Source organism: Martes martes (assembly GCF_963455335.1).
Source record: "Martes martes genome assembly, chromosome: 2".
NCBI classification, from domain to species: Eukaryota; Metazoa; Chordata; class Mammalia; order Carnivora; family Mustelidae; genus Martes; species Martes martes.
The window spans coordinates 33,378,503-33,450,591 of NC_137889.1; positions in this window are offsets into that span (position 1 = coordinate 33,378,503).

The following is a 72,089-nucleotide window of genomic DNA, read 5'->3' on the forward strand; positions in this document are numbered from 1 at the left end:
TTTGTAAGATAACTTACCAAATTCATCTCCGTCGTAGCAGAAATGGAATCTGAGAGGTTGTGGCGTGAAAGACCTCTCTTGACTTACACCCTACCCCCAACACCCAGCACACGCGTGCGCGCACACACAGAGACACACACACACACTCCTTTTATTAAGTGGATTTGGAAGGAGTCCTATCCTCTTAACTCGTGTTTAAAAAAATAAAAAAATAACTATTTGGTGATAATATTGTCTAATAACGAAAACCTCTTCCTGTTCCCAGCCGAAGAAGACAGATTTTTGAGCGTGACTGAGACAGGCATATTGGCAAAAACATGAACACAACGCACACGCATACAAACACAGACCTCAACACTCCCACTCGCCGCCCACCCACCCTCACGTGTCCCATGTGCCCAAACAGAAACAAAAAGAGACAAACATTCTGACATCACTGAGAAGCCGAGGATGTGTTTCCTACAGAGTTTACTGCTGTGTTCTGCATGTTTCCCACCTAGGAATTTTCTAGCCACCTCAAATAATGGAACGTTTCCTGGGGCAGATGAAGAATTTCTGTAGCTGCCTCCCAACATAGGCAAAAGAAGGGCAGGTAGGGATGAAGGGCTGGGTGACACCAGCTCACCCCAATTGTTGTGGTCCACCTTCCACTGCAAGATGCCTGGGTCCTGGGCCCCATCCTCTAGAAACCCCTTTCGTCTGCGAACCGCCAATGCTGCTGGAGGGTTAAGGAGCTGGGCGTAATGTCCTCCCCTTCACAAGGACTTTATGCAGACACTATCTGAATGCAAAGACGTAATCTTAAGAGCAGGATTGTGAGCCATGTCAAAGGTCTGTGGGGGGAGATTTGGGAAAGGGAGAGAATATGGTAGATTGTGTTTTTGGCCCTGATTCTGCATCCTTTTACTGTCTCAGCAGTCTTTGCCCAGTGACTTTGCAGGTCCTTTTTCCCAGCCTCTTGCCTTCGGGTTTGGCCATGTAATTCGCTTGTCCCATTAAACCTCCAGGATTTCCACTTGTGCTCTCATTGCCATGAGAGGAGCATGTCCCAGCTAGTCTTTGGGTCCTGTGAAGAAGAGTAGAGACACGTGGAGCAGAGCCAAGCAGGTCCACCAAAGCCCAACTCAGATCCACCCAGCCCCAGTAAACTCCAGCTGACCTGCAGAGTCTTGAGAATAAATGATTGTTACTTTGAGCCCCTGACGTTTGGGTAGGTGTTACACAACGTTTTTGTGTCACTGACTAACTGATACAAGAGATTTCTGGTATCTCTCAAAACATACCCCAAAAGTGGAGTTCCCTTTCTTACAAATGGGATCAGCCTGGAAGAGCCTACCTCCTGGAAGGAGTCCTGCAGTGGTGAGAGACAGAGGCAGCATCAAGACAAAGGGGGATCTGGGGCAGGGAGGAGGGAACAAAAGGCTATCTTTCCTTCCTTATTTTCGGCTGCAACCATCTGCCCCCTGACCTACATGTAGCCAGGATCTGGGGCCTTCATATATTCTCACCCCCGTCGACGTGCATGGCTCCTGAATACAGTGCAAGACCAGGGGGAGGTGATGAAATGGGAGGCCATCTTTCCCACACCATGTCAGCTGCACCTTTGAGTTTATACCAAGAGCCTGAATCTTTCATCACTGGTCCTGTGGCACCAGACCTCCCCTCCCTGTCCCCCAGCACTGTCCAATTCGGGGCAAAGACAGCAGTGTGGCCCAGAAGAAAGAGACTCTCCAGTTACAAAATCAAATTCTGACCAGGGGTAAATCCCCCAGCCAATGCTCCCTTGGTTGGTGGGGCAGTGGGGGTCACAGAAGGAAATTCAAACTCCCATCCTTATGAAAGGCATAGATTGGGTGTCCTACAGAGGTAACAGAATGCCCAGGAGAGCAGGCCCCTGGGGAACCACTTCCACCTGTGGCCAGTGAGTTACAGGTCTTCCCTTTGGGGACCAGTCATGCAGGTAAGTTTCCCAGGCTGATTGCCCAGCAGCAAAGCGCGGCTCTCCATGTCCCAGTAAACCAGCCCCATCCTCCAGGAGCAGGACTTAGAGGGGTGCATCTGGGCTCCAAGGCTCTTCCCTTAATACTTTGGGCCCAGGGCACGCATACCAGCAGGACAGGAACAAGTCTTTACCAGGAGCACGACCAAGGAGGCTCAACTTCTCTGCTCTTTAAATTTAATAAGGAAAAAGCAGCAAAGAGGGATGAGAGGGGTTGGCGGTTTGGGGGTCAATGCTGAACCAGCAAACCCACCGCTATGGAAACCAGACTCCAGTTCACACTGAACTCTAGAGCACAAGCCAACCATCAGGCCAAGCCAGAGAACAGAAGAAGAAAGTGACACTGGAAGAGCATTTCAGAGGGACTTTTGTCCCACACGCACACCCAAATTCCAAATTTTGCTTTTTCTTTGAGCCATGTCGAGATCTGGATCCTTTGCTATTGGGGCTCCTTGTTTGATGGGGCCCAAGGAGCCTCTGCTTCTCCCCGAGAGCTACTTAATGACTTTCAGAAATGACATCTTTCCAGTCTTGATGCAGAAAGGTAGAAGAAAAACCTTGAAAATGAGAATGAGGTCCCTAATGAGAGGACAAAGTGATACAAAGGCAGCTATTGTAAGTCAATCTAAAGATTGTCCAAATAACACTTTATCTAGAGTCATGAACATGCCAGACAGAATGTGTCCATAGAACAAGCACTTGTAGCATTCTCAATCATTGAAAATCAATCTTCGAAACTAATATTACGCTATATTTTCACGAACTAGAATTTAAATAAAAGCTTGAAACATTAAAAAAAGAAAAAAGAAAATGTGTCTTCAATCTGTCTTCGTGGAAAGGGTCAAGTCATCTTCAACAGAGTATGACTTTTGTCTTTCTGTGTGCTCCAGGTTGCAAGTGTTTTCAGAGCTCAACTGAATAAAGCATTATTAAAAAAAGAATAGATGAGTATTTAAATGGTTAATAAGAGATATATTTTGTGTTTGGATTTACACACTAGATTTCCTAACAAGTACATAATAAAATTTTATAAAGCAAACTATGACCCACAGGTCAACCCAGCCCAATGTGAGTTGTGCAACCTATGAACTAAAAATAGTTTTTACATTTTTTATGGTCGGAAAAGTCAAAAGAAAAATATTTTGTGACATGAGAAAATGATGTGAAATTCACATCCCAGCATCGTCAATTAAGGGTTTATTGGAACACAGCCATGCTGATTCATTTAGATACTGTCTGTGGCTGCTTTTGCATTCATACAAAACCGAATACAAAACTTGTGACAGAGACTGTATGTCCTGCAAAGCCCAAAATACTTGCCACCTGACCATTTACAGAAAATGTTTGCTGACCCTTCCTCTAAACGTACTACCGGAGTTGCCTACTTCCTTCTCTAAGGTGAACAAGGCTACTTCACTTTAGCTCTTGAATTCTTTTAAAACAAGGGACCCTTGGATACAGTCCTACTTCATTTATTGTGCTTTGTTTTATTGTTCTTTACAGATATCAAATATTTCACAATGGGAGATTTGTGGCAGCTCTTCTACAAGCAAGTCTATGGGCACCATTTTTCTAACAGCATTTGCTCACTCTGCATCTTTGGTAATTCTCACAACATTGCGAACTTTTTCATTATTACTATATTTGTTATGGTGATTTGGGATCGGTGATTATGACTCGCTAAAAGTTCAGATGATGGCTAGTATTTTTGAGCAATTTTTTTAAATTAAGGTACGTACATTGTTTGTTTAGACAATGTACTGAGACATAACAACTTTGCTTATACATAATGTTATTGCTACTATATTGTAGTGTGACCATAACTTTTATATACAGCAGGAAACCAAAAAATTCTTCTGACTTGCTTTATTGTGATATTTGCTGTATTGCAGTGGTCTGGAACCAAACACACAGCCCCTCTAAAGCATGCCTATGTATGACTCACTTCCCATCCACAGTAACTGCATGGAGTTTGCCTTCACTCTGTTGGGAAAGAAGCTAGAGAGGGAAGGGGGTCTAGGATATAATATCTTAGCAGTAATGATCTGCCTTGCATGCCAAGACCAGAGTGGAGAGGGGCTTCTTGGGGGTTCCCAAGGGAACCAGTTGTTCAGTGAAATGCACTGCCAGTGCTCACCTCCTTGAGTGGCAGGAAAAGGAACAGTATCTGCTGACTTTCTTTCTTGGGAATTCAGCATAGTAGAGTGAAAAGGACATCAGCTTTGAGGCCAGGAACTTTCCGTTTAAATGCCAACCTTCATCAGTTATTAGCTGTTGGACAATAAGTTGATTAATTTTTCTGAGCCTCAGTTTCTCCATCTGTAACATGAAAATCATACCTGTCTCATAGAGTTGTCATTGCCGATGATATCACAAGATGATGTACAGGAACGAAGCACCCAGCTACGGAAATGTGTCCTGGAGGTCTCACGCTCTTGGGTGGATATAGGAAGTTGGTTAAGAAGACAAAGATGTTCAGCGGCTTTTTAGTTGTGTGACCTTGGGCAAATCACCCCTCCTATCTGTGCCACAGACTTCTCCCTGGCAAAATAATAAAATGATAACAGACCCACTCTCTGGGTTTGTTGTGAGGATACAGTAAAGCACTTAGAATACTGTTGGGCTCAGGTAGAGTGTTCAATAAATGTCAGTTGTAATTGTGACCTTTCCCTGGGGTACCTAGAGGATGTTTCCACAAAGTGATTTGCTCTGCTTTGTAGGAACGCACTGGCCATGAATGGGGACTTTCAGCCCCTCCCCACGTACATCAAAACAGACTCTTCCTTGTCCAAAGGCACACTGCCAAGCTTGGCCACCAACCCTCAGAGTCTCCTTCAGGAGGTCAGATGACATTCACAAGACCTAAAGTTAGTGCTTGTGCCGATAGGCAGGACCTAACCGAACTTTCCATTCCCTCTGCACGTTGGACCCTGGGATTTGAAGAACAAAATCTAGACAACAGGGCCGCGAGAGATTTACTGGCTCTTCCACTCACGTCCTGCCTACCTGTGACCTTATCTATCAGCAAATCCCAGACTGCTATCATGGCCACTAGGCGACCAAGGGCAGTTAGACTTTCCCATACACTAGTCACTCTCCTGAAATTTGCTTGTGCTGTGCCCTCCACCAGAAACATCATTCTTCCCACGTCTACACCTGAGACAAATACTACTCGTCATTCTATCCCCAGCTCAATAACACCCTCGGGAATCTTCCCCCTTCCCTCTCTCTGGGGTCTCCCAGTCTTGGGAAGAACTGTGGCTCAGACTTTGATGATGTAGTGATTTTCATACGACATTATAGTCACGGGAGTTTGTGTCTGCCTCCTCCCCTCTGTTCAAAGTATCTTGAGGGAGGATCAATCTGTTCCTTCTAATCATCCTCAGCACCTGCCATAATGCTCGGCATACAATGATGATGTAGCCCATGTTTGATGCCTAAGTGAATAAACGAAGGAACAAAACATACATTAGCAAGCAACTGGGAAGAAGAGGGAGATAATTCTTTAAAATTCAGTGTGGCTCAGCATCTCCTGGGTGCCGCAACAGGGACCGGTGTGGTTGTAAGATGTTTCCGTGAAACCTCACTCCTTCCAAATGGGGGTGTCAGCTGTTTGGGCTTCTCCTCAGGTCCTTGCCCTTGGCGACCCAAGTCACCGGGTGCTAATGCACTTCCAGCTTAGACCTGGAGCATTCCCGCATAATCTGTTAATGTAAATGATCTGTCATCTTGACCAGCAAGGTTAAAGCAAGGTACCTCTTAAAAGAAGAATATGAAGAGCCCCGGAGCGCCATGGAGAGTTCAAGTACAACTGTTTTATAGGAAAGGTCAAGTTCACCTTGTGTGGGGCACTTGGGCTAACAGTTACCGATTAAAGGAGACAATACCATAAATTTTGCAGGCTTCTTAACTCCTGGCTTACTCCCCCTCTCTCCAACCCACTTGATTGGAAAGACTCTTTCCTAGGCTTCTGAGAACGGACTCCCTTGCAATGTTTTCTTTCGCCACAGAGCCCACACGGAGCTCAGTGGGTTTTTTTGTTTTTGTCCACTGCTTTCTTAGTAAGGTTTGCTTCCAGAAAACAGCCTGGGTCCAATTTTATTTATATATATAAACATAAACATATATATATATTTCAAAGGTAACTTTAAAAAAAAAAAAAGTGATAGGGCTGCAGTCTGCAGCTGGACCAGAAGGGGGAGGCTGAAGGAAGTAGATTCCTGCAAGTCTGGGGGAAAAAAGTACTTCATGAGGTGGTGGGGGAAGGGGGTGGGAAGGAGGGTGGTTAGAAATGTGAAGAGGAAGAGAAGGAGGGGTAGCAAAATCAAAATGATAATAATAAAATAATAATTGCGGCCATCATTTTAGTGTGCTCGATGCATTACATATGTGGGCGCGTTTAATCCTCCCGACAACCCCAGGAGGTAGGTATTAATATCCCCATTTTTCAGATGAGGAAATCAAAATGCCAAAAAAGAAACCCTTCAAAGTTTCAATTTGTACACTAATTTTAAGGCAGCTGGATTGCCGGGCTATAACCAAGTCATTTCGTAAGTAAATACTGGCGGCTTGATTTTCTTTTTTTTTTAATTTTTAATGTTCACTCTTCCAGGCCCCAGGTCAGTAACTGAATATGTGGGAAGTCTTTTAAAATACCAATGAGAGCGTTTGAAATAGCACAGCTGAAAACCACTACTTTTCACACTGGGCTTCATTCAGAGTTCAAGGTTGTACATTTTTCTCCCACACAAATTCAACAGAACAAGAAACCACAAGAATTGAGCGTTTTCCAAGTCTAAATAGGGGAATGCGAATGTCAGGAAAAAGCACGAGGGGAAATTTATTTGAAAGCACTTCTCTAAAAAACTTTGCCCCTCGGTTTCCTGGCTTCAAGGCCCTGACTCCATCTAGATAGTTAACAGATACCAAATCACCAGTAGCATTCAATAAATACTCAATAGTACGAATATTGTGGTCAGTTTCCTGATGGGCCTAATACTTGTTAGGGTTCTCCAGATGAATCACTTCTGTTTTACCCAGAGTCCCTACCATGACCAGCGCCATACCTGCCCTCTGCGTGAACTCCACCGAGATTGCCCATCAGGTTAAATTTTCTCAAAATGTACTAAACTGCAGTCATTTTTCTGCCCAGTGCGTCTCTGCGACCAGACCGCGTATGCCCAAAAGTGTGTCCTACAGAGATTTCCACAGAGTAAGAATTTAGTGAGTGTTGCTGAAGGAATAAATAAATGAACTTCAGCAGACCGTATATCTGTACATTGAGGTTTTCTTTTAGCGTGAGGGCTTGGGGTTTGGGAACCAGAAAAGGGGTGGACAGAGGGAATAGGGTTTGGTTTTGTTTGTGTTTTTTTTAATCTTCTTATCCCCCGTTATATTTCAATTGAATTTGTCAAGAGGCTTGGGGTTTTATTTTCCCAACATGAATCACTGATGATCTAACAAATTAATTACCCATCCATCCTGCCCTACTGAGTGAGGTCATGGGAGAATGGATGGGTTCAGCCGACCTCTTCTGGACAGTAGTGTCACAGGCCCCATTTAAGAACTTGAGTTCAATGCCAAAATTGCCAGTTTAGGTTAGAATCAGACTTAAATGTATCTTATTATACACAGAGGCACACAAATGCAATATGTCATCTTTAATGGTTCAGAACAAAGCCTAAAAAAATAGTGTCCTAGCACAGATGAATTTTATAACCTTTGATATATGGCTTTCATTATTAACAATAATTTCTGTAACTGCATCCAAATTCCGGAAGACACCCAATGAATATTAATTTTATTTTTGATTTATTTTCTGCGCCCGGTGGCTCCCTCTAGGGCAGACCTGCATTCCCAGCGTCCTTTTTGCCCTGAGATCCTCTCCATCCTCCAGAGTGAGATTCTCAGGGTCCTGGGAACAGCCTGGTTCCAGGAATACTACGAGTTTTGCTTTGCTGCTGGAAACTGAGGGGGTTTTTTTCCCCCTCACCGCATTTTCTTACCTCTTTCTATTTTACAAAGATTTCCCCCTCATCCACCCTTTGTCATTATATTAAAGTCTAATTGCAAGACAACTCTCCTCACCTAAGTCATCAACAAAGCCCAATTATTTCTAATGCATGCAGAAGGGGGAAAAAGTGCCAAACAATAAAAAGGCATGCAGTAACCTAAGCCTTTTTCACAGTCAGGCTTCAAGTTCACATGTGAATTTATGCCAGTTTTGACATTAGCCGAAAAAATTAACAGTTCTCAAAAATGAAACTCTCACAAAAGGGGTTTTGTGTTTCAAGCAGAATAAATTATAGTGTGATGTTATTAAAACACTTAGTTGTTAAGTTGCCAAGAAAATCCAGTATATTCACACAGACTCGAGGACCTGTCTCCATGCAAAGTAATTAAATTAGATTTATGGGCTGCATTACATCAGTGTTTGATAGTTCATTTTTCCTTTCTTCATATTTTGCCCTGCTTTATTAGAGCATGTGACAGATGGTAAAAATAGTGTGAAGTTTCTTGGCCCTGTGCTAAATCCCCTTTCGGTAGTATATCTCTCTTCTGTCAGTTCTCCCCAGCGATGATAAATTAACCTCTCTCTTTGTATCCCAAGTGTGGCAGTAAAGCTCTCTTTGACACAGCACTATCACTTTATCTTAATCTGTGCTGTTTCGAGGAGAGAGGGAGATGATGCAATCGCCACCACGAGTTTAAAGAGAAGATTTATTGTGTCAGAAAAAGGGAGGATGATTAATATAATATGCATCATTATATTTTTCATTTTGTCTCATTTGTCGCCTTCTCCTCAGCCAAGGCAAGGAGTTCGCCAGGGTGGGCCGTGCTCTGGACACCCTTTCCCCTCAGGCTGGTCTGTTGGGCCGCGCCTGGGGACTGGCAGGTGGAGGGGGGCTGGTCCTCCTCCTGGCTACCCAGCCTCCACTGGGCCTCCGTGAAAGGAACGAGGTTTTTCTCTCTGGGACCTTAGCCAGTTTCCTGCCTCTCTCCGACGGAAGGGAATAGAACGCGAAGGTCATGGGGCATTATTTGAGGCGGGTCAAATCATCAGAGTGTGTCCTGAGACTAAACAGGAGGGACGGGGAGGTGGGGGGGGGGGTTGTCACCCAGCCCCTAGAAGACATTGCTGGCGGGACGAGAAGAAGCAGAGCCATATGGAATGTTTCTGTAGGAAGGGACACAATGTTATTTTCCCTTACTAACACCAAAGCTATAGTTTCCCTAAGCTACTCCTTGGCTACGAATTGCTTTTATCTGGAAATGGGCTTTGTGCATTCAGTTCCATAAGCATTTATCGGCAAGGTTACATGACAGGCACAGTGTCAGACTCCGGATGCACGCAGAGGTGAACTGAGAGCCTCTCCTGCCCTCAGGAAGCTCACATTCTAGCCAATGGGCAGCCGGCAACCAGAAGCAGGGAGACTCACCCTGTCCCAGGTCCTCCCCACACGGGAGGGTGCAGGTCAGAGACCCTGGATCCCACCGAGGGAAGGTCCCAGAATCAAGGGAAGCAGATTCACTGCAGAGAAGACGAGCATAATTCTAGTATAATACGAAAGTATCATCTGGAGCTGAAAGGAATCCCTGTACCTCTCCCCAGAAGTGAATAATCCTTTTTATGAAGTGAGCGATCACAACTCCATTTCTCTGCTTTAAAAAAAATCTGGATTTTTCAATATTTGCTGGAAGCAAGGTAACCCCCAAGAATCCCAGCCAACTGAAATATTTTCACCTGGTTTTCCTCAAAGACTCTAAAAGAACCACATGGCTGGAGGCCTGTCTTTGCTAATCTTACCCATCGAATCGGTACTTTTCCACCGCTAGGACTGCTCTCCCCGCCTCTCACCCCCAGAGGGGCAGTGTTTTCACTGCACTAGGTGACTCGCCCCACCCCCCAGCATAACTGATTGGACCAGGCCCAGACCAGTTGGGTTCTCTCTCTTCCAGGGGTCTGGAATTGGGGCAGAATAACAGCCAGAGGGCTGAAAGGGGAAGGAGAGTCACCTTGACGGAGGCAGCTATCATCTGCCCTAAGAACCCAAAACCCAGATGCCAGAGCAGATACATTTGCAGACATTTGCAGACTCAGGAAGAGCCTCCGAGATCCTGATATGATTTTCCATGCACCCCTTGGGTCCTTGAGGCCCAGGAGACTCCCTTGTATCCTTAAAATAAATACTCCTTTTCTTTTCTTTTCTTTTCTTCTTTTTTTTTTCTTTATTTACAAGGTGGTAGAGCACCATGTGGGGAGTTTGAACAAAGGAACGACAGACTCAAAGTTCTCTGTTGAACTGAGTGTAAACAAGTGGGGACTCGTGCAATTAAATCATTATAGTTTCAGAATGAACTCCCCAACAACTTAACAATGAAATGGGATGCTTTACAAAGCCATGAGCTCTCTGTTATTCAAACAAAAGCTCAATTTCAATTTCATGAAAAGGAAGACTTGCCTTCACTAAAGGATAAGACACTGGGACCATTTTTCTAATATATTAAAAGAGGAAAAGTATCAAAGTTAGTCAACAGAAGGACAAAGAAAATACAAAAAAAAAAAAAAAGAAACGTGTTATCCAAATGAGCCTCTTTCTTTTTCTTTAACACGTATTTAAATATTTTGTTTTCTCTTAGAACACATGAATGGTCATTAATTCACCACTCAATTAGTATGGGACGGAATACTTTTAAAAGTAAGGCTCCACTGACTAAAGCTCAGCATGGACCTCTTTCCTAAGGAGAAAAAAATGTAAGCAGACACATGGAAAAGTAAGCTGGGAATTGGGAGGAGAAGTCTGCAAGAGTAAAAAGTCATAAGATATTTTAATATTTCCAAGTTCCAACTGTGGTAAGCTGGACTCTATCTCATGTCCCATGAGACTCCCTTGTATCCTTTAAAAATAATAATAATAATAAATTATTTTTTTTCTTAAATTAGACCAGATTGTTTTCTATTCCTTGTACCTGAGGGTCCTGACACACCTATATTTCCCACAAGTCCCTCCCTTGGTGCTTCTGGTCCAGTCAGGCTGTCTTTTGCATTCTCCAACAGGGTCAGATTGATTCTTTGACCAGAAACACCCTCCCTTGTCCCCTGACCTAGCCTACTCGTGACTCGGACATGTCCTCCATCATAAAAATGACTCCAACCTCAACAATGATCTGTGCCTTGAGTTTCTCCTTAGAGTCTATGCCACAAAATTTTAGCAATTAATTTGATTGTGTAATGTGTGCTATGCTGCTGTGTGGATTTTGTCTCCCCCCAAGAGACTGTGAGCTCCTTGAAGGCAGCAACACGTCTTTCAGAGTCTTAATGGTATCTCTTGCGATGCCCGCGCTGGTTCCCCAGCCCGACTCATGACTTCTGGCCAGTCTCTCTCTCTCTCTCTCTCTCTCTCTCTCTCTCTCTCTCTCTCACTCTCCAGGGAAGAGGGGACCAGAGAATGGGATGGCCTTGGTTCAGAAGAACCTGCAGTGTCTCCTCTCTTGTCCTCCTCCCCAGCTCCAAGGAGTCCCTTCTCCACCATCTTGAACCGGGCTTGCCCCCTCAGGTTCAGCAGCGTCGGAGAGTAAAAAACATTGCTGTGGGATATGGAAAAGGTGATGCCATTTATAGGAGAACCAACATCGCTGCCAGAAAATGTAGGGTCAGCTAGCAGAGATACGGGGTGATGTGCATAAACCCAAACTTCAGATGAACTAAGCATCATTTCAACTTAATTTTGGAAATCTAAATATATGGAATGCATTAGCTGATTTTATTTTTGGCAGCAGACTTAACCATTCTAATCATGTTTTGCTCCAGCGAATTTTAAAATTAGTTTGCATTTCCTAAGCACACATCAGCTGGGTGAGGGCTGAGGGAGAGGGGAGGAGGGAGAGGGAAGAGGGGAATGCTAGGAGAAAGCCAGGCTGGGATTAAAACTTTCCTGGCAGATGCTTCATTAAGTGGATAATCCACATGCAGATACACGAAGCTGACTAGATTCTCGTCCTTGGTCAAGGAGGATCTGGTTACTGCCGTGCGAATAGGCACCTGCCCACCTGCCCAAGATCATTAAAAACAACCTGCCAAGGGACGGAAGGAAGGGGGGTAGGGGTGACTTACTGCCCGCATACCTTCTGGGAAAAGGGGAAATTTGCAAAAACAAAATTTCTTTTAAGATTTTATTTATTTGAGAGAAAGAGAGAGAGAGAGGGAAAGGCATGGCAGGGGAGGGAGGGCAGAGGGAGAGGGAGAAGCAGACTCCCTGCTGAGCAGAGAACCCTATCTACCAATGGAGGGACTTGATCCCAGTTCCCCGGGGATCATGACCTGAGCCAAAGACAAAGGCTTAACTGACTGAGCCACCGGGGCACCCCTAAAAACAAAATTTCTGGGTGATGATTAATTTTCTCTACTTATTTGTAGGGATGAGTAATCCATTATTGTCTGCTAACATGGTAGTGATTTTAAATGACAGAAAAATCCATGTTTCTTTTGAAGGTTCACTGGCCTTACAAGCATGGTTTCTTTAGTTTCAGTTAGATCTGGGAGGTGGGGGAGGACCCAGATCCCTATTTCTGAGGTGGCTGACATGTGTCAAAAGTCTTTTCCAAAGTCTGCCCTCACCCTTCAGCTTATTATGACAACAGCCACTGCCACATGTGGGACCACTGCAGTGTGCTAGGAAATGTACATATTATATTTGATATCTTCACCACGGTCCCACAGCTTTGATTGAACAGCCATTTACAGATGAGGAAACTGAATCATGGAGGGGTTATGTCAACTTGGATATAGTCACACAGCCAGAAAGTAGTTGAGCTGTCCCCTACAAACAGCTCAAGAAATACAGACCATGCTTGGGGCTGGAGAACTGAACAGAGGTCATTCTCCAGTCCCCTTGTAGACAGAATAGAGATCGAGGAACTCCAAAGGCAGCATGTTAACCAGTGCTCCTGGGACTTCTGTGCTCCCTGTCACCTAAGAGGCTGTCCTTGATGGCCAACTGTCCCTTGATGAGCTGCTCTGGCCTTGGGACTGAGACGCCCTGGCATTGCTCAGTAGCTAGTTTAGAGGAGAAAAAGAAAACGTGCAAGCTAATACCTCTGGCCTTCATCTTCATTAGATTGTGCCTCTACAGACCAGCCGTGGCCTGTGGTCCCCATTGGCTAACTGTAGGAAGACATTGTCGGAGGGTTGAGAAAAGGTCGTCGAAGAGGAGTCTGGTTACAGTTAAGGACAGAAAACACTAATGATTAAATTTATATGATCAAACCAATATTAACCTAAGGACTGTTTGAAATTGGAAAGTTTAGTAGTGTATCAGTCAGAGTTCTCCAGAGAAATAGAGCCAACAGGAGATATGTGTGTGTGTGTGTGTGTGTGTGTATACTTATAAACAAATACTTATATGAAACAAAGAGGTATATTTGGAGGAATTGGCTCACATAATCATGGAGACTGGGAAGTCTGAAATCTGCAAGGCAGGCCAGAAGACTTGAAACTCAGGCATGAGTTAACTGCTGTCTTGAGGCAGAAGTTCTCAGGGAATGCTCAGCTTTTGATCTTAAAGCCTTCAACTGATTGGACGTGGCCCACCCACCTTATCAAGTGTGTGTCCCTTAATAAAAAGTCAACTCTAGAAGTGAACCACACCTTTAAAATACCTCCAAAGCAACGCCTAGAACAGTGCTGGACTAAATTACTGGGTACTCTAGTCAAGGGAACACAGACAATTAACCCTCACAGTAGGATTACTCTAACACAACTCTTCTCAATTTTGTGTCTTTTCCCAATAACTGTATTTATTTTTTACACAGTTGTAAAAAACTATATTATAAGAATGTACTACTTTTATTACACATATAAGACATGTTCATTATAGAAAATTTGTATACATAAAAATTTGCCATTCTAATTTCTTATGTAATTTGTAAACTCTTTTTCATATTCATAAGGTTGTCTCCTCCATGGGATTATGGATGCCATAAGAACAGGGGACTACGTCCTATTGTCTTTTTATGCCTATCATTAATTACGGGGCCTGGCACATACTAAGTGTTCCATATATATTGGTTAGAAGAATGGACTTCATTGCATAAAGCCCATACTTAATATTTGTAATAGCTACATAATAATCAAAATAACATACTAAAATTCTCTTAACTCATCACCTGTTCTTAAACATTTAGATCGCGAGTGTTTCTCTTTTCCTATGATGTTTTCCTGCTAAGAACTTCTTTGTACACATACTTTTTCTTTCATTTGAATAATCCAAGAAAGCGTGTTTATACATGTTCCTCTTTAGAGCACTGTGGCAGTAAACAATCACGCTGATTAGTCAAACTACTGATAATTTAGAGGAAAGTATGGGTCAAAGTGATTATTTGCAAGATTCATTGAGACTAGAACGATAACCACATAATAGAAACTAGTAATTGTGAAGCTCACTACAAAACTGCCCCAGACAACGTCTAGCTCTGTTAAGTGTGGCAGGTTTTTGCCTGTTATCTGTCCCACGACTGTCCTCTGCGACGATGGGGCTGGAAGTCTGCAAACTACTTCTCCCACCTTCCTCTGGCAGCTGGCTTCCTGTTAGGTTTTGTCAAACTGGCAGGAAAATCAAGAGCTGAGAAGAGGTGAAACCTCTTTGTTCCTCTGTCTCTTTCTCTCTCTGTCGCTCTCTTTCCCCCTCTCCCTCTGTCTCAATCTCTCCACTCACTCCCTGCCATCCTCTGATAGTGTTTCTTGCATTATTCCAGCTTCTGAGGCTGAGATCCGCCCAATGACCCACCTTAGGGTCTGGAAACCCCATCATCACCCTGTTGTCTTTCAGTCTTAGACGATTTCTGAATTACTTTAATCTTTCTCTTTTACTCTGTGACTTTCCAAGACCTTTGGCTTCTGTTTTCCTCAGTAGACTCTGATTAATACAACAAAGACAATTCTTTATGAGGAACTACTGGTTTTACCCGCTTTGGTCTCCAAAATCTTGACTTTAGGAGTCAATCAGGTACATGCTTCCAATATGTCTTTATGTAACTATATTAATCATGTTTTTCATTGCCTGTATTTTATGATATTTTCTTTTTTTAAAAGTTTTACTTATTTATTTTTGTGAGAAAGAGAGAGGGTGCACAGCCGTACATGGGAAGAGGGGAGTAGGAGGCAGAGAGAGAGGGACAAGCAGACTTCACCCTGAGCTCAGGGCTCAGTCCCAGGACCCTGAGATCACGACCTGAGCTGAAATCAAGGGTCAGATGCTTAACCAACTGAGCCACCTAGGCGCCCCTGTTTTATGATGTTTTCTTGTCTTAAAAAGCTTGCTGGCCAGAGAGAGCCTGCCCCCTCCCCCAGGACTAGCCCTTAGAGCTGGCAAAGGGCTCACCCGGACCACATCTGTCACAACAAACCAGCCACCCCTTCTCTAAGTCCCTCACACAAGCCAATCGTCCTCTGGTCTAACGCACCCCAGTGCCAGGTACCAGGCAACTAGACACCACCCCTGGCCGAAGCCCACCAGGGATTCAGGCCAGCCCAGCCAGCACTGTATGCTCTGCCCTGCCTTGTTTTTCCTACAGAAACCCCACCCAGTACAGGCTCTGGTTCAGGCTTCCCTTCTGCCTCGGGCTTCCACCTCTGCTTCTCCCTCTCCTTCTGCCCCTCCCCCCACTCATGCGCACCCACTCTCTCTCTCCCTCAAATAAATAAAATCTTAAAAAAAAAGTTTTCAGAATCAAATCAATTTGGGGAATGGTGAGTTCAGTACATTTCAATAAACCTCTTTATTGTATATTTTACGTACTGGTGTGCCTTTTGAATCTCTATGAGTGTTTCCTAATTTTTTTTAACTGAGCAGTCTTTATTCACACATTGTCTAGTTGTACGTGTATATAATATACCTTAAAACAGCCCAAGTTATGTACGTACGTCTACAGTGTCATAAATACACAGATACATCCATCTGACACTTCTCCGCGTGCATACATAGACTTAGAAAGCTTGCTGGCTGGGGGGAAACAGTCCCTCCCAGAGCTAGCCTTTTCTTAGAAATAGCACTGGACTCACCCAGAGCACATCTCCTGTACACAAACCTACTGATCCTGAGCCAGCAACCAATATTCTATCACTGTCATTCCCACGACTTCCTGCTGTCCAAGCCTCCCTCTGGTTTGCTCCACATATAGATATAAAGAAATCCTTATCTACGGCAATTCTTTAAAAAGTTGTTTTCGTGTCTTCACAAAGATGGGAAAAGGTTGTGGTAAAGACTGAACTCGCGCTTTGTGGGGAAAACTGAACACAAAACCAAGTAGCAAACACACTGACACATTGACACGTAACTGACTACCAAGATTACAGATTAGCAGATCTCTGTTCCCCTGGTTTCTACTCCTGCCCCTTGCTTCGGGCGAAACCGCCAAGCCTCTTCTTTGAAAGCCCTTATTATAAATCTCAGACCTGACTTAACTCCCTGCGAGCAGGGCGGGCTTTAAGTATGAAACAGTTTCCATGCCCTTTAGTTTTCTTTCTCTTCTCAGGAGATTGAAAAGGGCTTCCTTATAAATATACAAGCAGCCCCATCCACAGACGGAAGTTCACAGAATGCTGAAGAACAGAAGAACACGAGCTCAGCACGGCCTCACAGAGAACTAAAAAGTCATTGTACATTAAGTGTGCCCGACCTCCCCACCGCCCCCCTGCTCATACTGGGTCTGCATCTTTAGGAAGAGGTTGATTTATTGTCCTCCCTCCAGCGCCGAACTTCCCCGTGCCCATGACTTTCGGTGGCCATCCAGTCTCTGTCTGGCCTGACTCCATCTGCCATCGCCGGCTGCCCAGTCTGGGGACGTTTCTGTTGCTGGATTCCTGTGGGTGGTTTCATTTCCCGCTGTGCTCTGCGAAACACAGACAAGGTTTCGATGGATGGACAAGGATTAAGCTCTCCTCTTCAAACCCCAAAGCAGCCTTTTCTCTCTGAGCAACAGTATTCTCCATGCCAGGAGACAGAAGGAGGGGTTTAAAGCCCTCTGGGCTAGAAGAGATTTTTTTTCCCTGCCTTCCTAACTGAAGTTTGCTTCAAGCCCAAACCTAAAATGGCTCCCCATTGGCATGACCTGCTCACCACCCCTCAGTCCCAAGCTCACTTCTCCACAGCTCGTGCTCTCCCTTGGCCCTGCTCACCCAGCCTGCCTGCCTTCTGTTCTACTCACACAGCTATGTAGGCTGCTCCCTCTGTGGGCAGTACTCACCCTCTCTTTTTGGCTGGTTAGCCCAACTCACACTTGAGTTGGTTATTTTATAAATGACTTTCTCCCTCCCATCTGTTTTTGTTCACCACTAGCACCTGCTGGTCTCTTAATGACTGTCTCGCTGTATCCATTCTGTCTCCAGCAATCCCACTGCTCATTTCTAAGTGCCTGGATACGCCTTTTGTAAAAACAACTTGTCCTTGTTTCCTAATTTCCTGTTCTTGTTTCATGGATATAATGGCCTCTTGTATCTCCTGAAGGATATTAAATATAATTGTTTTAAAAGCCTGTGCTTGGCTGGCCCAGTCAGTTAAATGTCCAGACTCTTTTTTTTTTATTTTATTTATTTATTTGACAGACAGAGACAAGTAGGCAGAGAGGCAGGCAGAGAGAGAGGGGGAAGCAGGCTCCCCACTGAGCAGAGAGCCGGATGCGGGGCTCGATCCCAAGACCCTGAGATCATGACCTGAGCCGAAGGCAGAGGCTTTAACCCACTGAGCCACCCAGGTGCCCCAGTTAAATGTCCAGACTCTTGATTTCAGCTCAGGTCATGCTCTCAAGATCGTGGGCTCTGTGCTCCGTGGAGAGTCTGCTTAAGATTCTCTCTCTCCCTCTCCCTCTGCCCCTCCCCAACTCGAGCTCTCTCACCTGCTATAAAAAAATTAAAAATAAATGAAATAAACAAAAGCTGGTGCTACTGACTCTATTGTTTGTTTCCTTTTGTGTAAGAAACTTGTTTATCACCTCTTGATTTCCTCAAACGTTTCATAATTTCTCACTGAGTGTCAGCCTTCTATGGCAGAAGTTGCTCACAAGTAGCCAGCATAGCAGCTCCCCTCTGCCATCCTAAGGAAAAGTCACTCTTTATTCACCTCCTGCTTGGAATTCTACAACACTTCCCTCTTACCTATTTTACCTCAGTTTCTCTTCAGAAGAACTCTAGGTGGTAGAAAGAACATGTATTGTTATCCACATTTTACAACTTAATAAACTAAAATTCTGGGAAACCGTCTTTTCCAAAATCAAGTACTTACTGAACTATCAGATCCAAACTCATACCAGACAACCCAATTTCATATTCCACACTCCTCACACCACACTACTGCTTCCTTTCATGTGGATCTACTCAACAGTCAGCCTGTTGGTCAGGTTTCCAGTTACAAGAGACAGAAACCTGGTCCGAGCTAACGGACCAAAGAGACAATTTCTACAACTGGAAAAAGGTAGCACATGACCACAACAACAGCTAGAGTGGGAGACCACAGTGCTCTCAGGATTCTCTTTCTCTACCTCAGGCCTCTGCTCCTCTGTGCGTTGACTTCACTCCTTCCTTCCACAGGTTCTTTTCTCCACATGGGAAAGTAAGTGCAGGGCCTCCAGGGTCCCAGATTCACATCCGAGCAGCCCTGCCCTCCCACTCCCAGAGGAAAGAGAGAATTTCTCTCTCCTAGCTTCAGTTTTTAAAATCCTCGAGAAGGACTGTGGTTGGTCCAGTGCTTGCCACATGCTCACTGCCTGAACCTATCCTGGTAGTCATGGAGATAAGATATTATCATTGGCCTGATATAGGCTATAGACCCATCCCTGTGGCTGGAGGGCTGGGTCTAATTGTCAGTCGACCTCTAAAATCACAGGAGCTGCTCCTCCAAAGGGAAGTGATATTTCCCCCTTGTTATGTGGATCGCCTAATAGGGTTTGTGTTGGATGACTGCCCAGTAAGTTTTGCACACATAGGAACGATGATTAGCAAATGGGTCCAGAGACATAGCCATATATTATGAAAACCAGTCAGGCCTCGCCCTGCTGTAGTGGACAGAAGCTGGACTTGGGTTTCAGACTCTAGGTTCAAATCCCAGTACTGTTGTTCAAGAACTGTGTGACCTTAGACAATATGCTTAACAAGGATACTTGAGTATCTGTTATTCTCTTGAGCAATATATTTAACTTGGCAGATAATAAGCCCTCAACGGTTTCAAATATACCTCTCCTAACATCTGTACTTTCTATTTCCTTTCTCACTGTCCAGAAAGCGGTGATTCCAGCCAGGATTTTGCAGCATTCCCAGGAATATCTTTGGTTGATTCAAAACTGGCCATCAAAGTCTCAAAAACATTCTAATGAAAGGTGTTTTCATTCCTCTCACTTAAAAAAATAAGTGTACTTGTTTCTGCTTTTTAGGAGAAGGCAGATATGAAACCAGATAATCAGAATTAAACAAACAAAAGGGGTTGTGGTCGGACTGAACTGTATTGGACATAGGGCTTTTAAAGAAGTAAGATTAAATATGACCATATGGGTAGGCCTTAATCCAATATGACTGATGTCATATTGGTGACTGGTGTCCTTAAATGAAGAGGAAGAGGCACTGGGGGGCTGTGCACAGAGAGGAAACCATGCAGAGTGGCAGAAGAAGACAGCCATCCACAAGCCAAGGAGAGAGGCCTTAGAGGAAACCAATTCTGCCAACACCTCGATCTTAGACATCTAGCTCCGAGAACTGTGAGAAAATAAATTTTTGTTGTCTAAGCCCCCATCTGTGGGATTCAGCCTGAACAAAGTAATACGGGGGTGTCCCAACTTTTAAAAAAATGTGGGAGGCACTATCTTTGGTCAAGAAAGTCCATTTCTATGCAAACTCTATCGCATTGAGATCAGCTCCTATTCATCTTTCCCCCAAATTTATTTCAAACCTGTTAGTTATAGGAAAAAATTACAAGAGCAAACTATGTCAACTGTACCTGGCTATTTCCATTAGGCAGCAGATTGCTTCTAAACGTTTCCTTCTATCTTCTTATCCTAGCCTCATCTTCCCACACCTGCTGAAGCCATCTCTTCCCATGCCATTTCCTACAAGGCCATGGCCAAGGCATTGCCCTTCATGGACCAGACATGAGTCTCTTCATTAAACCACCTGAGGTCCTGCTGTGCTGGTGGGAGCCCTGCTGTTTAGAGAAATGTGAATCATAATTACACGTAAAGAGAATTCTCTCTCCTGTTTGCTGATCCCATTCTCCAAAAGCCTAGTCATTTGAAAAGGACTTAATTGTTTGGGTTTTATGACAGGTTAGATGAACAGAAATAATAGCTCTTGCCAGACACTTAAATGAAGACACACAGGCTACCCACAACACATCCCAAGGTGAGGAGCTGTCCAGCCTGGAGTGGGGGCAGAGCAGATTTCCTTCCTCCTCAGATTCCACTTTTATTAGGATGGAACTCAGAAGCGGGAGCCTCTCTTTTCAAATCTGTAAAATGGGATACTATTTACTTTAAACATTGTTAAGAGGACTAAATAAATATGTAAGGGACCCATCAAACATAGGTGTTCAGGACAAACCAGTTCCCTTCCCATTTGTTTCTTCATCTGAGGAAAAAAGAGAGACAGAGAGGATGAGAGAAAGAGAAAAGGGTGAGGGAAGGAGGGAGGAGGAAAGAAGTCAGAAAAAGAGAAAGAAGGAATAGAAAAAAGAATAAACTCCCCACCATTACAGAGACAGGATCCAATGGCATCCTATGTGGGAAAGTGTGGCACAAACTGCGTAATATCACCCACATGGAAGGTGTAATGGTGATAATTTTTACTTATTTCACAAATAGCTAACACTCACAACATAGAGCTTACCACATGCCAGTCAGTGTTTTAAGTACTTTATAAATATTAACTTCTTTCTTTTCCACAACAACCCTGAGGTAAGCTCTTTTTTTCCTCCCTTTTTACAGGAGGAGAATCTGGCCCAGAGAGCTCAACGGATTTGCCCAAGTTCACGTGGCTAGCAAAAGGCAAAGCTGCCTTCCAACCAGGGCAGCCGGGTTCCCAGAGTCTACGCCCCGACCCACAATTCTGTGCTGCCCTTGACCATGAGGCCGATATCCTGCGGTACTCAGAGTCTCTTCAGTTCCCTGCTTTTACTCCCTCTACCTCCACCCGCAGCAGAGAAGGGACAGCTTGTGTGAGCCAGGGATCTGAGTCCCAAGGGGAGGCTTGGAAATGAAGGTTATTTCTTCAAGGAAGACCTCCTCCTCACCCCTACCCCCTCTTCCAGGCATTGCAGAGCAATCTGGGAGGAGAAAATTCGGCCCCCTGTGCAGTGGGGTGCTGCTGGGGTGCCATAGCCAGAAGGGTTACCTGGGCAGCAGCAGGGCAGGGATGAGACGGGGAGAAGGGCTGTGCCAGCCCGCCAGCCCTGCGCCTTTCCTTCTCAGCCAGAGCTCACCTTGGAGCCACTGACCTGCTGTACCACTGGCCGGCCTGCTGTACCTGGAAAAGAGCGTAGTTGTCACAGGCAGGAAGGTCACTGCTTCATCCTGCTGCCGAAGACGATTTCCCCAGGCTTCTGTGTTTGGGGAAGGGCAGAATGGCAACATGTGTTTCTATTCTGCGTGATACCCTCCTCTGTGCGAAGATGGCAGCGCCCGCACCCACAGAGGGCTGGGCGGCTTCAAGAAGAGGAACTAATTCAAGAAGAGGACCTGGGAGACAGAGCTGAAAATGGATATGGAAACAAAATTGGGTTTCTCGCATTCATTTATTCACTCCAACAAAGACTGACTGAATCTCTACTCTGTGCCAGGCCCTCATCCAAAGCTGTGGACACGGCAGTTAATAGAACACAGTCCTGGGGCGCCTGGGTGGCTAAGCAGGTTAAGCCTCCGACTCTGAATTTCGGCTCAGGTCATGATCTCGGGGTCATGAGATCGAGCCCCGTGTGGGGCTCCACGCTCAGTGGGGTATCTGCTTGAGGGTTCTCTCCCTCTGACCCTCCCCCTGTTCACTCGAGCTCTCTCTCAAATAAATAAATAGACCTTAAAAAAAAAAACAAAACACAATCCTTGCCTTCTTGAAGTTTATACTCTTAAACACATAAGAGAATTTCAGAGAGAGATAAATACCGTGCAGAAAATGAAGTTAAGCACGGAGACGGACCCTAACATCAGTGGTGCTAGGTCCTTCTGTACTGAGGGCGGTGGCCCCGGAAGGCCTAGGGGAAAAGCATGGCAGGCAGAGGGAAACGCAAGTACAAACACGCCAAAGTGCAAGGGCAAGGCATGGCGAGCTAGACTGGGAGGAGTTAGGAGAAGCACCGTGGTCAGCTGACCTAACGGTAGTTTAGTGAACAGCGGGGATGTCATAGGCCATGAGATCGAAGGTCCACTTATGGAAGCCATGGAAGGCCTTTTGGTGGGGAGACTTGCCAATTGGTAACTTTTTTTTCTTTTTAAAAGTTATTTATTTATAATTTTCTTATAACTTTATTATAATTCTCTTACAATCCATATTTATTAAAGGCAATAAGAGAACAAACAAGTAATAAGAAAATCATTTGCCTGTTGGTAAATTATTGATATTGAAAAATAAGAGGGGTGCCTGGGTGGCTCAGCTGGTTGAGCAACCGATTCTTGTTTTTGGCTCAGGTTGTGGTCTCATGGGTTGTGAGATCAAGGCCCACCTCAGGCTTCGTGCTCAGCAGGGAACTTGTTAGAAGATTCTCTCCCTCTGCCCCTCTCCCCACTCACGTGTGGGCCCTCTCTCTCTCTCAGGTAAATAAATAAATCTTTAAAAAGGAAGGAAGGAAAGGAAAGAAAAGGAAGGGAAGGGAAGGGAAGGGAAGGGAAGGGAAGGGAAGAGAAGGGAACTCAGTTGTCCCCAACCCTGAAGTAGACAGAATTCTAGACTAGGAGTCAGAAGACCTTGAGTTACCTGATCAGATCAGTTCTCTTCCACTTATCAGTAAAGTGGAAAAATGACATCTACTTTTTAAAATATTATTATGTCTTTTATGAAGGTATCATCGACATACAACATCACGTTAGTTTCAGGTGTACAACATAGTGATTTGACATTTGTGTGTATTGTGAAATGCTCACCACAAAAGGTCTACTTACCATCTGTCACCATGTATAATTCTACAATATTATTGACTGTATTCTCCATACGGCACATCACATCCCCATGACTTACTCATTTATTTGATTTATTCATTTTATAACTTTTTATAACTGGTTTATTCATTTTATTCATTTTATAATTGAATTATTTATTTGATTTATTCTTTTGATTTATTCATTTTATAACTGGAAGTTTGTACCTCATAATCCTTTTCACCCATTTCACCCCTTCTAATCCCCTTCCTCTCTGGCAACCAACCCATCTGTTCTCTGTATCTGTGAGTCTAAGTTTTGTTTTGGTTGGTTTGTTTGTTTTGTGTTTTCAGATTCCACATATAAGTGAAATCATGCAGTATTTGTCCTTCTCTGTCTCACTTATTTCACTTAGTATAATACCCACAAGTTTCATCTATGTTGTCACAAATGTCAAAATTTCATTGATTTCTATGGTTGTATAATATTCCAGTGGGGTGTGTGTGTGTGTGTGTGCGCGCGCACGTGCACGCCACATCTTCTTTATCCCTTCATCTGTCAATGGACACTAAGGTTGTTTCCATATCTTGGCTATTGTCAGTAATACTACAATGAACATAGGGGTACATATATCTTTCAGAATTAGTGTTTCCTTTTCTTCAGGTAGATACCAGTGTTGCTGGTATCATAAGGCAGACTTATTTTTAGTTTTTTTAAATGATTTCTTTTTACATTTTTGACGAACCTCCAAACTATATTCTTTCCATCGTGGCTGCACCAATTTACATTCCCCAACAGTGCACAAGGGTTCCCTTACCTCCACATCCTTGCCAAAACTTGTTATCTCTTGTCTTTTTGATAATAGCCATTCTGACAGGTGTAAAGTGATATCTCGTTGTGGTTTTCATCCACATCGCCCTGATGATGAGTGATGTTGAGCATCATTTTATGTGTCTGTTGGCCACCTTACATCTTCTTTAGATAAATGTCTCTTCAGGTCCTCTGCCCGCTTTTAATCATATTATCTGGTGGTTCTGCTGTTGTTGTTGTTGTTGTTGTTGTGACTGACCTGTATGAGTTCTTTATATACTTTAAATATTTCCCCTCTTCAGATATATGACTTGCAAATATCTTCCCTCATTCAGTAAGTTGCCTTTTCATTTGTTGATGGTTTCCCTCACTGTGCAGAAGATTTTTGGTTTGATGGAGTCCCATTTCTTCATTTTTGGTTTTGTTTCCCTTGCCCTTGCAGTCAGATCCCACAAATATATCCCTATGACCGATGTCAAGATGCTTACTGCCTGTGTTTTCTTCTAAGAGTTTTATGGGTTCAGGTCATGCATTTAGGTCTTTCATCCATTTTGAGTTTATTCTGTGTATGGTGTAGGAAAGTAGTACCATTTCATTCTTTTGCACATAGCTATCCATTATTTCCAACACCATTTGTTGACGAGGCTGTCTTTTTGTCATTGGATATTTTTGCCTCCTTTGAACATGACACCTCTTTTAAGGGTTTTGGAGAGAATTAAGTATGACAGTGTACATAAAAGTACCAGCGTGTTCTTTGGCACATGAAGTGCCCAAAAACTGAGAGCTACAACAAGATATACCACATACTATGAGAACTGCCAAGACCCAAAACATGGACAACACCAAACTCTGGAGTAAGAGGACCTCCCGTCCATTGCTGGTGGGGAGACAACACATTATGGCCTCTCTGGAACAGAGCTTGGTGGTTTCTTACAAAACCAAACATACTCCTACCACTTGATCCAGCAATCACACACCTTGATATTTACCCAAAGGAGTTCAAACTGTTTCCACATAAAAACCTACACACAGGTGTTTATGGCAGTTTTATACATAATCTCCAAAACCTGGAAGCAGCCAAGATGTCCCTCAGTAGGCGAATGGGTAAATAAACAGTGGTACATCCCGACAACGGAATATGATTCAGCATGAAAATAAATGAGCTACCAAACCATGAAAAGACATGGAGGAACTTTAAATGCATATTCCTAAGTGAAAGAAGCCAATCTCGAAAGGTTCTATACTATATGATTCCAACTATGTGACATTCTGGAAAAGGCAAAACTATGGAGACAGTTAAAAAAAAAAAAAAATCGGTGGTTGCCAGGGTTAGAGAGGATTTTTAGGGCCGAGAAAATGCTCTGTGTGGTACTATGATAACTGAAACATATCCTTATACATTTGTCTAAATGCATAGCACATACAAAACCAAGAGGGGACCCTAATGTGAACCTTTGTGTGATGATGTGCCCACCCAGGTTCATCAGTTGCAACAAATGCACTGTGCTGGTGGGGGTTGTTGATGATGGTGGAAGCTATGCATGCATGGGGGCAGGGGGTATGAGAAAAATGTTGGTGCCTGCCTCTCAACTTGGCTATGAAACTAACACTGCTTTTATTTTTTTTTAAGATTTTATTTATGTATTTGAGAGAGAGAGGGCACATGAGGAGGGAGGGTCTGAGGGAGAAGCAGACTCCCTGCTGAGCAGGGAGCCCCATATGGGACTCGATCCTGGGACCCCAGGATCATGACTTGAGCTGAAGGCAGTCGCTTAACCAACTGAGCCACCCAGGTGCCCCAGCACTGCTTTTAAAAAATAAAGTCTTAGGGGAGCCTGGGCGGCTCAGTCGGTTGAGCGTCTACCTTCAGCTCGGGTTGTGATCCCAGGGTCCTGCATCAGGTTTCCTGCTCAGTGGGGACTCTGCTTCTCCCTCTCCCTTTGCTTCTCCCCCTGCTTGTGCTCACTCTGTGTCTGTCTCTCTGTCAAATAAATAAATAAAGTCTTTAAAACAAATTTTAAAAATTAAAAATAAAGTCTCAACAACAAAAAAAAAAACCACATAACAAAACCCTGGGGCTAATGGTATTTCAGGCCTGAGCATTACAGAACCCTGGGGAAGTTACTTAAGGAAAAGGGACAGCTATCATGTATGACGTACATGTGGCAGGCTCTGAGCACTGGTCATGGGTCATGTCTGCTTCTCCATTTGTGCAGTGAGAGGGCAGGGTCGGGTGAGCCCCAAGATCCAGCTTGGGCATCTACCATAAAGAGGGGCTGCGCTCAGACCACCAAGCCAGGGGAGAGCCAGAACAAGGCAGCACCAGGGAGGGTGTGAGGCCAGGGACCCTACAAGAACTTTCTAGAAATCCACAGGGCCCCTCAAAGCCTCTCAGAGACTCCTGGAGCTCAGCGCTGTGTCCGGTGCAACAGCTGCATTTTGAGCTGGGACCTGCCTTGTCTGATAATATGGTGCTCCAGGAATTTACTTTTCTGTTTTCCTCAGCGAAGCTTCTATTCCACACCCTCCCATCCTAGCCAGTACACCCCCCTCTGGTGCACTGTTCGAACCCCTGCTTCTAGTCCTCAGAATTTACTTCAGCCATCTTGGCACTATGTATGGTCTTTGCATTATGACCAACAGCAAAGACCAGGGGGACTTAGTGCCATGAGTGCTCCCCTCTCCCTGCACAGTCACCCCCATCTCCCATACCCACGGACTTCATCATCAGCGGTGAGCTTGGTGGTAAGGACGGTCCTCAACTGAAGAGCTGAGGATGGAAGAAGTCTTATTTAGCTCCAGTTTCCACATGGTTCCATCAAATCGTATAGTTCCATATAGTTCCTGATATCGACACTGAGTCTTGGGGCGCCTGGGAGGTTCAGTCAGTTAAGCGTCCAATTTTGGCTTGATTTCAGCTCAAGTCATCATCTCAGGGTCCTGGGGTCAAGTCCCCGCATGGCGGGGGGGGGGGGGGGGAGGAGGAGGGGTGTGGGGTGGGAGGGAAAAAATCCCTGCTCAGCAGGGAGCCTGCTTCTCCCTCTGCCCCACCCCCCACCGACTTGTGCGCTCTCTTTCTCCCAAATAAGTAAAACCTTTTTTAAAAGGAAAAAAAAGAAAAGAATTTTTTCTCAAAAAGTAAAAGAAACGGACAGTCCTCACAGCTCTACCAAACAGAGGTGGGCCCACTCCCAAGGTGCCGGAGAGACTGCAGGCAACAAAAACAGAGGCAGGGAGGGCTGTCCTTGAGTCCCTCTGGGGAACATGCCTCAGGCCCAGAAGTGCCCCTTGCACTTAGAAACAGAGGACACTTTCACCTTTCTTCCCTAGCAGAATATGTCCTTGTTTGTGGAAAATTCGATCAACTCAGCCCAAGTCCCGTCACCCTTCACGCAGACTTGGCTTTCCCGCTCAGGGCCAGGCCTCGCTGGGGGTCCAGGGGACTTTCTCACCAGGGAGACCGGCCTCCCTCCCTTCCTCCTCAGGGCCCCATCCCTTTCTTCCACAGAAAATCTCCAGGCTTCATTTCCATAGGACATCTGGGGAGGGCAGCAGGGAAATCCCTTCCTTGATCTGCTCTCCCCACACCCCGGAAAGCGATTTTTCTCCTCAGCCCCGGGGCTCCTCTCCCGCTGCTTGGTGCTTCCCCAGCCTTCACAAAAGAGGCTGCGGGTGAAGCTTTTTCCATTTAATTTCATTTTTCATCATTTTTACCCCTTTTGGATGGTTCGCATCTGAGAGTCTCGGTGGATTAACTGGCCAATCAGATTTCATTATGAGTCCAAGTAGTTCTTATCATTAAACCTGTAATTTATTTCTTCTGTGTTTCATAAAATGTGAAATATTACCATTCTCCAGGAGCTTGAAGAGAGCAGGAATGCTCCATTAAGTCCAACACTGCTCCTCCATAAGAGATCGTAATTATATGCAGATTTTTTTCTAGCAGCTAAGTTTCTACTTGCAGATGCTAACAAAAGAAATAAGCTTTTAATCCAAACATAATTAATATGAATTACCTCCCCAGTACACCCTGGCTTTGCACCATTAAACTTAATTTTTGTTTTGCATGATAATTGTGTTATCATTACCGTTTATAGGAGAACTCAGGGACCCTCACTTTGTTTTCAGTCAAGACCAAAGGGCCTGGAAATGACTTCCCTCCCCTTTGCCAGCCAGAAGCCCGTTGGCCAGCCTCCCTGACCAGGCCCTCGCGGCTCCATCGGCCCAGGGAACCCCGGGGCCCTGAGCCACCTCGGTGGCCATAGACCTCTCTCCACCAGAAGAAGGAAACTGATTCCTCCTCCCGCGGTGGAGACTTTGCCAGGGCTGCTGCCTTATCATCAGCATTCCCATCGCCATCACCATCGCCATCATCATTATTATCATAATTGTTATTATTGTTCCGTACCATAATGAGCACTGCGCAATTTCTTTGCAGCGTGCTCCAGCTACCATGCTACCAGTTAGCTCTCCTAACTATCTGGGGAGTCCAGACTCTGAATTATTTAAGCAAAGCCCCAGAACATCTCAGCGAGAGCACCAAAGCCCTGGGTTTTATTCAAGTTTCTGTTCAAGACTCTGTTCGAGGCCACTCTCCTTTCTCTCACCCCCGTGTGCCTCATTCACCCGCTTTCTCTCTTGTTCCACTTTATACAGAAGATTCTTTTTCCTTTTTTTTTTTTTTTAATAAATCTGTGAAGGAAACTAATACCCTTGGACTTGGTACTACATTTATATATTGGCATTCCTTCATTGATCAAAGCATTGCTAAATGGGCTGCTGTGGTCTACCACAGACTGGGTGCTGTGAGGAATTGTGTGTGTGTGTGTGTGTGTGTGTGTGTGTGTGTGTGTGTGTGTATTTATCTCCCCATGACTTCTATCATCAAGGAATTTACTATCTAGTTCAGATGCCCACATGTTCAAAAAGGGAGAGGAATTAAATAACAACCCAGAATGACAACACCAAAGATGGGAAACGGAGAGCTGCCTGGTGTGTGTATTAATGGAAGAAGAGATGGCAAATGTATTCTGGGAAGACGGAGTGTGGGAGCAAGAGCTTGGGCTGGACTTGAAGGATGTGTAGAGATGACGTCGGGGAGCACATGCAAGTGGAGAAGGGGGAGCACGGGCCAGGAGGAACACACAGAGCGAGGTCCAGGACAGTTAAGGGAATCCAACAAACCAGGCAGAGTAGCCCTGGAGAGGAGCACTGGGAGACAGGAAAGGTCATCTGGAGTCAGAATACAGAGAGTCCCGAACACCAGGCCAGGGGACAGGGCAACATGGAAGAACTGTAAGTGGGAAGTGGTGGGGGGTGGTTTAGCAGAAGTGACTTCATTAGCTGGTCGGTGTGGGAGCACCTGCAGGAGTGGGGACAGGAAGAGGCAGAGGCCAGCATGAGTGGAGATGAGGGGCTTCTCTCAAATGGGACAGCAGGGGCTGGGAGGAAGAATATGGAAAAGAGAATCCAGGGGACGTGGTAAGGAAAACGAGTGAGAGAGCGTTGATGGTAACTCCCACTATTTCATAGACAGGGTCACCCTGGGCCTACTACAGAGCACTCAGAACACAGTGCCTGGGGCCTGGCACAGGGCAAGCACTCGTGACTGTTGGCTTTCGTTGCTATTATTAGTATTAGTATCTGTCCTATTTTATCTTCTCAGTGTCCCTCTGGGATTGTCCAGGATAGCTCTGTTACACTATTACATAGCTGGACAAGGAAGGCCATTGAGGGACTAAGGAATGACTGATATATAATTTTATTTTTAAGTGACCAAAGCAACCATAATTGGTCTTCAGACTCTTTTCTCAACAATATTGTTTTAAAAAATCAGAATGACAATAATAAGCAACATCCAGACCAGACCTCGAAATTATGATTCCTGTCTTCAAGGAATGACCCCTCACCAACGTGATTTCACACGCAGAAGCCATGCCATCCAATGCAACCTCTCCAGTCTCAACATACTTTCTTCTCCTTAGGGTTGTGTATGTGTATGCGGACTGGGGAGTGGACGCCCTCACTGTCCTTCAAGTGCCCTGCATCACAAGGAGCAGGAGGACATTGCTGATGCCCCTTTACCGTGATATTGGCTCCATTTTTCTTGTCAGTCTAGCCACCCACAATTCGGATAATGTATTGCTTGCAGAGAAATTTTGCTCTAGGAAAGACCTTTCTGTGGAAGCAAGACTGATCAATGGCCCAGGAGCTATAAATAAGGAAGACAATTTTAAGTTAATACAAAGGTTGATTTGACAAACCGGGTACTTGGTCCAAAGCAAACCCAATGAAGTTCAGTGGTAACCAGTGTAAATTTTTAAACCTATTAGAAGACAGGGAAGTGATACCACTAAATAAATAAGGGACGCCTGGGTGGCTCAGTCAGTTAAGCGCCTGCTTTTGGCTGAGGTCATAATCCCAGGGTCCTGGGATCGAGTCCCACATCGGGTCCCTTGCACAGCAAGGAGCCTGCTTCTCCCTTGGCCTGCTGCTTCCCCTGCCTGTGCTCGCTCTGTCTCTGACAAATAAATAAATAAATTCTTTATAGAAAATAAATAAATAAATACATAAGCATAAAAAAGTGGAAAATATGGGAAAGAATAAAAGTAAGCAGAGAACAGCAGACGCAGAGTGCACTACAAGGCAGGTGTGAGTCAGCAGGCAAGTCTAATGCTTTGCTGTGTGGTGGGATCATGCCTGCTGTGTGTTACAGATCTGCTGAGAAGAGTAAGTGTCAATGTGGAATGAGACAATATTTGGTGGAACAACACAGGACCAGCTAGCAACCAACCTATGAGAACCTGGAGTCGGCCCCAACTGGGCCTGCCTCCCGTTTGGAGCGGACTGGCTGAAGGGAAATGGGAAAAGAGCCAGGGTATCAAGGGGAAAAGAGTAGGGCCTTGAATTCTGGAGACCAGAGTGGAAAATCTAGGGCGAAGCAGGTGAGTGGCACTGAGCTCATTTCACAACAGGCTCCAAGCCAATGAGAGGCTCTTTCTGGCACACACGGTGCCCAGCCTGGCCTCCCCCTTCCTCTGAGGGGGAAAGAGCAAGTGATGGGCTTTGATTAACTCCATCAAAGACTCACCAACCCCACAGTCGTCTCTTTTGGGATCGCTGCCTTTTAAAAAGAACAGGTTTCTTTTCTCCTGTTTCCTTACCTTACCTCCCTCAGTCTCTCACATCCAGGATTGTGGATGGCAGCTTGTGGCTGCCACACTCCTCAGACACTGGATGAAAATACCCTCTTTCTTGTGTCTGCACTTTCTCCACCCTCAGAGAGCACCCCCCACCTCAGAATATAACCAGAGGAAGGGAAGGGCCCAATTGTTCCCACTTCCTGACCCAACAGGGGAGGGCCTCAGCCCTCTCAACCAGCAGGAATGGTTTCATGTCTAAATTAAATCAGCCATCATGAAGTCCTGTCCGTTGAGACCGGGTCTTCACTGGCCCCTCGGCAGGAGGCAGCTCTGGATATTGAGAAAGAATCTGGTCTCTGGAGACAGAAGGCTTGGAACTGCAGGCATGTTACCCTATCTCTCTGTGGTTTAGTTTACTTATCTGTAGAAGGGGCCAATAGTAGTACCAACCTTGTGGGGTTGGCCTGAAGATTAAGTAAGTAACATGGGTCAAGAGCTCTGAATCAAGCAAAGCACCCCTTCAGCTACTAAGTAGATGTTTCCTAGTTGTTTAAAGACTGTTGTTTTTTCACTGTGATGAATGAGGTTGATATCAAACCTAAATTTTAGACCCTAAAATTGTCATCATGCTATCATAAATACCAGCCATGGGACTCTACTTATCAAATATCCTACTGGCATATTTGGACATTTTATTCACCAGGTAAAAAACACAAATGCTCAATCTGCAGTTAGAAACTAGAGAAAGACACAATCTTGCTTAAGAGAGACCTTTATAAAAATTTTTGATAGAACAATACATGCATATTAAAGAAGTTTTGGCAAATGTACACACAAAAGAAGTTTTAAAAATCTTTCCCATTCACTGCTACTTGTGGTCCCTACTTGCATTATGTCACTTTTTTCTTCCAGTCTTTTCTCTGTATTCTGATGGACATTTTAATGCAATTATAACCCCTCAGCATGTCATCATTTCCCAAAACTCCATTCTGCAGAAATCTCAACCATCAGGGATGATAGTCGATGTTGGTTGGATTAGGGAGCATGGGGTGAAATAAGTTCAGAAGCGGTGGGTCAAACCACAGAACTTCTCAGAACCTTCTCTGTTGATGTGCCTCAGGAAGTCCGGAGTGGGGCATATGATACCAAGCATTTCCCAGATATATTTGACACGGGAGTAGGATTCCAAAAAACACACTTCGGAAAACCGCTACTCTACAATTTTGTATTCCGCTTGTCATAAGCATTTCCACATTTTTCATACACGTTCTTCACATCCTTTTAAATCACTGCATAATAATCTACTAAGTAATCTATATGCCATAGATTACTTAACCATTTTGCTACAGTGAGACATTTAGATGAATTTCAAATTAATTTCCAATTTTGCTAATATAAATAAGGCTATTTTTCTGCATCATAGGTTTAAAAAAAAATGAGAATGTGTTTAGGATTAATTTCTTAGGACAGAGTCCCAGAAGGAGAATTACTGGGTCAGAGGGCATTCATGTTGTAAGTTCACGGTGCCTGGTGCCAATTTGTTTTTCAACAGGTCTGTATCCATTTTCACTACCCAGCACAGTGTGATGGTGCCCACACGCCAAACCCAGAGCCAGGTGATTGGTCAAAAGTCTAAAAAAAGAGGGGCTGCTGATGGCTACTTTCATCGGCCTTCATTAGCAAGCCCTCTGGTGACAACTTGCGCAGCTGTCAGATCCGGTGCCAGCCCCTCTACCCTTTCCCCTGCTTCTCTCTCTCCCGGCTCCTCAGACGGAGGCTCCAGTCTGGGCAGCATCTGAGCTAACTGCACAGAATAAAGCCCGTGCCAATACCCCACCCCCAACACTAGGGAGGCACGAAAGATGTTCTGGTCCCAGTAGGGTGCTGGTAAATATCGAACACCAGCTCTCCGGGGGAGAAGAGGTCTTGCTTGGTGGCATTTGCTACTCTACAGTACTCATACTCTCCCTGTGGCTGATTTCAAGCTAACAAGCTGTAAACATAATGTCGCTGGACTTGGAGCCCAGAAGAGGTGTGGACCAGAGGCTCTTGTGAGTGGTAGGGCGAGCTCCAAGCCCGACTGCCCAGACACTGTTACTAACCCACTGTACTTCCTTCTTCTCACCTCCCTACATGGCTCCCCACCTCTGCCTGCCTTCCCCTCCCGTCCAACCATATCGGGATCCACAGGAGCCCCTGGTGCTCCCACAGCCCCTGAGCTGGAAGCCCTCTACACACGTCCCAGACTGGGGCTTCAACTCTATTAGCTACACAGGTCCTTGGGGTTCAACTGCCAAGGACCCTAGACCATAGATACTTCCACTCCTCGCCATCCACTCAGGCTGACACCACTCTGCCGCTGTCCTCCACCCCATCACTCTGCTCTGGCCATGAAGTCTTGGCCTGTCTTGCCTCCCACTCTACTTCCATAGTAACCACACTCCTCACCTTCTTTGCCTCCTGTTTCCCACCCCGGATTTACTCCATGGACCTGGTGATGAATTCAGATTCCACCTTCATAAACAATTAGATGGTATATTTAAATCACTCTCCCTGGCTGTTGCAGAAACTCCCTTGGCCAGCCCTCCCCCTCCACCACCCACCTTGAACATGTACACACCCACTGAGGAGTAAACAGTCCCTCCACTCCAGGAGGAGGCCCTGGTATTTTTCCAGCCCTCCACCCCCAGGACTAGGTGCCATCCAGTATGTCCTCCACTCAGTATGGTCAGGGATGCTTAACTTCCAGGCTCGAGGCCATCGGACTTCCAAACTAAGCTCTTAGTTGGAACACCTTGCTCTGTGCCCCCTCCGTCTGACTAAATAACCCATAACTGTCCAGTCCAAACTTACCACTGGAAATCACGGAGTCCCCTTGAGAAGCCTCAGCTGCTGCCCAAGCCATGCCACAAGGGACAAGTGGAGTCGGCCGTTCCTAATGTCAGGAGTCTCAACTAGAAAACACTCTCCCCACCACCCTGTACATTGTGTCCTGAATAAGGCTGCCCCAGTCCCACTGCTTGCTCTCATTCCCGTGGTCCATTCGGACCACTGGATAGTTTTCACGTGTCAGCCTCAGCTAAGACAAGTAGGCCAGGAGTGCAGAAGAAGAAAGGGAAAGTGAAAAACACAAGAGGACAAAGAAAAGAAAAAAGAAAGAAAAAAAGAATATGGAAAGGAAGATTATGGTACCAGGGGTAACAGAATGCATCATGTTCTCCAACATTCCACTGGGATTCTCAGACCATAGAAAACATAAACAATGGCTTCTACTTAAAAATAAAACAAAACAAAATGGATGAATTACTTTTAAGAGTCCCAAACAGGATCCATGTTCCAACTTCACGCGTTGTTACCCCATCCAAACATGTGTATGAAATAGTTAACAGTAATATTCCTGAGTTGAAGCAGGGAGGGCGCTTAACAGTGTTACAAGGAAGCATATGGATCCCCATATTTTTTACCATAGGCAATCTATTCTAAGCTCGGACTCAATCTGGAAGTTACTCTTCCCCCAAAATGAGTCAAGCTCAAACCCCTTCACCCTATCACCATGCAGGGCACTGTGCTGAAGACGGGAGCAGCAGGCAGGAGGAGGCAAGGAGAAACAGAAAGCTAGGATCATTCAAATAGAAATCCCATATAAAGTAAAGCTAGTCATTGGCATTGGCCTGATTATATTGGAGGAAACGCCCTTTCCTATGGAGCAGATCTGGTAAGGATTCTTTACTTAAGTGAACCCGGAAGAGTCGCATAAACACAGACAGATGATTTTCTGTGGTTAGTCATGAGGACCTTGATACAAGAAACACAATATCCCAACCCAAACCACTGGGGCACAGGAGTCGGGGAAATAGCATAACCTAAAAGAGGGAAAACTGAGAGTAAATCATAACAAAAACTATCTCCTCCTCCCTGCCCCCAGCCACACATGGTTTGGTTAGTTCCTTAACGAGGATGGATTGTAATTAATATCAGAACTACACAGTATAATTATCACATATAATTATGCTTGAGTTAACTGTGGAGTAAAATCATACATAGCTTGATTCTATAGTGTGAGTTTTCAATTAATCTTTCTGTGGGTAGGGAGCGCACTTCATAGGTCCTTCAATAAAGAACGTCTCCAGGAATATACATATATTGGGTGGGTCTGCGGTCATTCCAGTCAAGACTCTGATGCTCAGAATTGCCAGAGCCAGCAGCTGCATCTCCTACAGACTTCTGACTTGAACAGACGTATTCCTACCCCCTAGACCAGCCCAGAAAAGAGCCAGCTACTGGCTGATCGGGAACCTGCCTCGAAATGAAGGTTACCTCTTGGTCTCCAGGTGTCTCGGGCCTCATGGAGGCTCTGTGGGCTGTTTCTGTGGGTCCCTGACCCTCCACTTCTAGAGGTTGCATGTCTTTCTCATCCTACTCACTCCCCCACGCCCTCTGGGACCTGAAAGCTCTTTCCACTCCCTTCCTGGTTCTCAGAGTACAATCCACGGACCCCTGACGGTCATAAAGTTCAATGGAAGAAGACTAGCAGGCTGTCACCTGTTCCAAAATGCAAATCCGGCATAGTTAATGAACTTGGACCTCTCCACAATGCAGTCTGTGGGGTGTGTGTACGGGGGTGTGGGGTGGTTAGAGAGGGAGGGGCTGGGGAGAGGTGGGGAGAAAGAGGTCTGGTAAGTGGTCTCCAGGTGAACCCCAGGGAACTGGAGGCTGGGTGCGCAGGGAGGGGCAGCCAAATGTCAGGGGCCATTCTCCCTTCCTCTCATTTCCTGCCAGCCCTGGGGAGGTGTTTCTCGCCACAAAGTCTCTGCCACTGCCTTGGAAGAGCTGCTCCTTCCCCCAGGCCCTGTTTTCACTCCCAGCACCACCCCTCTCCTCACCCCCACACCTTATTCTGCAGACTGGCTAGGAGGATGCTTTCCAGGGGACGAGGGCATCATCTCAGGAAAAGACTTCTTTAAAACTCAACGAATTAATTAATTCTGAAGATACCTGAAACTCTCCCCTTTCCCTGGACACCTTCTGTCTTTGCTCTCCAAAATCCTTCCCCCACCCCCGCCCCCCATGGGACTCTTCATCAGTTGACCTGCTTGCTGCCAGATCCCTCCTTCCCCTCCTGGCCTTCCTGCAGCGTGGGGTCTGGGGTGATGGAGGTTCCTGGACCCAAGCTGTCTGTTGCTCAATGGTAACTAAACGACAGGCCCCTGACCCGATCCCTTCCAGCTTCGTCACCCACGAGAGCAGTCGAAAATGTAAACCCTTGACCTCCTTCAAGAAGCACCCAGGCAAGCAGTGCCCCCACCTCTGGAGGGGTGGAGAAGGCAGAGGGCCAGCAGAGCAATGCTCCCTGGGGACCTGCGCACCCACCCGTCCCTCACCCCTTCCCGCAGCCTGGAATACCACCGCGAGGAACCTGCCAGACACCAGACAGAGACAGAGCCGCCCCCTTCTGCCCCCACCCCCAGCCTCCTGTCCCCCTCAGCCAGCTCTCAAAGGCCACCCTCAGACAGAGTAAGTGACACTAAAAACAGCAATTCTCCCCCCCCACCCCACCCCCTCCTGCCCACTGATAATAATGGGCCGAGACACTTTTATTATCATTATTAATTAGCACTTTCAAGCAATGGAATTAAATCAATATGGTGGACTGAAACTAATTTTAACAAGCCATTGAGATCAATCATTGGGACTTTTATCTACATAAATGCCACTAAACTCAGCTCGTTAGTGTAACATTAGCTGGAAAGAAAAAGAAGCGAGACTGGCGGGGTTTTAATTAGGAAGACATAAACCGAGCCACAATTTTTCTTCTTTGATTTGCTCTTAATCTCGTCTGCAAAGCTCTTCTGGTGCTGCCCAGGCTGATTTTCAGTCCCAGGCCACTTGGGCAGGAACAGGAGGGATGACAGAGTGAGAAGCAAAGGGCAAGCGGTGAGGAGCACTCAGATGGGGGCCCTCCCCTAGACGGACCGGGTCATCTCCCTGTTGCCCCTAAATCTGAGATCTCAGACTGCCGTTGTCAGAGCTGATCACTCTTCCCTTTGTGTGCACCACTGGTTTGCATGGGTTCATTTCTGCATTGCATGAAAATTATTTATGTCCATTGATTGATTCAGGGAAAATAGAGGAGCACTCAGTGTGTGCCAGGCACGCTGCTCACTGCCCTGAGAGAAGAAAACAAAATGAGCCAGATGTGACGCCCCTCCCCCAAGAAGCCCGCGTCTGGTCTGATGGGCCCTGGGGGGCAAGGACTATCGCTTCTTTATCTGTGTGCCCCCACCGCATCTAGCCCTGTGCTCTGCGCCTATGGAAGCCCAGTGAGTGTTGGGGTGAGTGATTAAGAACCCCATTTCTCTGCCCAGGCCCTCCAGGCTACCATGCACACCATCCCCATTCCATGGACATGTAGCCCCTTTCTGAACACTATGCCTCTGCTCTTGCTGTCATTCGTTCTAAAACACCCTTCAAGCCTTCTTCCCTGACCATCCGTGGCTCCTTATTCCTCAAGCCCCGGTTCTCAGGTGGTCATGTGAACGGCACCCGTTATCGGACTGTCTGGAACTACCCCCAGCTGCCCAATTCTCACTCTGCGACGCCCCTCCCCCACATTCCTGTTCTCTGCTGATGGGCCCTGCCCGCTGTGCTGCTAAACTGTGAGCCCCTTGTAGGCAGGGCCTGGACCTCAGCAATCCTTCTATCCCCGACACCCCGTGCAATGTTTGGCAGGGAGCTGGGGCTCAGTGGGGAACGTAGGCAGGTACGGAGTCCTCTATGTTTGCCAAGGTCAGGATAAAAGCCCCTGCCAGCATTCAAGGCTCACCCACAGCCTCTCCCCATGAATACTTTTCGTATTTCCTCCCACCGCTCCCCAACACAAGTCCTCCATCCAGATGGGCTTTGCCCATCCCAGTTCCACACTCTTGCCCACTCCACTTGCCCTTTTCTGATGAGTCTTGCCCTTCCTATTCATCCTTCCAGGCCTGTCTCAAGTCCCAACCGCCCCACCCCCCATTCCATGCAGCCTTTCCTGATCACAGGAGCCCCCCCTGCCCTCTCCCTGTTTGGCCTCCCGTGTGGGCCTTATGACCAACTCCCTCCTACAACTACAGAAACACTGTGCCCTGGCTTTCCTTCTGGGCATGGAATAGAACTCCTTCCTTGCTTAACTCTTTCTAGGAAGCAGATCAGTCCTAGTGCAGCAGAGTGCCTGGCTGGGTTCAAATCCCAGCTCTATCAATTACTTTAATCTTGCTATATTTGAGTTTCCTCACCTGCAGAATGGGAAACAAATAGTAGAGACCAGAGTTTCTTATAAAAATTAAATCCAGTAAATTCTACAATGCAGTCATTATACCTGACATTGTCATTGTGCCTGACACATCGTAGGTGATCGATATGTCTGTTATTATTGCTGTCATAGCTGTAATTATTACTATTAGCTATTTCTTGTGTTCTGACGTCATCCTTACCGAGCAACCTGTTGATTATATAACATTATATAATTTGGCTTCCCAACAAGAAAAGCCTCACCACTCTGTTGGCTAACATGAGAATCAGTCTGTGTATTGGATACAAATTTGTATCTTTATATCTTTGCAAATTAATAAGTTGCCCTCCTAAATGTTATCTATCAATCTCTTATGAGTCCTTAAGTCTAATTATTGATCCCTAAGTTCAATTTCCTCCCGAATATACCAGCAATCAAGTTTCTGAGGTCAAGGTCCTACACCTTGGCAACCGTACCAGGGAACCACAAACTTGGGGCTCTGTCTATGCTGCCAGCAAGGCTGCACGGGCCAGATCAGATTTTAGACTCATTTTACTTCTTTCCACAAGCTGGTTAAAATCTCCCTGCTTCAGTTTTTATCTTTAAAACAGGGAAAATGTAGTAGTTCCTGCATCCCATGGGTGACCGTGAGGACTCGATGGGAGAATGAATGGAAAGACCTAGACCAAAGCCTTGCACAATAACTGTTACTTCTAAGAGCAGTTACTCATCATTCTACCTTGCCATACTTTCTCATTCTTGCAACAGTCTCAACAATATTTGACATTCACAAAACCCTTCACATGTGTTATCCTACTTCTCACTGACAACCATCCCCACCTAACCAAGAAGGAAACTGGGAACCAACGAAGTCACTTTCTTAAGGTTGCACAGTTTGCACATGACAAAGCTGGGACTCAAACCCCCAGGGTCTTCTTCCAAGTCGTTCCTTTCTTTATAAAATATCTGCCCATCTAATAAATATCAAAGAAACAAAGACCCTACTGTTCGTTTAGTTGAACTTTAAAACTATTTTTGAAATTTTGAAATTGTGGCAGCATGCTCTAGTTCCTTCTATGTCCTGTCCGTGTGGCACTCTCTAGTCATACTGAGAAGACGCCCTCATTTTCAATGCCCAGGATCAGAACACTAACTCACTTGCTCTGTCGTGACTGAAACATACAGGCTGGGAGGCTCAGAGCAGACCAGATTTTCTACATCCCCTGGGCTTCTACACAGGGCACCTCACCATCTCTACGGCACCTCCTATAGAACAGGAAGAATCGGCCGTGTTGGGACAGGCCTCAGACCCAGCAGAGGCCTCCCTTCATCCTGATGGCTGCTGTGTGTTCTCAAGTTCTCAAGTCACAGACGCTTGAAAAAAACCAAGTCTACTTGAGAGTCATAGATCTGGTTGCTGTTATGCTGTCTAGCTAAAACTAGACAGTTTCCTCTCTGGAGAGTCCCCACATCAGGATTCCAAAACACAGATGGTGGATGGTGATAGGCCTTGAGGGTGGAGTCCCTGAAACAGGTTGAACTGGGTTGTCTCCCAGTGCCTCTGGTGAGCTATTCCTCTGCTTAGGTCCATGGGTGGTCCAGTCATCCCCTATACTCAAGGCCCATGGGTGGCCCAGTCATTGTCCAACTTTCAACTAGTGCTATATTTTGACTTAGAAACTGGACACTTCAATTGCCCTTATGACTTCTTCTCGAACTGAACTCATCACCATCCTCTCCTCACCATCTCCCTGTCCTGACCAAAAATGTCTTAACTTCTATGTCTAACAGTGAACCCACCATTCTCAGGGTCTCCCGGACTCAAGACCCTGCAGCTGTTCTTAAAATTCTCTCACTCTAATTCTCCAAATTCAAAAAGTACTAAGTAGAGGTATAGATGAGGCACTAGGTATAGACTTTGGTCATGGCCCTTCTCATTTCAGGTTTGAATCTACTGGAGTTCCCAGATTTGTCTCCATAAGAATGGAATTCTTTCTAGTCAATCTTTCTAAGTCAAAGACAGCAAACCTCTCCCATGAAGGGCAAGATAATAAATATTTTAGGCTTCGTGGGCCATACGGTCTCTGCTGCAACTACTCAATTCCGCTGTTGTACTGTAAGAGCTGCCATAGACAAATATGAATGAATGGGAGTGGCTGGGTTCTAATAAAACTTTATTTACAAAACAGTGCCAGGCTGGGTTTGCCCTATGGGCTATGGTTTGCCAACCCCTATCTTATATTATTGCATTCATCTTCCTTAAATGCTGTAGTTCTCAGTATTTTGCAAAAGTATAATTAGGTCCAAAAATATGACTGCAGTTCTCATCTTCTACAGCAGACATTGTTGATGGCCTGTCACCTATTTCCTTAGCCCACCTCTGAGGACCTGCAGCCTCAGATGACAGCTCCTGGGAACACTGATAGCTTCCCCCTTGAGTCCACCTCTCTCTGCTTCACCATCCAGGGGTGTTCTGTAGTGCTCTGGGAGCTTGCCTAGCTTGTGCATACAGAAGGAGAGATACTGGGCCTTCAACACCCCAAAGAGCAACCTCACCAATGGGACATGAATTGGTATAGAAAGATAAGACCTGCCCACCCCTTGGGAAGACAGTTCTGGGGTGCATTCTGTGTGGATCCACACAGGGTCCTATTGAGAGCTTATTGCCAACAGCAGTAACCCATCAATCAACTAACCTTCATCAGCTTTTCTCCCACTGCTGTCACATTTTCTCTACCCTCTCCATTGCTTCCTAAGATCTTTGTCTCTGGGACTAAACTAAGATATCTCCCAATCCAGTACGTTTTCTTCTCATTTTATTTCCCTTCATAAGAGTCTATAATGGCACTTCTACTTCTGACAACATGACAGACTTAAGCGTTCTAAAAATATCTTCTGTATTACTCAGCCATAAAAAAGGATGAGATCTTGCCATTTGTGACAACATGGTTGGACCTAGGGGGTATGTTATGCTAAGTGAAGTAAGTCAGACAGAAATATAAAAACCATATGGTTTCACTTATATGTGGAATCTAAAAAGCAAAAATAAATGAATAAACAAACTAACAAAAGCAGAATTGGACCTATAAATACAGAGAACACACTGATGGCTGCCAGAGGGGAGAATGTAGAGGGATGGGCAAAATGGGTGAAGGGGAATAGGAGGTATAGGCTTCTAGTTATGGAATGAGTAAGTCACAGGAGTATAGTCAGTGGTATCATAATAGCAGTAGATGGTATCAGAGGATAGCCACACTTGTGAGCATAGCATAGTATACAGAGCTCTGGAATCACTATGGTGTACACTTGACACTGATACAACATCGTGTGTCAACTATACTTACATAAAAACTTAAGTTAAATTATCTTCTGACTTAATTAACTAATTAACTAATTAACTAACTAACTAATGTGGCTTTGTTGTGAATAGAAAATGGGAGGCTAAGACTTGACCTTATTCAAGGTTGAGGAGCTAAACCCAAGACTTCCACATAAAGCTATATTCTCAATGAAAAAACAAACTGAAAAAAAAAATACAGCCATCTAGCAAAGGAAAAATTCTCTGTGATGGCTTTAAATATTTTTTATATATATAAAATAATATTTTCTTGGAATTCATAACCTAGATCTATTTTCACTGGGGTCAGAGTTTGGATTTGTACTACCCATACGTAAAAGAAACCTCAAGCTGATAAATTAAATTAAAGTTGTCCAAGTCTGGTAGTGACCCGGTTCCAAAAAGCAGCAAATATAAACCCTTCTGGGAAAAAAGTCCTCAATACAGACCCCATAGATTACATTCAGGCAAATAAGAGCTCAAGTAGAAAATTATCAAACAAAAGAAGAAACAAGCTACCTTAAGCCTGCATCAGAAAATGAAAAATGACCCCTCTGAAATTTGAATATTGTGTTATCAGAGAGTGAATATGATATAACTAATAATGTAGTGTTTAAAGAAAATAGATAAAATTGGGAAAATGAACACAAGAAAGGTGCAAAAGTGACAAAGAAAAAAGTTTTAATTGAAATTCAAAATACAATCATGGAAATTGAAAACTCAATGCAAAGGTTTAACATCAGACTAGACACCTGTGAAGAATAAATTAGTGAAGTGGAAGAAAGCTGATGATTTATGCAGAACCTAGCATACAGTTAGGAGACAGAAAATATGAATGAAAAAGAGATCAAGAAACATAAAAGATGGAATTAGAAGGCATAGCACATGTTCAATTAAAGTTATAGAAACAGAAATTGAAAAAGAGACAATATTTAAGTGATAATGAATTTTCCGGAATATGTGAGACATAAATCAATACATAATGGAAACACACTATACACAGTATAAATGCAATGAAATGCATACCTATGCACCTTGTAGTGAAACTACAGAACAGCAAAGCCAGTGAAAACATCTTTTTAAACATCCAAAAGACTGTTTATCAAAAATAAAAATACAGAAGAAATCAATAATTAGACTGGCAACAGACTCCTCACTTGTGACAATGGAAGTCAGAATATAATGGAATAATATCTTCAATGTGTTTGGAAAAAATAACTGTCAACCTTGAACAGTGTATCCAAAAGATTTGTATTTCAAGTTCCTTTCCAATTAAAAAAATTAGTTTTCTGCCAAGATATCATCACTGAAGGACTTAATTTAAGAAGTAAAATAATCCCAGAAAACAACCCAATGCAAGAAGGAACTGTAGACAATGCAAGGATAATATGCATATAAATTAAAATATATACATATGCATATAAATTAAATATAAATATAGTTTAAGGTATAATATAAACATGTTGTATATGGCATTATATATAATATACAAATTTAAAGCTTAATATATATTTAATAAAATTAACCCCAAAAGCAAGGGAATAATGAATATAAAATTCAGAAGAATGGTCACTCTTAGGGAACAATGAAGATAACTATAGGGAAGGAGAACACAGAAGGGCTTCAGGTGTATTGATTTTGTTCTAATTTTTAAGTGGAATAGAGGGTACACAGATTTTATTTTGCTCTTTAAGCCTTATATTTACACACACATGTATTTGTATAAATGAAATAGTTCATTAAAAGTTAAAATTTCAAAAAGGACCTACAGTGCCTCCATATTGCTTCATTAAGTTCAAACTCATCAGTCTGGCTTTCTAAGCTTTTCCCCAGATGGATACAACCTGTCTCTCACTCCTGCCCGATACAGGTTCCTTTCTCTGGAGGGAATTCCCTATTCCCATCCTTCTGCTCTTCACTGACACTACCAGATTAATTCACGTCTCCAAAATTTTTGCATTTTTTGTCTTCTTTATCCTTTCTACCTTCAGTGCAAACTCTATAGTTCCTGGGGGAAAAAAATAAACAAAACATTTCTCCTGGTTGAAGCCTTTCTGAATTTAGCCCACGCACAAGGATCTCTCAAAAACATGAAATACTTCTGGGACTAGTGAACTCTGTCTGCCACACACTCTTGGTGTTCAGTGTAGGTGGAAGTCTTATCTCCTAACTAGACAGTGAACTCCTTGAGGGCAAACAGTTCTCATTAAGAAATGTCTGCCCAAGACTCAGGCCAACTCAAGTTCATGCCTCAACAAAAATTGCAAACTGTCACAACCATTGATCTTCAAGATTATTCACAAACAACAAATCTATCAATGGCATGAGTGTACTGAGTTGAATTAGGTCTTCAAGGTCCAAATCTAGCTCTTTGCATGTCAGAATGCAAACTTAAGTCTCTTGACACTCATTCCAGTGGTCCTCTCATTTCCCAATGTGCTCATTTATGTGATATTAGAAGTTATAAGTTCTTTTCTCTCCTGAAACCTCACAAAGAGGTTCGTGATATAAAAGCAATTAACTAATACTTTTGCCAATAGATACCTGAGAACTATGGGATGTTCATTCATTATCCATTTATTCACTCAGCAAATATTTATTGGGTGCTTATGTGGCAGGCATTACCCTAGGTGCTAGGGACATTCTAGTTAAGGGAGTCTTGACAATAAAGTAAATAGGTCAAATATATTTTATGCCAAGCGTTGATGCGTGCTATGCAGAAAACTATAGAGGGAAGGGCATTAGCAGCGTCAGGAGGTCAAGATGGACATCTCAGGGTGGGTAAAGAAAGTTTCCCTGAGAACATACATTTGAACACAAGCACCCAAAGTATGGAAGCAGGAATAAGGAAAGAATGAAAGAAAGGAAGAAAGAATGAATGAAAGCAAAGTGAGTTGCCAGGAGTACTTGGACAGCCTTCCAGACCTGCTTCCTTGGTCTTTTCCTGGACCCAAGAAGATAACAAGGACAGAGAGCCAGCAAGTCTCTTCCCTAAGGTGAAGAAGTCACAGGTCTGGCAGAACTGATTAGCAAGCTGAGGTGGAAGATAACAAATCCTGCCTCCCAAGAAGTAAACAACAGAAATAGAGGCTTTAAGGACCAGGGCTTCCCACTTCCATAGCAGACCTTTAAATTCCTTGGATTCTTTCTCTCTCATATAGATTTCACACACACACACACACACACACACACACACACACAGGCGTGCATGCACACGCATCAGTTCCTAACAGAATATCTGACAAGACACTCCTTAGCTGTTTTTGGAAGCTTTGACGCAAACTCTTTGGACTTCCATGATTTCACCAGGTTACCTGTTGGGGGGAATCTAGCAAGGCCAAGGAACTTAGTTGGGAGGTTGGGGGAAGAGCTGTTTGAACACATGCGGTATGAAATCCTACCACTAAAACAAATAACCCAAAAAGCTACAGAAAATAATTCTATCGGATTAGTAGCAGTTCCTAGAGATTAATCTGTTTCTGGAAATCAACCAGGTCCCCCTGATGTTATCTAGGAAGTTTCAAGACATTGACCTGACCATGATATCCTACCTTTCATCCACCCTCTGAATCAACATGGGCCTCCTCCCGTATTTTCCATGGAAAGCATGGATTTTGGAGTCAGGCAGTCCTGGGTTCAAATCCCAGCTCTGTGTTTTACAGAAACTTGGTTTTAGGCTTAATTGTCTTAACTGTTTTTTTTTTTTAAATCACTGTCTAATCTCTCCCATCTACTGTATATTCCCAGAGACATATTTTGTGTTTTCTTTTTTTTTAAGGATTTATTTATTTGTCAGACAGAGAGACACACACACAGAGAGAGAGAGAGAGCAAACACAAGCAAGGGAAAGGAGTAGACAGAGGGAGAAGCAGACTCCCTGGTGAGCAGGGAGCCTGATGCAAGACTTGATCCCAGGACCCTGGGATCATGACCTGAGCCGAAGGCAATCTACCGACTGAGCCACCCAGGTGTCTACAGATCTTGTTTTCTTGAGTATATTTCTCAATAAGCCACTTCATGGGTCCTCCTAGGGGCATTCTGGAGTAACAGTGGATGGTCCCAAGCTATTTCCTAGGAGCTTTCTGTTTCTCTGTCTCAACAGCCTTTTAAAACTAAGAAATTCAGCTCTGGCTCAGCTTACATACCGTGTTCAGCAAAACAGAAGCTTCAATGTCTCTGCTCCACTGTCCCAGCTAATGACTTCCATCCTCAAGACTGCCTCAGGGTTTGAAATGGCTGTGGAGTTCTAACCATCACATGTGTTACAGGTCAGAAGGAGGAAAAGCAGAAGGACAACAAAGGGCTTCTCCAGACTGAGGCACTCCCCTTCCAAGACTCTCTTCCAGAAGTGCCACCTACATCTAACTGGCTAGCCCTCTGTTACAGTCACACATCACTGCAGGAGAGGTAGCAATATGTCCTGTTAAAAGTAAGAACTTGTTAGGAGGAAGAAAGAAAAGAATAGATCTTTGAGTGGGACACCAGTGGTCTCTGCCAAAAGTGCTGGAAGCCACAATTCAGGCACATGGAGATGGAGACCACCCACACATGAATCCCACATTAAATGAGGATCTCATACCCTTATGCCTTTGCACCTTTGCCCTGGCTCATCACCAGCCTGGAGGCTTTTTGGCCCTTTTTAACTAACCCTAGTCTTTCTCTGAAACACCACTGCTATGCTACCTCCAGAAAATTTTCCTTATCCTCAGCCCTGTTCCCCACCCCTTACTCTCCGTTTTTGCTTATTGCAATACTTCTCACATTCCTTATAATTCTGTCTTTACTGAGCTTACCAGAGCAAGAACCAGAATAAGAATACATCCCTGTGCTATACAAAGTACAGGTCAATTTATTTATTCCTATTATTTCTCTCCTTTCCTCCCCACCCTTTCTCTTCCTTGATTCCTTTTTTTGTGTGTGTGTGTTTTTCATATTTTTCTTTCTGTCTTTCCCTTGCCTGTTCCTTGGGCCTGCCAGGGACATTGAAGGTAGGTCACCATGGATGGTCTATAAGGTCAAATAGCATCCTGATCCTGAATCCATTATATCAAAGCTTCAAAGCCAGAAATGGTTGACTAATGGGCTTAAAATCTGTCTTAACTTACTCTTAGGAAAGAATTTATGCTCCAGGAGAATCTGGTCCAAACTATGCCATTTCAATGTCCTTGACCTTGAGAAATGAGGGTTTCCCTTATAGGATATTGTGACAAAGAGTGTGGCAAGGTACCAAAAAAATGCTGCCTCTTCTACAGAGTGCATGTAGAATTTATATGAGTTATGGACGTTTTTGTGTCACCTTGAGTAGCCTCTCCCAACTGGGCCTTCAAGGTCACACCTCCATGGTTGAGACAGATCACCAAGGAACTGGGAAAACTCCAGTCAGGAAAAAGCAACTGGGACACAGGCCTTCCTTCCCTAAGCCTTTCTGGCCAGGAAGGTCCCTCCTTGCCCCTTGGTGCCACATCTTGAGGTGGTCTATAGCAGAGGTGAGAGAGGTGGTGATGAGGACTTGCTGCAAACATCCCATGAAAAGAGGCTCAAAAGCATGAAGGAGAAATTTTCTGACAGCACAACCTGAAGCAATGAAGGGAAGACGACTTCTTGCAAGGCAAGTTATGATTTCATATCATTTTCTAGGTTTATCTCCCTTTCATTTATTATGCTCAATCCTTTTGTAAAGTCATGTTTAAATGCTCTTTACTTATCTTTGTGGGCTCTACAGTATAAAGAGAGAGGTCTCGGGTCAATACATGGCCCAGGGTTGAAAGTAGAAAGTTTCTTCTTCCTCCTTCCCATCGCCCCAGTCAAGGAAGTAGCTGAAATTATCATTGCTGGGAAGACAAGAAGTATTTACTTTTCCTAAGAAGGTGACAATCTGTAGCATAAGAAAAATGAGACAAAATTGCCTGATAAAGAACTAACTAGGGTGTGATGGAAAACACCTAATATTTTGATCAGAAAGTCTGGGTTTCGACCTCTATCCGGCCACTTACTGACTCAGAACCAGCTACTTAAGCTTCCTGAGAACCAGCTTCTTCCACTATAAAAGAGGGATTATAAAATGCACTTCAGAGAGATGTCATAAAGATTGAATGAGATTCCAAACTGTAAATATAAATAACATGTCTCATATCAGAGTAGATATCTATAATTTCACTTTTGAACCTGACTCAGACCCTGGAAGATCAAATACCGGAGCAAGGACTCCCACTCCTTTTCTAAAGCTAGTTGTTTTGCCTTCTGTCCGGAACATCAGTCTCTCTTACACCCACCCTCCCCCCCCCCCGGTCGCTTATTCCTCTTAAATACTTCAAGACACTGATATGATTTCACATAACTACTATCAACATATTCATGCTGAGTACCTAATATTAAAGTACTCTCCCAAGCATTGACAGGGAATGGGGGTGGCATGGCAGGCTAGAGTCAGACATGTGAGATTCACAATATTCAGGACCTTACAGTTTATGCGAAAGACAAGACTAAACTACTGGAGAGCAGCAGCAAACAATAACCCTCATTCCAAGTTTGGGGAGCCAAGGTGGTGTTTTGTCCAAGTTGCTGAGTATGTCTATTCTCTTTATATGTTCAGGAACAAGGAGGAAAACTACAGAGAGGATCCACATGTGCACTGAGAGACGCACCATGTGCCAAAACTTTATCACCTGATCACGAAAAGTTCCCACTTTGACTAGTGGATCCCAGTGGCAATTGGGGACCCAGTTACCAGTGTCAATTCCCAGCCAATTCTGTATGTAGTAAATCCCTGAAAGGCCAGAAGATTTCCACTTACCTAGTGCACACTAAGTCTAGTAAATGGCCAAAGACCCCTTTGGGAAAGGCTTGGAGGAATATTTACAGAATATGGTCGTAGCAGATTTGCATGCTCATCCTCAAGGGAGGCCAGCCTCCCTTTCATTCAAGATGCTCAAGTTCTGTGATCTGGCTTATGCCTGAACAGTAAGACGCTAGGGCTCTATTGTGCCCAGTCAAATTAAGTTCCTGGACATCAGATCTAGGTGTTTCTGTGTATAGAGGAAGTAATATTTTAGTAGCCTGCCCATCTATTTCATTCCTAAGGACACAGTAATCAATTAGTCACGGTGAAAGAGCTCAGTAGGTTATTCAACTTAGCTCTTTGTCCCTCCTGCCCATTACAGTGATTGTGTCTACCTTGTCTCTAGCAGTTAAGAGGTACTCCTTAGCCACATATTTTCCAGGATCTCCATGGAAATCAGGGAGCATATCCAGGAACTGCATCTCCTCATGTGTACAGAGGGAGACACCAGAATGTTTTTCAAAGATGCTGGTATTCTTGTCACTAATATGTTTCCCAATTTCTCCTCTTAACAAAGGGAAGAAATAAAGAGAATGTCTAAGAGGGTCTCTTGGGGCCTATAGAGAGAGTGTGGTAGGAAGGGTGTATAGGTTGCATATGAGAAATTCATTCCCATATTCCTATCTTATCAAACATTTGGAGTCAGTCTTCTACCTTGTGCTTCAACATCACTCACTATAGGCCATTTTTTAGTCAAAATTTCAGCCCACCAATCAGGTAAACCAATTTCCTGAGCCACTTCTAACACGGGATCCATCATCTCGGCTACATGCACCTATATAATGAATTTGGTTTGATCCAGTTTTATTTTCTGCTCTCCTTATTCTGACATCCTTAGAAATCATTCCCACATGTGTTCCATGCTCTTTTATGTTGATATAAATCACCAGCATTTCATATTTATGATGGAGGATAAACAGGAAGGGGTGTTGGGAGACTTAGGAATAGCACCTTCAGAAGGCACCTGTCCTAGGTGAGGTTATTACTGGGTCTTCAACAAAGGGAGAGCTGATTTCATCAGCCCCAGGAGAACAGTCTGCTACCTCTAACAGGGGAGGCATAAAGAGACTTGGGAGTTTAAATCTCAGTTTCAGACAAGTCAACCCAAGCAGAAACTCAATGTGCCTGTGACTTCAACTTATATTATGATTCTACAACACAACTAACTTCCAAGCATAATGTTCACCATGATTTGCCTTGTACCTGGAAAAAGATTCTTTTTTGCTCACTAGGAAAGCACCGTGGTTGTATGAACATCTGAGTTACAAACTTAAACTTATGATCGTCTATATGTGAGTTCGGCAATGCAGTTAGAAGCATCTATTCCACGTTACAGTTCTTATAATACATTGCTGTATTAGTCAAGTCCAGTAGCTACTTGGTGCCCAAGACACTTGGTACAATAAGCACTTTATCACAGTCAGTCATAGGTGACAATTTTATATTATTATTGTATGCTGTGGATCAGTAGGAACCCATTTGCCATCGGCAAGGAATTCGACATTGTGTTCAAAGCTAGTCAACAAAACAAAACAGGCCCAAACATTTTTGAGGGTCTTTTCCTCCTAACCACTTTTATTACCAATATTATACCAACCAGTGCCCATCAGGAAAGTAGATCACAGTAGGAATAGCAACAGAAAAAAAAAATTAATAAATAACCCAAGTATTGGAGGGCTAAGAAAGCAAAAAGAAAACATTGAGCTATCATGTTACTATTAACTAAAGGAAGCAACTACCACAGCTAGGGTTGGGGGACAAAGGGAAGAGGCTGAGGTTATCAGAACAGAAGCTTGGAGGAGGATCCTCAAGAAGCTGGGCTCATACCACTGAGGAGAAGGCATAATTGAATGCTGCTGGTCCCTCAGGAGTTCATACCAAGAATCTAGGGCACTGGAACTCAGACCTCAGAAGAGGTTTGCTGCTGCTGACCCTGTCCAGCTACTGGTAGTATCTCTGAAGGCTGGTATCTCTAAGGCTGGTTCTAGCAGTACGGAAAGGAGCTGACAGACAGAACTAATGGCTGCCTCCAGAGTGAAACGTTCTTCTTGAGCATTGCTGATAGATACAGAAGGAAGTTAGAAAGCAAAATTACCACCCAATCTCCTTTTTGAATTCCCTACTGCAGAACCTAACAGGAACACAGGTGACAAAAAAGTAAGGCTGTTAGCAGAGTCCTAACTCTGGCATTACAGAGCAGAAACTACAAGGGTGTACTTAGAAATCAAAGGCAGCACCTTAATGACTAGTACAAATATGTCTTACTAAAACTGACACAAGAAAAATAGAAAACCTTTATGTTCTGTCCATTAAATAAATCTGAGCACAAGTCAAAAGTCTTCTTATAAAGCAACCTACAAACCCAGATGGCTTCATTGGCAGGTGCTACCAATTAGTCAAGGAAAGGATAATTCCAATTATACATAACCTTTTCCTAACTCATTATATGAAGCTAGCATAACTTTTATATCAAACTCAACAAGGATAGTATAGACAAAATTATATATCTACTTCATTCATGAACTTAGATACAAAAATCCTAAACAAAATGCTAGTCAGATGAATTCAGAAACATATAAAAATGGATAATAAATCTTACCAAACTGGATTTATTCCAAAAATGCAAAGTTGATTACATGTTGGAAAATCAATTAGTGCAACCCAACACAATGACATGTTAAAGAAAATATAATCCAAAAATCTCAATAGAGGGATAAAAAAAGTACTTGATAAAATTTAATGTCCATTCATAAATTTTTTAAATACTTTGAGTGCTTAGAAATAGATGTAATTTTCCTAGCATGATAAAGTTTATCTATTTTTAATAATTGTAGACAATATAGTACCTAAGGGTTAAACTCTGAAAGTTTTCCCTTTGAGATATAGACCAAATGAAAGATTTTTCTATCACCATTTCTTGTCAATACCGTTTTAGAGGTGCCAGCCCATGAAGTGAGGCAAAACAGAGAAATACAAGGGATACTGATGGAAAAGAAGAAACAATACTGTCATTATACAGATAGTATAATTGCGTACATTAAAAAATCTAGAAGAATCTGCAGATTAATTCTTTGAATTAGTAAGAAAATATCAAAATAATAAGAAAATATCAAGAAAATTTGTACCAATATCAAGGTACAAAAACCAATGGTACAAACCCCTCTGAAATAAGACAGTAGTTTCCTTTGGACTAATACTCCCACAGATAACATTTATAAAATATGTAAAAACCAACTATTTAAGGGTACAGAGGGCAACCAAAAGCAGTCAGAAACTGGTGAAGAGTCAAACTTTGAAATAAGGAAATTGCCCTCAGTCTGTTTTTGCCTGAGGATACTCTATGGTCTACATAACATGAGACATCTAGATGTCAGACAGAAAGCTTCTGGCTTACTGGCTTAAGGAGTCAGGAAATGGGCTTCCACAGCAGCTGAAAAATAAAATGAAATGTCTGGAAAAGAGTGGGGCATGAGAAGAGCCTCCAAATCTACACATAATTCCACCTAAATCCTTGACCAACCCCTGAACTTCACATATATAGGGGGAGAGTCTCTAGGAGACCAGTAGGAAACAACAGCTGCATAGAAAGAACTGATCCTAAGCAAGGATTTCAACTATTGCCTACTCCAGAAGAAACAGTTTGGAGTTTCAGCCCAGCCAAGTTAACTATGTGCTAGAAAAAAAAAAACATTCTTCAAAGAAAGATAAAAAATACACAGTCTGTACAACTTATCATTAACAATTTCTAGTGTATAATAAAAAATTACTGGACATTGGGGGGTAGAGGAAGAAACAGAATGTGACCTAAGAAAAAAATGTTATCTGTATAAGCCAAACTCTACATGTCCCAGATGTTAGCATTAACAGGAAAAAAAAAAAAAAAAACCCTTAAAGAAATTGCTATAAATATGATCAAAGGCTTTAGGGAGTTAACCTCATAATGAATAAACAGATAGGAATCTCAGCAGATAAATGGAAACTATAGAAAAGGACCAAATGAAAATTTAGAATTAAAACAACAGTATCTAAAATGAAAGGATGACTAGATAGTCTTAACAGCTTATTGGAGACAACAGAAGATAGGTCCAGCAAGCTCATTGATAAATTAGAAAGTATCAAATATGAAGAAAAAAAATAAGCACCTTTTGAGAAAGGAGTAAAACCTCAATGACCAGCAGGAAAATGTCAAGAAGTCTAACAATCATGTAATGAGAGTCCCAGAAGGAGAGGAGAAAAAGACTGGTGAAGAATAAATATTTGAAGAAATATGGTACAAACTTTCCAAATTTATGTGAAAAACATAAATCTACACATCTACAAGGAGGTCAGCAAATCCTATGAAGGATAATTTCTATGAAAACCACATGTAGGTGAATTATAGTAAAAATGTTGAAAACTAATGATAAATTGGTAATCTTGAAAGCAGAGGGAAATGATATATTGCATACAGAGAACAAGCAATAGGAATTATGGCTGAGTTTCTCAAAAAAAAGCAATGTAAGCCAAAGACCATGTAAAGACATCTTTAAATGTTCAAAAAGAAAAAAAAAAAATCTATCATCCCAGAACTCCATATCAAATGAAAATGCCTTTTGAAACTGAAAACTGCTGAAATTTTTAGGACAAAGACAACCAAAAGAATTAACCAGCAATGAAACTGAACTATAAGAAATGCAAAAAGAAGTTCTTTAGATTGGGAGGAAATGATGCCATATGGAAACTAGGATTTATTGGAGAGAATAAAAGTACCAAAAAAGGTTAATAGTGGATTAACATAACAAGGTGTATTTTTGTTTCTTTCTCTTAAAATCCTTTTAAAAGTATATAACTGTTTTTTTTTAATTATGACACTGTATTGTGGGATTCTTAACATATGCAGATTTATATATATATATAAAGCATCAATAGCACAAAGGGCTCAGGAGCAGGAATTAACATGTATTCTTGCAAGACACAAATTTTATGTGAAGGGATAAAATGTTAGCTCTAAAAATACTCTGATAAGTTGAGGATGCATATTTGAATCCTTACAGAAACCTCTAAGAATACAAAAGAAAGAAAGGTGGGAAAGGGAGGCAAGGAAAAAGGAAGAGGGGAAGAGAAGGAGGAAAAAGGGAGAGAGGAAGGCAGGCAGGAAGGAAGAAATGAACAAAAGAAGGAAGGGAATCTTGGCTTTGATTTTCCTAAAAAAAAATAGGCAGGAAAGGAAAAACAAAGAAAGCAAAAGCAGGTGGAATAAATAGACAACAAATGGCAAATGGTGGAGCTAAATTAAACCATATCAGTAATTACATTAAATGTTAATTGACTAAACACTCCAATTAAAACACAGAGATTGACAGACTGGATTTTAAAAGTAAGTTTCAACTATCTGCTGTGCATAAAAGATGTACTTTAAATCAAAAGACACAGATAGGTTGAAAGTAAGATGACAGAAAAAGATATACCATGTAGACACTAGAAAGCTAGAGAGTCTATATTAATAACAGACAAAATGGATTTCAAGAGAAGTATTACCAGAAATAAAAAGTGACATTTCATAATGATAAAAAGATCAATTAATCAGGTAAAGATGACAATCATAAATCTCTATGTACTTAATAACAGAATTTTAAAATACATGAAGCAAAAACTGACAAAATAAAGGAAGAAACAGATATATCCATGAAAATCGAAGGTAACCATTCTCTAAGTAACCATAGAACAACTAAATAAAATAACAGAAATATAGGAGATATGAACAATACTATCAAGCACCTTATCTCATTATCATTTATAGAACACTCCACCAATGACAGAAAAATATACACTTTCCTAAGGGCACATGGAACATTCACCAAGAAAAACCATAAATCAAGGCTCAATATATTTCAAAAACTTGAAGGGGAATTTATACAGCAGCATACCGTCAGGTCTAGCACAGGAATATGAATACATCATCACTGGATTTTAATTTAATATAATAATTTTGGAGTCTATACATATATATGTATGTACATATACATACACATACATACATGCATTTTACAAATATGCATAAATTTTTATGGGATAAAGCAAATGGAACAAAATGTAAACAATGGATGAATCTGGTATAAAGATATACAGGCGTTCCTTGTACCATCCTTACAACTTGTCTATAATTTTAAAATTATAACAAATTTTTTTCAAAGTATCCCTACATGCCAGCAACAGGAAATGAAATATTTTAAAAGATACCATTTATAGCAAAGTATCTAAGAATAAATCTTTATAGGGAGAATTATAAAACTTTGTCGAGAGGCTTCAAAGAAGATCTAAATTGAGAGTTGTACTGTATTCATTAACTGTAAAAGTCAGTATTATAAAGGTTTAAATAATCCCAATTGTTTTGTAGATTTGGTAATATTTAGATCAAACTTTCAACAAGATTTTCTTAGAATTTGACAAGTTGATTCTAAAATTTATACAAAATGCAAAAAGACAAGATTAAACAAGAAAGAAAAGGTGGCAGGACCTGCTCTACCAGCTAATATGACATCATAAATCTTTAGTAATTTAGGTTGTATAATATCAACACAGGGAAAGACCACCATTTATGGACATTTGGTAGATGACAGAGATGTCATTGTAGATCAATGAGAAATGAACGAATTTGCCAACACATGACAAATAAGTATATGAAAATATGTTCAACATCATTAGCCACTAGGGAAATACAAATTAAAATACAAGGTATCACAACAAACACTACAATGGTTAATATTAAAAAGACAGAATATACCAAGCACTCACAAGAATGTAAAACAACCAGAACTCTCACAGGCTGATGGTATGAAAGTGTAAAATGGTACAACCACTTTAGAAATCTGTTTGGTTGTTTCTTTAATCCATCCTGAATTATTCCTGTGGTTCCTGTGGTTTTTGTGTATAAATACAGTTGGTGGTTTGACTTATAAAGTTTAAATTATACCTACTATATGACCCAGCAATGTCACTCTTACATAATTTAACATATATCTTGGAAGCTTTATTAATAATTGCCAGGGGTGCCTGGGTAGCTCAGTCAGTTGAGCAGATGACTTGATTTCAGCTCAGGTTGTGATATTGGGGTCCTGGGACTGAACCCCTGCATCGGGATCCATGCTCAGAGGGGAGGCTGCTTGATGATTCTCTCTCTCCCTCTCCTTCTGCCCCTTCCCCCACTCATGCTCTCTCTCTCTCTAAAATAAATAAATAAATCTTAAAAAAAGATAGTTACCAAGATCTGGAAACGTTCCAAATGCCCAACCATGGTAGAATGGATAAACTGTGTCCGTTTATACCCAGGACACCACTCAGCAGTAAAAAGGAACAAACTACTGATACATCCAACAACACAGATGAATTGCAAAAGCGTTGCTAAGTAACTAAAAGAAACCAGGCAGGAAAGAGTATTTTCTGGATCATTCCATTTCCCAAATATCTGGAAGAGACCAACCTATAGTGACAGAAAACAGATCAGTGATGGGGGAGGGGACTAAGTGCAAAGGGGCAACAGAGAACTTTTGGCAGTGATGAAAATGTTCTATGTCTTGATGGTGGCGCTGACACATGGTGGTATCCAGTTGTCAAAGGTCATCCAACTACACTCCGAAAAGAATGAATTCTGTTGAGGTAGAATGTAACTTATACCTCAATAAATCTAACTTTTGAAACGTTACCTGAAGAAAAAAGCCACAATGAGATTGCCTTAAATACAGACCAAACTGGCAAAATGCTAAGTCTGTTGATACCAAATTTTGGCAAGGACAAGGAGCTGCCAGAACAGTCACAGACTGCGTTGTCAGGAAGCAGGCTCTGAGGTAGAGCCCAGTGTGGGAGAAGCTCATAATCAAAGGACGGTGGCAGAAACAGGAAAAGAAAAGTCACTAAGGCACAGGCCTGCCAACACTCTGATGGGGCGCTCGAGAGTGAGTGTTGCTCATCGGACTGGTCCCACAGAGATCCAGAATGACCCCCGCCTTTATTCTCCCACCCACAACCCTCATATCCAGGCTGTCCCTGGGAAGGGTGGGTCCCAGGGCCAAGGCAGCTCTGAGGCAGGGATAGGCCCTACAGGAGCTGAGCTAGTCCAAAAGTCACCCTGGAAGAAGGGTCCCTGCGGCCCACCTTCAGGTCTATGTGGGAACGTGCCCACTCTACTAATGGTGTTGTGACTTAACCATTTTGGATATCAGTCTGATCAAGCTGAAGATGCGCATGCCCGCTGACCCAGCATCGTGTCCTCGCTATGCAGCCTCATGAGATGCATTCCCGTGCGTCCTGAGATAAATGCTCATCACAGCACAGTTTGTAATAGCCCTAAACTGGAGACAACTCCAAAATTCACTTTATAAATTACAGTATATTCATAGTATATGCATCCAGACATTATTTTTGTCATATATCTCGACAAAAATAAAGATACAACAACAAGCCTCACAAAGGTGAATCTCACTGACATAACGTTGAGCAAAACAAAGGTGCAAAAGAATACCTCCAGGATGGCATTTCCTTCATAAAATTTGGATGATTCCAGGATGAGTTCCTTCGTATAAAGATTTCAAATTGGCAAAGCTAAACCCTATGGCTTGGGAATGAAGATAGAAGTTATAGATCTAGGAAATAACGTAGTGAAATGGGTTTCACAGAAGTCAGGATAGTGGTTACTCTGGAGGGAGGCAGGTGCTCTGATTAGAAAAGCACACTAGGGAAAGTGACCAAAGTTTTACCATCCATAGGTGCTCACTTTATAATTATTAATCAAGCTATACATATGTATATTTGAGGTACTTTCCTTCGTGCGTGTTATATTTCACAACAAAAGTAAGGGGAAATGGGACATATGAGACGGTTAAAGGAAATAAGCAAGTTTGGCCTGAAAAAGAGAGGCTTTAGGGGTCATATAATGGTTATTGATCATCTAAAGAGCTGCCCCACAGGCCCAGCAAGGATCTTGGAGAGAAAGAAGTTTCTAATGATTGAAACACATGAAATGGGCCTCTGGGCTCAGCTGCTCCTGCACCTGTGGAACGAGTGGCCTGGGAGGGAGGGCAGGCCAGGCAGTCTCAACCAGTCTTCCGGCTCTGAGGTCTCAGGGACAGAGGACGTAGGGGGAGCAAAGGCTGAAGGAGCTAGGAATAAAAGAACAAAGAATGAAAGAGCACGTGTTTATTTTTAAAAACAAATGGCAGGTCATGGCTCCTTGCCGTGGGAGCTAATTCACCCTGCCAGGTCTCCTTGGAAGCACCTGCTGCTTGTACATGGGCAGAGCGCAGTTTTCAGCTGACCCTGTTCTGCTGGTGGCCCTCTGGGCTCTCGGTCCTCAGGGATGCCCAGCGTCCCCTCAGGAGAAAAGCACTGGGGCTACCCGACTCCCCTGAGCCCGTCTGAGACTGTGCGAGGACTTGTCTTCCAGACCTGTTCCCAGGTGGATCACCACCCAGAAAAATGAAGAGCTAAGAGGCGCCAGGAAGGAATACCAATAATGTGGCTATTGGTAATCCCGACAAGCTCTGGCCATGTGTCCTGCATACATTTTCTCATTTAAATAATCAGGCTTTGTGTATGCCTTCCATCCATACTACCATATTCACCATGACTCAGATTAATCCGCTCCTGTGTGCCACAGCCGTCAGGAACAGTCTGGCAGGAGGTGAGTACAGGTCGGGGGAAGGGCACCTGGTCCTTATTCCCAGATGGGCAGCCTGCTGTCTCTCACTGCCTAGCCCTCTCATTTCCTTGGGCGCTGCCTCCCTTGCTTGTCCCTTATCACCTTCCCCACTGTCTGCAGTATAATAACTAACATTAACACAGCACGTCCTGTGGGCGAGACACAGAACCAGAAGCTTCTCCTAGTATTTCATGTATTCATGGTTAACACTGTTTATTGATGAGCAAACCAAAGGTCAACATAGTTAAGTAACCTCCACAAAGCCACACAGGTTGTAAGACCAGGGCAGACCTCAAAAGACCTCAGATCCCCAATGCTTTATTACGTACTGACTTTCCCCTCCAGCTTCCCCACTTCTGCCCCACGTCCTTCCTAATGGACAAACTGACCTCCCATTTCTCAAGCAAACCCCCCGCCCCCGACCTTCCAGGTCAAGTTCTTTCTTGTCTTGCCTACTAATTGGCATCATCCCACCTGACTGCCTTAATAAGACCAGGGCATGTTCTCCATCCTGCCCCCTAACAAGTACTTCTCAGCAGTTGCAAAATGTAATTCTTGCCTTTTCTCCCTACGCCCTTTTCTGCTTAATTTTTGTGAAAACCTGGGTAGACCTTGAGTCTCTTTTCCGCAAAGGCTCATTCCATGTTTGCTTAGGGAGCAGCTGACAGAGCATGGGGGCTACAGGTGTTCTGAGCCCAGACCAGTCATATTGAGCGAAACCCATAAAAACTCGGCGAGTCCAAGGGTGTGGAAGAAAACTATTTTTCAAGAGTGCACATGTGCAGGTTCGCGAGTTTCCCGCTACTAGGGACCCGCTGGGCGTGCGAGGAAGGGTCCTGGGTCAGCTGGACACACTCTCAGCTCTGCACCGCAGGCTCTCTCCAGTGGGGAACCTGACCCGCCCCACTCCCCAGGTCCCCCACCCAAAGCACAGGTTCGTCTTCGTGGAGATTGCCGCCACCCCGATCGGCACCCTGAATCACGCGTGACTCACTTGTCAGCCGATTTCTCTGCAGAAAGCTCTTAGCAGTTAATTTCTGGCTAATTTATTATCCTTCAGCTTAGCCCTACAGCGCCATTAGCCAGGAGCCTGACACGACTGAGTGAAATATTGTCTAATTTATTATCTTATTACTCCTCTGGAACAGGATCAATTAATTACCCATTAAAGTATTTCAGCTGTGGAGATTTATTAGGGGCCCTCTGCATTTTAACAGATGATTAGTTATACATGTTTGTTTGCTTGAAGAGCAGAGACTAGCAAATGAATAGAGGCGATGGCGGCGAGAGGGGCGAGGGAGCCGGTGCAGCAGGAGGCAGCTAATGGATCTCCTCTGACTCCGTGAAAATGGAGCAGTCAATGACAAGAATTATCGACTCATTCACTTGCGGTTTGGAGATAACCATATGTACAGCGGAAGGGGAGGAGGGGGAGAAAAACCCTCACTCAACTGCTTTTTCCATTCAATAAATTCGCTTCAGAATATATTGGATTGGGGTTTGATGGCTATTTCGTGTTTTGCAGAGTGCTGACACTGGTATGATTCAGTAATTATTGTTTCTTTTAAGTTATTGCTGTAATTTTGCTCTCTAAGATCCCAATCAATTTCTGCCTCTCAAGGGCACGCTTGAAAAGCGATATTTGAAAACAGCCCTCTGATAGATTGTGCTGCTAGACAGTGGCTGAGACAAATAGCCTAATCTGGCACAAATTAGCTTGGCTTCCACAGATAGTTTTATACAGCGATGTAAATTATATTGTCAGGCCCAGTCACTTTCCTGCTTAGAGTGCAGCTAACAAGGAACCATGGAGATATTATTGGTGCAGCCGTGCACTCCCAGGGCTGCTGCAAAGCCATTTGTAAGGGGAGAGAGAGAGAAAGAGAGAGAGACTTGGGGTAACAAAAGCAAGGTAGTCAAGCAGAAGTGAGCTAGAACTAGGAGGCGTGCAGGCAGCCCTGCGTCCTCTTGAGCAGGACGGAACTAAAGCCCTGGAAGGGGAGGCTTCTGAGCATGAGCTGGGCGGGTCCACTCCATGGGAGAGACGGGGAGGGAGTGAAAAGCTCTGCTTGGAGGGCTGCAGGCAAGAGAGGCAGGGCTCTGTTGGGAAGCAGCACGGAGAGGAGCAGACCCGAACCCCATCCTCCTCTCTGACTGGAGAAATGGTTTGCGCTGGCTGGGGCTAGAGGAGGGCGGGGAGCTGTGCTGAGCAGAGCTGGAGAGGAAAGTGCTGAACAGAACCGGCAGCCCCCTGCACTGGCCACCCTGGGCGGGCTTGGCAGGATGAGCTGACCAGCCCCGGGCCCCATGAGCACGCAATGGGGCTCCATCTTCAGCACCCTGGGGAAGGTGGGAGTTTGCTCAGCTGGGAAAGCTTGCCTTTCGTGTGCACATCTGGGAAGCATCCTTATCCCTCTTGTCTTCTCTGCCTGGCTTTCAGAATCCTCCAGAATCGGCTCCACTCACCTTAGCCACCACAACCCCATGCCCCCCATCACCACCCCTGACCCCGGTCAGATCCACCCCCTTCATCATCCTCAACAGTCAGCTCCTCCTTTACTTTTGCTCCTCTTTCCCATCAAGTGCTCTGGCTCCTTGTACCAGAAAGATCTCCACTTCTCCAGGCCACTTCACCGTCCTTCCGAATTCGACCACAGAGCCTGCTCCTCACCTGGCAATGGAAGGCCGCCTGCCCACCATTTGGCATCTGTGGAATCAAATTCCATGTTTTCGGAGGCTCACCTTGTGTGCTGGAATAGAAGCAGGCCCAGCCCCAAGGGCAGTAACCACCACTCACCTAACCAGCCCAGGGAGGTCCCCAGAAGGGCCATGAAGCCCCTTCTGGAGGCTTGTGGGGGGCAGGGTCTGACCAGGCTGGTACCAGAGCCTAGGCAGACAATAGTAAGTGTAGAAACACCACGTTCACCTGCCACTCAGGGGCCTCAGCCTGGAAAGGCTGCAGGGAAGCCCCCACATGGAGGCGATCAGCGGGTTTGGGTGTTTAGAGCCTGCTACATGGTCCTCCATCCTCCCAGTTCCATACCTGCGCTGACATCATGGTCAAGGGCCGTCCTTCCTCAGCAAGTGACTAAACATATATCTCTCAGAGATTGCAATGAAAAGTTCACTTAAAGTCTTCTGAGGGAAAACAGCCCCCCCCCCCCACCAACATGTCCTGGGCCTCTTTGTCTGATAATGACCCGAGAACATTTGCTGCTTTAACGGAGGTGTTTGCTTTGAGTTTCATTTCATCATACCTGCCCCTCCCACTGCCATCTGTTACTTCTGAACTGCCGTCAGCCACAGATTCTCCCATTCCCGGCTTAGGACATACTTATCCCTTGGAGGGAGGGAGGGTGCTATGACTGTTTGGTCTATTTGGAAAATGAGAGTCACGTGCATAGATGACAAAAACACGACATAAGCAAGAATGACGTTGACTCTTCATCCAACCTCATTAAAGTATTGTCAGGCAGAAGGGCATGTTTATTTCTTGAACCCTACTGTGTGTCACATCACGCTTTCTGTAGCTCACACTGTCTAAATTAACTTGTAAAAAGAGGCTCCAAAACGTATGCTAGTTCCAACACCATAGAAGTTTATTCCCCACTTACACGAGGCTAGAATAGCAGCCCTGACAAGTGGAGGAGTGCTCCTCCGAGCAGTGACGGGGGCCCAGCAGCCTTCCATCTTGTGGCTTTCACCTTCACCTTGTGGCTCCCAGGCTCCTTGTGCTGTGTTCTACATCAGCTCAGAAAGGGAAAGAACAGGGAGGTTTACCCATGGGAGGTTTCCTACAGGCCAGACCTGGAACTCGTCTGTGTCCCTTCTCCTCACATAGGATCTATAAGAACTGTTTATAGATGGTATTTATAGATGGACGACTTTTTTCAAGTAAGCTCTACCTTCAACATGGGGCTTGAACTCACAGCCCTGAGATTTAGAGTCATATGCTCTACCAACTAAGCCAGCCAAGTCCTATAGATGAACTTTTAGATACCACAGCTTGACCCTAGCTGGGCAGCGCCCAGCAAGAAATCCTCTATGCTATAGAAGAACCAAGAACCTTTGATGGACAGCTGGTCATCTCTGCCACACCATCTAAGCAGTATCATCCCCATTTTACACATGAGGAAAGAATATAACAACAGAGCTAGAATTTAAATCCAGGTGAGTCTTACACCAAAGACTATGCTTATTCCACTCCACCAAATTAAACCATACAGGAAAAGAAAATCAAATCAGTACATAAACTTCCAAAAAAATAGTCCATCATCTTTCCCAAGACTCAAGTTGGAGAACTGGTTTTAGAACACCTAGTTCTAAGTGCTCTTGAAGTCTGACGCGTGGACCCTGAGCCTTATTGGACCCAGAATTCAAGAAGCAGAAACTAGATTCATCTCCCTTAAGAGCAGTGACAGAGATTACCACCCAATTTGCAAATGATGACACTGAGGCTCAGAGAAGCTAAGTGATTTACTTAAAGCCACAGAGCTAAGTGGGCCACCGGTGGGACTACAACTAATCTTCTCACTCCAAGTCAAGAGCACAATCCTCAGCTCTCCACCCCTCCCACCTCATTGGGGTTTTTCTCACCGGAGCTGGAAATGAAATCAGAGATCAACATAACCTCCATGCAGAAAGACTGTTCAGAGCACCCCTTACCTATTACCTGAACCTAGAAATGTGAGTCTTTTGAGGACCCTGTTCTCCCTATTTCTAAATTTGAAAAAACTGAAGACCCCACCAATATGGAGGTCAGAAGAGTCTCCAACAATTCACAGGGGAGAAGGACAAAACTCCTTAAAGGCAAAGACTGCATACTATTTTTTTTTTTTATATCCTCAAGGCTTCATATAGCACCTGAAAATCTAAGGGTTGTGCAATAAACATCTATTGGACAGATGCACGTATGAATGAGTAAATGAAAGCAGTCCCCATTTTCCCAGCAAGAACCAGTAATCAAGATGAGTTTCAGGCAGAAAGGGGAAAAAGAAAAAAGAAGTCTCTTCTCTTTCCCTCTTGGTTTCTGAGCCATAACTTACTATATTATCTTTTTGAGTTTTTCCCAGTAATTATAATGCATATTCTTAACTTTTCACACTCTGTTTTGAATTAACATTGTATCTTTTCATGCAAAATGTAAAAACTTTGCCACTGGATAGGTCAATTTACTATCTCTCCCCATCTTTCTGCCATAGTTGTTGGCCCTATTTATTACATCTGCACGTTATAAAGCCCACAAGACAATGTTAGAACACGCGCTATAAATGTCATGTATATTTTAGAGAAATTAAGAGATAAAAAAATAGTATTTTTATTTACTCCAAATATTTACGATTTTTTGTTTCTTCATTCCCTCCCGAAGATTTGCTTTTCCATTTGGTATCAGTTCGTTTCAATCTAAAGAACTTCCTACAGCATTTTTTTGTCATGCGGGTGAGCTGGCAGTGAACTCATTTGGCTTTCTTTCAGCTAAAAAGGTCTTTATTTTGCTTTTATTCTTGGAAAATATTTTCTCTAGTTATAAATGTGGTGTGGACAGAGGGTTTTTTGAATCACTTTAAAGATGGCCTTCCATTATTTTCTTGTCTCCTTTGACTCGTTTTCTTATGTATAAAGCATCCTTTTGGGACACCTGGGTGACTCATTCCGTTAAGAAACCTACCGTTGATTTCAGCTCAGGTCATGATCTCAGAGACATGATATCGAGCTCCAAGTTGAGCCCCACATCAGGCTCCATGCTTAGCTGAGTCTACCTCTCCCTCTGACCCTCCTTGCATGCTATCCCTTCTCTCTCTCTCTCTCTCTAATTTAAAAATCTTTAAATAAATAAATAAAGTGTCCTTTTGCTCTGACTGCTCTCAAGATTTTCTCTTTCGCCTCTGTTTTTTCATAATTTGCCTATCATGTCCCAAAGCATGGTTTTCTCCATATTTGTCCTGTTTGGGGTTTGCTGAGATTTTTTTTTTTTTTCATTAAGTCAGCTCACGACCCTGAGATCAAAACCTGAGCCAAAATCAAGAGTCAGTCGCTTAACAGAATAAGCCACCCAGGCACCCCTGCTGATATTCTTGAATCTGTAAATTTGTCTTTCATCACATTTGGGAAATATTTTTCATGATTTCTTCACATTATTTCTTTCTATTCTTTTTGGTTTTTCTTCTTCCTTTCCATTCTTTCTATAAAAACTGAAAAACGAACAGATCATTTATATTGTCTACCTTCAAGTTCACAGACAATTTCTCCATAATCTCCTCTGCCTTTAAGTCCATTCAGTGAATTTTTACTTCAAACATTTTTTTTTCAACTTCTGTTTGGTCCTTTTTTAACAGTTCCTATTTCTTGTTTAAGGTTATATATTTTTTTCATTTATTGCAGGCATATTTTCTCATATTTTAATGCATATCATAGTAACTCACTTAAAATTCTTTTTCTACTAATTCCAACATTTGGGTCACATAGGGATCAGTTTTCACTGATTGTGCTTTCTCTTAAAAACAAGTCATATTTGGGGCATCTGGGTGGCTCTGTTGTTAAGGTCTCCCTTCAGCTCAGGTCATGATCCCACAGTCCTGGGATCGAGCGAGCCCCACATCAGGCTTCCTGCTCAATGGGAGGTCTGCTTCTCCCTCTCCCACTCCCCCTACTTGTGTTCCCTCTCTCACTGTCTCGCTGTCAAATAAATAAATCTTTAAAAACAAAAAACAAGTCACGTTTTTCTAGCTCTTTCTGTACTGGGTAGCTGTGGCTTATATTCTGGACACGGTGAATGTTGTGTTGTGGGTACTCTGAATGCTGTTACATTCTGCTGAAGAGTGTGAAGTTGCTACTGTTGCAGTTGTTCTTGTTGTAGCAACAATTAAGGCGATTAGATTGATTGGGCTGAAACTGTCAGTTCTGTCTCAGGGTGGCAGCTTAAATCTCAGTCCGGTTCTTCTATTTTTGGCTGAGCTGCTTAGATTCTACCCCATGCACACTGGAACCTGAGATTTGGGTTTTTCAGGTTATATTTAGCAGCCACAGTTGCCCAAAACTCTGTCATCTGGTTCTTTAGGCGAGGGAAATTGCAGGCTTCCTAAAGGAGTTTTAGCTGCCCCATGTGAGATAGATTGCGGCTAAGCACCACAATAAATGGGAAAGTTATCCCACACTATTCCCTTCTCCCACGTGTCAACTCCCTTCTCCTTTAGGTGGCTGCTTCTTGAATTTCGTTGAGGGCTTGCAGTTGCTGTCTGTCTGGAGGGGGTTCTTTTGATAGATGCCTACTTGACCATGCCAAAAGTAGAACCTTCCCAGTGGGTTTTGAGAAAGGTCAGCTGTTCTGATAAAACCACCCCTCATAATTCCTTGCCCTACTGCCTGTCAGAAGACTCTCCCAGGCTTTCAAAGTTGAAAGAGGTGTGCTTGTGGTGGGAGTGTGAAAGGAACAGAATCCACCTGAAAATTTGGACATGACTAAATCTTTAACATGCACTATTACACGTGTCTTTAACATGTCAACAAGCATTTACTGGGCATCCACTGGGTGTCCAACTGGGACATTTCAACCAGGGCTTTTAATGGAGAGGACACGTCAAAGTTCTTCCAACCCAGATTAATATGAATATATAGGTTGTCCTGTACCACGTGTGGCATAATTAACAATAGTTACTATTCTGCATGTCAAATGTGTGCCATGCACTGGCTCTAACCATCACAAGAATCCTGTGTCTTTGCCATCTCTGTTTCATATGAGCAGCACTGTGACATTGAAAATGGTCAGGTGTCAGAGTTAGATTACCCTAGGTTTGGATCTTCACTTTGACACTAACTAAATGACCACAGCCTAAAGCCGATCGCTTAACATCTGCAAGCCTCCTTTAACTTAACCTATAAACTGAGCATTCAAAGTTGTCGTAATGATAAGAAATAGCAGGAATAGAACACCTAATATGGAACCTGGCTCATTTTCTTTTTACAGACAAGAATACTTAAGATTAGGAAGTTTAAATAACTTGCTCTGTGAAGAAGTTATCTTGCTCTGTAACAGGAGGCTATCTTGCCACCTAAGAAGTGGCATAACTGGGCTTCAACCTCATGTCTGTGCACTTTCCTGATAGCTGGCTGCATTATCTCCAGAATAACCACCAATTATTGAAGACCTAGTATGTCCAAGAACTACATTAGATGCCTAACATACACAGAGATAGACCTGACACTAACCAAAGGATTAAAAATAATAATAAGACCCTCAGAACTGGTCATTTTTTTCCACTTATGGAATCATCAGAATTATAGATCTTTAAGATATTTCTTACTAACCCAGAGTTAAGGTCTTCCCTTGGAGGAAGCATCTTTTCTTGATGGAATCACTGTCTACCCCAAAACGCTAGAGAAAGACACACTGCAGAAGCCCTATAAATTGGCCATGTGGTACACCATGATTCAAGAATACATTTAAATGGCTCAGGAGAGTGGAGAGAGAATGAAGTTTGGACAGAAGAATATTTAAGGCCCCCTCAAGCCACTGACACAGTCAACAGCCCTCTGTTCCTTTCTGTGCATAGGAGAGTCAAGCTGGGTATCATCCACTCATTTTATATCTTGCATTTCAATCGAATTCTGAGCTACAATGAAATTTCCTTTGTCAAGCCATATTAGTGGGTTCAAGATTTTTTTTTTAAGATTTTATTTTTATTATTTATTTGACAGAGATCACAAGTAGGCAGAGAGAGAGGAAGGGAAGCAGGCTCACCGCTGAGCAGAGAGCCTGACATGGGGCTCAATCCCAGGACCCTGGGATCATGACCTGAGCCGAAGGCAGAGGCTTTAACCCACTGAGCCACCCAGGCGCCCGGGTTCAGGATTCTTGATGAGTGTGTACAGACCTTCCACACCCACATAGTTATTTAAAGTGATCACTGAATTCACTTAAAAGCAATTATCTAGTGGGTTGGCCAGATTCCACTTCTCTCCTATTTAGCATAACATGTTTTATCGTTTCTGTTCATTATCCTGCATTGTTGACTTCCAGGTTGGTGTTAAATCTTAGTCACACTGCCAGACATACCGGTATATCTATTCACACATTTATCTGTTCAACAAATAAGTTTCCAGATGCCTGCCTGTATCAGACTCAGAAACGAGAGATATGCCCAGTTGTGTTTCATGATCTCTATCACAGCCCCATACAGTGAACAGCACCCTGGTTGTGAGCCATAGATCCGGACTCAAGCTCTGTCTCCTTTATTTACCAAATGAAAGACCTCAGTTAAGTAATTTAACTTCACAGACTCTCAATTTGCACATCTGTAAAGTGAGAATAATTTGCCTGCCATCTCTAATGAACAGGGTCTCGTGAGGTTCAAATAAAACTATATAAATAAAAGCATTAGGATGGTAAAATTATATATTAATATAAGCTATTGCTCTAATTAAATATTACATATCATTTATTTTTTATTTATATTTATTGCTCTATGTTTTTTTCACTATACATGCCTAATAATTTTCATGTTGCAACAATCAACAATATTGCTATTGTCATAATAGGTAAGTTCTACATCATTATATAAAGAAAGGCTTTGCATAGACCAGTAAAGGGGGAGGGAATTTTTCAAAGATAGTATATTTTGACCAAATGCTTTCATTTATTTTCTTCATCAAATAAAGAAGGCAGCCCAGCCTTCTTGGACCTTACAATATAGTCACAAGTACCAATACTGGTCATTTAATTACTGGTTTGATAATGTTTGTAGAAAAGAATTAAAAGGTGCCATAGAATCACAGAGTAAGGAGAGGGCCCTGGTAAGAAAATAATCACAAAGCTGAGCTCTGGGAGATAAGGATTGTTAACCAAGCAGGGAGGGAAGTAGAAGGAGCACTCCCACAGAGAGAGTAGTCTGTTTGAAAGATCAGTATCAAAGGATTGCACAGCTGGTTTTAAAAGGTGTCAAAACAGGGGTGCCTGGGTGGTTCAGTTGGTTAGGTGCCCAACTCTTGGTTTCTGCTCAGGTCACAGGATGGGGCTCTGTACTGGGTGGAGATTCTGCTTGGGATCCTCTCCCTCTCCCTCCACCCATCCCCTCATTCATGTGCTGTCATTCTCTCTTTCTCTAAAATAAATAAATCTTTAAAAAAAAAAAAAAAAGCGATCAAAACAAACTCCATATGCCAGGCCTGGAGAGAACCAAGATCAGAGAGGCATGAGATCAGCCTGGTGACTCAGGCAGAGGTCATATCAGGCAGGGTCTTCTGGAGCACATTACAAATTTGGGTTCATGACAAGGCATTGGAGGGTTTTAAGCAGGAGTTATATTACGGTATTTTCATTTGTATAATGTAACTTTGACAATGGAATGGAAAATAGATCTGAAGGGGCAGGAGTAAGTGTAGGAAGGCCAGTTAAGAGCTTATTGCAATGATCCAAGGAAGAGATAATGGTGCCTTCTACTATGCTGGTGGCAGTGGGGTAGAGAAGTGACTAGATCTAAAATCCGTAAGAGATACAAATGGCTAGAGTTCGAGAAATACCGATGTGCAGCAGTGAGAGAAAGAGAGAACTCAAGACTGATTCCAGGTTTCTGGTTTGAGCAATTGCATATGACAATGATGCTCACCCAGAGAAATAACTGGAGAGGCAGGGTGGAAAGGAAGGATAATGAAGGGGCTTGGGAAATATGGAAGTTTGAGGTGCCTGTGGCAGAGACTGCTAATCGTCCTCCCAGCCTTCATTCTGGGGAGCTAGGAGTGAAAAGGGAAGGTACAAAGAACGTTGATCTGACCAGTCAGTTGGATAAAATTTGTCCTTGTGCCTTAGGTCAATTTAATAAATTTGTTTAATTTCTTATCATTCTATGGGGGGGAGGGGTGATGACGTCCAGGATCTTCTATTTTTTATTTTCACAACAGAGTGTCCGGGTCTTCACTGATACAAGGCTGCCCAGGTGATATCACCTTCCCTAGCTGAGCTTGCAACTAGGTACGGCCCCGTGGCTTGGGCATGAATGCCCACTTTCTGGAAAGGGAGTTAGTCGCCCTCAGTATCCTCTTCCCCCTTCGTGCTTACTGGAACCCAGTGCTACTGAGATTTTTCACCCTGTGGAAGATGTGGTCTAGATGGTGAAGTGACAGGATAGAAAAAAAAACCTACATCCCTGGACAACTTCATGAAACAAAACCACTTGCCCAGAAACTCTGGACTAGGGTGTGAAACAGAAATAAATTACAATCTTATCTGAGCCACTGTATTTTATTCTCTGTTTTAGTGACATAGCCCAGTGGAGCTGCCTGATAAAAAAGGTGGAGAAGGTCTCAGGAGAGTTGGAGAGTCTTCAGAACATAAAAGGCTACGGAAGCCATGGCAAAGAGACAAGTAGCCTTGGCAAGAGAGGAAAGAGGGTGAGAAAGCGGAGACTTGGTCAAAACCCTCGGCACACCAACAGAACAGTCAGAGGGGCTAAAGCCCCAGCTGATGAAGCCGCCTGACAGTGGCCAGGAAAGTGAGCAGATTGCAGAAGAATGTGGTCCTCCACAAGGGAGAGGGTGGTGCTGTGAGGGAACAGGCAACGTTAGCAGCTGTTCAAGTTAGTGGCTTGGAGCTCACTGGTGACCTTGGGGAGAACTGTCAAGGACATGGAAGGGAGCAGAAGCCATGCCCAAGGAAACTGAGAGGCAACAGAAGTGATAAGCATAGCACGGCTGTTCAGAAAGCGTGGCTAGAAAGAGCAGGGGCGACGTAGCTAACCTAGAGATTATGGCAAGAGTGGCATTTTTTCAAGATGGAAGAAATTCAGTATGTGTCGGGGCTAAAGATAAAGGGAAGCACACTAGGCCACAAGAAGGTGAGGAATAATGGGCTGATTTAGAGTAAAGTCATAGAATGGCTACAGAGAGAAGGAAAAGATAAGGCTTCTATGTTATCAGAAGGGAAGCATTTGGGGGCACCTGGATGGCTCAGTTGGTTAAGTGTCTGCCTTCAGCTCAGGTCATGATCCCAGGATCTTGGGATCGAGCCCCACATTGGGATTCCTGCTCAGAGTGGAGCCTGCTTCTCCCTCTCCTCCCTGCTCATGCTCTCTCTCTCTCTCAAATTAAAAAAAAAAAAATCTTATTAAAAAAAAATAGAGAATAAAAAAGAAAGGAGAAGGGAAGCGTTTTGCAACCACACATCTGTTCCACCAACCTGAGTCAGGTTCACAACCCCTTTCTGTCTTCACATTAGACAAGTAATTACCGAATCAGTCAACTGGGACAAATAAAGTGTTTGAATTAGCATTTATAATGGCCTCATTTTTGCAGAGTTTTGAAACCAACCTAACTAGTAGATAGTGGATGCCGAAACTGTCCACATTTTATCATGTTCCTGAATATATGTATACAAAATGTAGGCAAATCCCAGTTAGAAAGTTAGAATAAAAGCCTCTTGAAGGCAGGAACTTTATACAATTTTTGTTTGAGTCCCCAGTATTATAATGGATGCTCAATAACTATTTCAAAGATTCAGGCAAGTTAAGACCAGGTTTCACAAACACTTACTATTCTTTACCAAAGAATTTACCACCAAGTACATTCAAATTAGCCAGTAACCCTGATGCACTTAAACTTTGAACCAAAATTTACATTTGAATTCTGGCTATAAATACCTTTAGTATTTTGAATCATTACCATCGAATCAAGCCACTCCAGTATGTTAGGGACATATCTATTAAGTAAAACCAGAACCCCAAACCTCTTAAATCAGTGAGAAAAGGTTCTAGTGACTGGAGAAGACATCAGTGGTGGAAAAATTCCTGAAATTTCAAAAGCTGGGAGGGGGTGAGTGGGGAGAGGGGAATACAGAGGACCCTCACTTCACAAGCCAGTTGGATCAACTTTGTTTCTGTGTCTCGGGTCATTTTAAAAGATTTACTAAATTTCTTCTCATTCTATCGTGGCTTGACAAAGTCCAGGGCCCGCCCATTTATCTTGCCCCCGAGGTGAGTGTCTCCTTGAGGCCAAGCAGTGATTATGGGAAGGAAATGAGCAGCTAGAACGCTCTGGTGCTGGTTTATGCTAAAAGCTCTAAAACTCACCCTACCATGTCCTTGGTTTCTGAATTATTAGTCTATTCACCCTCTTTGACCCCTGTCAGAGGATGTAACTAAGACACACTGACAGTTCCTGGAGAGCTGTGTTTCTCTCTTCTGGGCCATCGCAAGTAACCCTCGAGAACCCAGTGTGGACGACTGGGTGGGTGAGGACCCCCGCCTTTAGTCTTCATCTGCCTAGAGGGACTGGGGGCAGAGAAACGAGCACTCCAGAGAGAGGCGAGCTAGGCCCACTCCTTCATTTGTGGGTGAGAAGGCTGGCAGAGGATGTGAACCCATCAGCCCAGGGTCGTGCAGCCTTGGTGAAAGGCGGGCTCAGACTGAGATCTGATTTCTGGGCTCTTAACCCAAGGTTTCCCTGAGAGACCCCCAAATTAAGACGTTCTCCCCTTCACAAACATCTACAGTCCACCATTCCTATCTTTTTCATCCCGTTCAGGAAGGAGAAGAATATATGCCTCCCTGTCCATATTCTCTAGGTTTTCTAAGATAAGAAATCGCTAGAGGCCAGATGGGTCCCTGAAGGACATATGCTTTCCATTCTCCAGACTACTGTTTTCTACAAAAGCCTCCAAGAGGTCTCCAAGACTTGAAAACCCACCTTCCTGTGCTGCCTTAATTCTGAACATCTTCATACCACCTTCACCACCCCATCGTAAAAATATTCCCAAATATCTGACCTGCCTGGGCTCCCTATTCCATTTAGTAAATCCGTACATTTGTCCCCTTTAAGCAAGGCATCCTAGGCCTTCCAGGGCCACCGCCCAGTCCCCAGCCGTACCTTGGAGATGGCCAGGGAGTAAAGACAATCCTCAGAAGAAAGAGGTGCCCCTCCAGGGCCGTTTCAT